This window comes from Bufo gargarizans, chromosome 4 (genome assembly GCF_014858855.1).
Source record: "Bufo gargarizans isolate SCDJY-AF-19 chromosome 4, ASM1485885v1, whole genome shotgun sequence".
Classification (NCBI taxonomy): Eukaryota; Metazoa; Chordata; class Amphibia; order Anura; family Bufonidae; genus Bufo; species Bufo gargarizans.
Genome location: NC_058083.1, coordinates 525,802,188 through 525,873,584, shown reverse-complemented (window position 1 = coordinate 525,873,584; position 71,397 = coordinate 525,802,188). Strand labels below are relative to the sequence as shown.

General features: G+C 46.4%; 4 protein-coding genes across 5 annotated transcripts; 2 read left to right on the top strand and 2 right to left on the bottom strand.

Moving 5' to 3' along the window:
- Window positions 1-25,786: 25,786 nt before the first annotated feature.
- Window positions 25,787-29,980, top strand: LOC122936177 (hemoglobin heart muscle subunit alpha-type-like). Its single transcript, XM_044292253.1, has 3 exons — window positions 25,787-25,881; window positions 27,442-27,634; window positions 29,867-29,980. The coding sequence occupies exons 1-3, from the start codon at window positions 25,787-25,789 to the stop codon at window positions 29,978-29,980; spliced, it is 402 nt and encodes a 133-aa protein (XP_044148188.1).
- Window positions 29,981-33,519: 3,539 nt separating this feature from the next.
- Window positions 33,520-41,199, bottom strand: LOC122933697 (hemoglobin heart muscle subunit alpha-type-like). Of its 2 annotated transcripts, XM_044288660.1 has the most exons (3): window positions 41,084-41,199; window positions 35,733-35,937; window positions 33,520-33,651 (listed from the first exon to the last, which is right to left on the bottom strand). In XM_044288660.1, exons 1-3 carry the CDS (start codon window positions 41,170-41,172, stop codon window positions 33,541-33,543), a joined length of 405 nt encoding a protein of 134 aa, XP_044144595.1. In that variant the 5' UTR covers window positions 41,173-41,199; the 3' UTR covers window positions 33,520-33,540. The 2 variants fall into 2 exon arrangements, with proteins under 2 accessions (XP_044144595.1, XP_044144594.1); XM_044288659.1 differs by lacking the exon at window positions 41,084-41,199 and having other exon boundaries at window positions 35,733-36,047.
- Window positions 41,200-44,874: 3,675 nt separating this feature from the next.
- On the bottom strand, window positions 44,875-46,294 carry LOC122933642 (hemoglobin heart muscle subunit alpha-type-like). The gene is made up of 3 exons (XM_044288544.1): window positions 46,200-46,294; window positions 45,315-45,519; window positions 44,875-45,064 (listed from the first exon to the last, which is right to left on the bottom strand). The coding sequence occupies exons 1-3, from the start codon at window positions 46,292-46,294 to the stop codon at window positions 44,954-44,956; spliced, it is 411 nt and encodes a 136-aa protein (XP_044144479.1). The 3' UTR covers window positions 44,875-44,953.
- Window positions 46,295-67,277: 20,983 nt separating this feature from the next.
- LOC122933643 (hemoglobin heart muscle subunit alpha-type-like) lies at window positions 67,278-68,586 on the top strand. Its single transcript, XM_044288546.1, has 3 exons — window positions 67,278-67,372; window positions 68,005-68,209; window positions 68,476-68,586. Exons 1-3 carry the CDS (start codon window positions 67,278-67,280, stop codon window positions 68,584-68,586), a joined length of 411 nt encoding a protein of 136 aa, XP_044144481.1.
- Window positions 68,587-71,397: the final 2,811 nt, after the last annotated feature.

The window sequence follows — 71,397 nt, the reverse complement described above, 5'->3', positions numbered from 1 at the left end:
ATTATATAGGAGACTCTGCCATATATTATATAGATTTATGATTGCTATTTATACGGTATTATTATTCTTAATGTAGCGCACCACCGGGATGGGGGTTTTTCCTGCTGCTATTTCTTTTTAACATAACGTCTTATATGTGTGTAATCGTGTTATTTAATAAAGCTTATACACTTTTTCGCATTTGTACCTTTGGCTTCGGTTCTTGTAGGTCGTTGTTTTGTTAAGGGAGCTGGTACTTTTTTGTACTCTATAATAGTTGACCCCCTTTATATTGCCACAACATGTGTTGCACATTGTAGTTTTGGCATGGGAATCAACATTGGTCCTATATCGGGATTAATTTATATTTATACATAGTAATTAGATCTCCCCTCAGTCATCTTTTTTCTAAAGAGAATAACCCTAATGTTGATAATCTTTCAGGGTACTGTAGTTGCCCCATTTCAGTTATTACTTTAGTTGCCCTCCTCTGAACCCTCTCCAGCTCTGCTATGTCTGCCTTGTTCACAGGAGCCCAGAACTGTACACAGTCTTCCATGTGTGGTCTGATTTGTAAAGTGGTAGGACTATGTTCTTATTACGGGCATCTATGCCCCTTTTGATACAACCCATTATCTTATTGGCCTTGGCAGCAGCTGCCTGACACTGGATTTTGCAGCTTAGGCTACTTTCACACTAGCGTTCGGGGCTCCGCTTGTGAGTTCCGTTTGAAGGCTTGCACAAGCGGCCCCGAACGGATCCGTCCAGCCCTAATGCATTCTGAGTGGATGCGGATCCGCTCAAAATGCATCAGTCTGGCACCGTCTGTCCTCCGCTCCGCTCAGCAGGCGGACACCCGAACACTGCTTGCAGCGTTCGGGTGTCCGCCTGGCCGTGCGGAGGCAAACGGATCCGTCCAGACTTACAATGGAACTCAACGGGGGCGGATCCGTTTGAATTTGACACAATATGGCTCAATTTTCAAACGGATCCGTTTTCATTATCATGAAGAAAAAAAAACAAAAAAAACATGGTAATGCAAACGGATCCGTTCTGAAGGGATCTAAGCGTTTGCATTATAGGTGCGGATCCGTCTGTGCAGATACCAGACGGATCCGCTCCGAACGCAAGTGTGAAAGTAGCCTTAGGCCTCTTTCACACTTGCGTTGTCCGGATCCGGCGTGTACTCCACTTGCCGGAATTACACGCCGGATCCGGAAAAACACAAGTGTACTGAAAGCATTTGAAGACGGATCCGTCTTCAAAATGCTTTCAGTGTTACTATGGCAGCCAGGACGCTATTAAAGTCCTGGTTGCCATAGTAGTAGTGGGGAGCAGGGGAGCGGTATACTTACAGTCCGCGCGGCTCCCGGGGCGCTCCAGAATGACGTCAGAGCGCCCCATGCGCATGGATGACGTGCCATGCGATCACGTGATCCATGCGCTTGGGGCGCCCTGACGTCACTCTGGAGCGCCCCGGGAGCCGCACGGACGGTAAGTATACTGCTCCCCCGCTCCCCGCTACACTTTACCATGGCTGCCAGGACTTTAGCGTCCCGGCATCCATGGTAACCATTCAGAAAAAGCTAAACGTCGGATCCGGCAATGCGCCGAAATGACGTTTAGCTTAAGGCCGGATCCGGATCAATGCCTTTCAATGGGCATTAATTCCGGATCCGGCCTTGCGGCAAGTCTTCAGGATTTTTGGCCGGAGCAAAAAGTGCAGCATTCTGCGGTATTTTCTCCGGCCAAAAAACGTTCCGGTCCGGAACTGAAGACATCCTGATGCCTCCTGAACGGATTTCTCTCCATTCAGAATGCATTAGGATAATCCTGATCAGGATTCTTCCGGCATAGAGCCCCGACGACGGAACTCAATACCGGAAGACAAGAACGCAGGTGTGAAAGAGCCCTTAGTTTGCTGTTCACTAAAATTCCTAGGTGTTTTACCATTTAGTATGTACGGGTGACTTCCATTATTCCTTCCCATGTGCATAACCTTACATTTGTCAGTGTTAAACCTCATCTGCCACTTCTCTGCCCAAGCCTCCAATCTATCCAGATCCACTTGTAGCAGTATACTGTCCTCTGCAGTGAATATATACAGTATAGCGTCCTCTGCAGTGTATAATACAGTATAGCGTCCTCTGCAGTGTATAATACAGTATAGCGTCCTCTGCAGTTTATAATACAGTATATACCGTCCTCTGTAGTATATACACAGTAAAGCGTCCTCTGTAGTATATATATAGTATACTGTCCTCTGTAGTGTATATATACAGTATACTGTCCTCTGTAGTGTATATACAGTATAGCGTCCGCTGTAGTATATATATACAGTATACTGTCCTCTGTAGTATATACACAGTATAGTGTCCTCTGTAGTATATATACAGTATACCGTCCTCTGTAGTATATATACAGTATACTGTCCTCTGTAGTATACAGTATAGCGTCCTCTGTAGTATATATACAGTATACTGTCCTCTGTAGTATATATACAGTATAGCGTCCTCTGTAGTGTATATATACAGTATAGCGTCCTCTGTAGTGTATATACAGTATACCAGTACTGTCCTCTGTAGTATATATACAGTATACTGTCCTCTGTAGTGTATATACAGTATACCGTCCTCTGTAGTATATATACAGTATAGCGTCCTCTGTAGTGTATATATACAGTATAGCGTCCTCTGTAGTGTATATACAGTATACTGTCCTCTGTAGTATATATACAGTATACTGTCCTCTGTAGTGTATATACAGTATACCGTCCTCTGTAGTGTATATATACAGTATAGCGTCCTCTGTAGTATATATACAGTATACTGTCCTCTGTAGTATATACACAGTATACTGTCCTCTGTAGTATATACACAGTATAGCGTCCTCTGTAGTATATATACAGTATAGCGTTCTCTGTAGTATATATACAGTATACTGTCCTCTGTAGTATATACACAGTATAGCGTCCTCTGTAGTGTATATACAGTATACTGTCCTCTGTAGTATATATACAGTATACTGTCCTCTGTAGTATATATACAGTATACTGCCCTCTGTAGTATATACACAGTATAGCGTCCTCTGTAGTGTATATACAGTATACTGCCCTCTGTAGTATATATACAGTATACTGCCCTCTGTAGTATATATACAGTATAGTGTCCTCTGTAGTATATACACAGTATACTGTCCTCTGTAGTATATTTACAGTATACTGCCCTCTGTAGTATATACACAGTATAGCGTCCTCTGTAGTGTATATACAGTATACTGCCCTCTGTAGTATATATACAGTATACTGCCCTCTGTAGTATATATACAGTATAGTGTCCTCTGTAGTATATATACAGTATACTGTCCTCTGTAGTATATTTACAGTATACTGCCCTCTGTAGTATATACAGTATACTGTCCTCTGTAGTATATATACAGTATACTGCCCTCTGTAGTATATATACAGTATAGTGTCCTCTGTAGTATATATACAGTATACTGTCCTCTGTAGTATATTTACAGTATACTGCCCTCTGTAGTATATACAGTATACTGTCCTCTGTAGTATATATACAGTATAGTGTCCTCTTGCGGGTCCTATATGATCTCTCAGGATAGATTCTGACGGTTTACGCAGAGGAAGAGTCACTGATTTTGTAAAAGGAATTTTCACAAGTCCTACAGTATATCCTCATGCCGACCTATAGGGTCAGCTCACACGTGTATTTTGACGCGCCTGTCTCTCAGCAGCTGCTTCTTTTGCACACGTGTATTATAGAATCAGTGCTGATTTTCCCATTGTAATTAATAGGAAGCAAAAAATACACATAAAAGAATGCGCCTAATTTTGAGACACAAAAATCTGCTTGGATTCAGCGCCGATTTTTTACACGTGTATTTTAGAAATCAGCGGTGTGAACCGACCCTTACAGGACCCTTATGGACAATCAGTGTCGCCCCCTATGGTCAGTACAGAACATTCTTTCCTGTCTCATGACTGTCCCGTACGGAGTTGTTGTGAACTCACTTATTCCTCCAATCACCCTGGTAAGTTTCGTTTTCTGCTCTGGATTTCGGGTTACTGATGGACTTCTGGAAATTTTTTGATTTTCTCAGAAGGTGCGAGACGATATTTTGGGCTCTTGTACGGCGCAGATATTTCCGCAGCCGTCTCACTGAATACCTAACGGGAAAACTTGCAGCGTGTGAACGTCCGAACTTTCTGAAGTCGCCGATATGAAAAATAATAAGTCATTTATTTTCCAGACATGAGCGGGAGAGACTGCGGAGGACGTGCGCCCGATCCTCGCGCCCGGGAAGATTTGTTTTGGAGGAGTTCATCGTGGGCTAAATGGCAGTCATGTGAAGGGCTGCGCGCACTGTCCCTGACTGAATCAAGATTTATTTGCCGATCCCAAGAAGTTTATTTATCAGAACTTTAGCCGCTGACGTATTTCTCACAGACAGACGGTATTTGAAAATCCGCTATTAGCATTTCACTCACAGCCGTCCTATCGTCACGTCGTGTAACAGGCGGAACAATACAGAAGAAGCGTCTTATAAAGGGGGTGGGGGGCAAGATGTGAGAGATAGAAAGATAGATGATAGATAGATATTAGATAAATAGATAGAAGATAGATAGATAGATATTAGATAGATAGATAGGAGATAGATAGATAGATAGATAGATATTAGATAGATAAATGGATAGATAGATGCGACCAGGAGGCCGTGGAGGATGAGGCTCATTTCCTGCTGCGGTGCCCCAAATACTCAGCAGTGAGAGAGACTCACCTCAGGAGACTGTCTGATCTCTGCCCAGACTTCACCTCCATGGAGGAGGAAGAGAGACTCTCCATACTGCTGGGGGAAGAGGAGAACACAACGGCCATAGCAGCACAATATATTACTGCTTGCCATAGACTGAGAGGAGCCTGATATACTATGGACTCCTATACCCCCACCCTGGACCTGTCCCCATCCCCCAACCATACCCAATTATTTACCACTTGCTTTGGCAATGCCAAAATGTATTTAGTCCTGCCAATAAAGCTGATTTGATTTAGATATGAGATAGATAGATAGATAGATAGATAGATAGATAATAGATAGATAGAAGATAGATAGATAGATAGATAGATAGATAGATAGATATGAGGATAGATATGAGGATAGATAGTACAATGCTTGGTGTGTACAGGCTCTCAGAGCGGTGGGGGAGGTCACATCATGAAGACATAAGTAACCCGCTATATAGAGTCACCCAAAGCTGGCGGATCCCATAAGAAGGACGTGCAGCTGATGTGGGTTTGAAACCTTATATTAGACACATGACTAGAGTTGAGCGAACACCTGGATGTTCGGGTTCGAGAAGTTCGGCCGAACTTCCCGGAAATGTTCGGGTTCGGGATCCGAACCCGATCCGAATTTCGTCCCGAACCCCATTGAAGTCAATGGGGACCCGAACTTTTCGGTACTAAAAAGGCTGTAAAACAGCCCAGGAAATGGCTAGAGGGCTGCAAAAGGCAGCAACATGTAGGTAAATCCCCTGCAAACAAATGTGGATAGGGAAATGAATTAAAATTAAAATTAAATAAATAAAAATTAACCAAAATCAATTGGAGAGAGGTCCCATAGCAGAGAATCTGGCTTCACGTCACCCACCACTGGAACAGTCCATTCTCAGATATTTAGGCCCCGGCACCCAGGCAGAGGAGAGAGGTCCCGTAACAGAGAATCTGGCTTCATGTCAGCAGAGAATCAGTCTGCATGTCATAGCAGAGAATGAGGCTTCACGTCAGCCACCACTGCAACAGTCCATTGGCATATATTTAGGCCCAGCACACACACAGGCAGAGGAGGGAGGTCCCGTAACAGACAATCTGGCTTCATGTCAGCAGAGAATCAGTCTGCATGTCATAGCAGAGAATGAGGCTTCACGTCAGCCACCACTGCAACAGTCCATTGTCATAAATTTAGGCCCAGCACCCAGGCAGAGGAGGGAGGTCCCGTAACAGAGGATCTGGCTTCATGTCAGCAGAGAATTAGTCTGCATGTCATAGCAGAGAATGAGGCTTCACGTCAGCCACCACTGCAACAGTCCATTGTCATAAATTTAGGCCCAGCACACAGGCAGAGGAGAGAGGTCCCGTAACAGACAATCTGGCTTCATGTCAGCAGAGAATTAGTCTGCATGTCATAGCAGAGAATGAGGCTTCACGTCACCCAACATTGGAACAGTCCATTGGCATATATTTAGGCCCAGCACACAGGCAGAGGAGAGGTTCATTCAACTTTGGGTAGCCTCGCAATATAATGGTAAAATGAAAATAAAAATAGGATTGAATGAGGAAGTGCCCTGGAGTCCAATAATATATGGTTATGGGGAGGTAGTTAATGTCTAATCTGGACAAGGGACGGACAGGTCCTGTGGGATCCATGCCTGGTTCATTTTTATGAACGTCAGCTTGTCCACATTGGCTGTAGACAGGCGGCTGCGTTTGTCTGTAATGACGCCCCCTGCCGTGCTGAATACACGTTCAGACAAAACGCTGGCTGCCGGGCAGGCCAGCACCTCCAAGGCATAAAAGGCTAGCTCTGGCCACGTGGACAATTTAGAGACCCAGAAGTTGAATGGGGCCGAACCATCAGTCAGTACGTGGAGGGGTGTGCACACGTACTGTTCCACCATGTTAGTGAAATGTTGCCTCCTGCTAACACGTTGCGTATCAGGTGGTGGTGCAGTTAGCTGTGGCGTGTTGACAAAAGTTTTCCACATCTCTGCCATGCTAACCCTGCCCTCAGAGGAGCTGGCCGTGACACAGCTGCCTTGGCGACCTCTTGCTCCTCCTCTGCCTTGGCCTTGGGCTTCCACTTGTTCCCCTGTGACATTTGGGAATGCTCTCAGTAGCGCGTCTACCAACGTGCGCTTGTACTCGCGCATCTTCCTATCACGCTCCAGTGCAGGAAGTAAGGTGGGCACATTGTCTTTGTAGCGTGGATCCAGCAGGGTGGCAACCCAGTAGTCCGCACACGTTAAAATGTGAGCAACTCTGCTGTCGTTGCGCAGGCACTGCAGCATGTAGTCGCTCATGTGTGCCAGGCTGCCCAGGGGTAAGGACAAGCTGTCCTCTGTGGGAGGCGTATCGTCATCGTCCTGCCTTTCCCCCCAGCCACGCACCAGTGATGGGCCCGAGCTGCGTTGGGTGCCACCCCGCTGTGACCATGCTTCATCCTCATCCTCCTCCACCTCCTCCTCATCCTCGTCCTCCTCGTCCTCCAGTAGTGGGCCCTGGCTGGCCACATTTGTACCTGGCCTCTGCTGTTGCCAAAAACCTCCCTCTGAGTCACTTCGAAGAGACTGGCCTGAAAGTGCTAAAAATGACCCCTCTTCCTCCTCCTCCTCCTCCTCCTCCTCCTCCTCCTCCTCCTCCTGGGCCACCTCTTCTTGCATCATCGCCCTAAGTGTTTTCTCAAGGAGACATAGAAGTGGTATTGTAACGCTGATAACGGCGTCATCGCCACTGGCCATGTTGGTGGAGTACTCGAAACAGCGCAACAGGGCACACAGGTCTCGCATGGAGGCCCAGTCATTGGTGGTGAAGTGGTGCTGTTCTGTAGTGCGACTGACCCGTGCGTGCTGCAGCTGAAACACCACTATGGCCTGCTGCTGCTCGCACAGTCTGTCCAGCATGTGCAAGGTGGAGTTCCACCTGGTGGGCACGTCGCATATGAGGCGGTGAGCGGGAAGGCCGAAGTTACGCTGTAGCGCAGACAGGCGAGCTGCGGCAGGATGTGAACACCGGAAGCGCAAACAGACGGCCCGCACTTTATGCAGCAGCTCTGACATGTCGGGGTAGTTGTGAATGAACTTCTGCACCACCAAATTCATTACATGCGCCAGGCAAGGGATGTGCGTCAAACCGGCTAGTCCCAGAGCTGCAACGAGATTTCGCCCATTATCACACACCACCAGGCCGGGCTTGAGGCTCACCGGCAGCAACCACTCGTCGGTCTGTTGTTCTATACCCCGCCACAACTCCTGTGCGGTGTGGGGCCTGTCCCCCAAACATATGAGTTTCAGAATGGCCTGCTGACGTTTACCCCGGGCTGTGCTGAAGTTGGTGGTGAAGGTGTGTGGCTGACTGGATGAGCAGGTGGAAGAAGAGGAGGAGGAAGCCGAGAAGGAGGAGGTGGCAACAGGAGGCAAAGAATGTTGCCCTGCGATCCTTGGCGGCGGAAGGACGTGCGCCAAACAGCTCTCCGCCTGGGGCCCAGCTGCCACTACATTTACCCAGTGTGCAGTTAGGGAGATATAGCGTCCCTGGCCGTGCTTACTGGTCCACGTATCTGTGGTTAGGTGGACCTTGCTACAGATGGCGTTGCGCAGTGCACACTTGATTTTATCGGATACTTGGTTGTGCAGGGAAGGCACGGCTCTCTTGGAGAAGTAGTGCCGGCTGGGAACAACATACTGTGGGACAGCAAGCGACATGAGCTGTTTGAAGCTGTCTGTGTCCACCAGCCTAAATGACAGCATTTCATAGGCCAGTAGTTTAGAAATGCTGGCATTCAGGGCCAGGGATCGAGGGTGGCTAGGTGGGAATTTACGCTTTCTCTCAAATGTTTGTGAGATGGAGAGCTGAACGCTGCCGTGTGACATGGTTGAGACGCTTGGTGACGGAGGTGGTGGTGGTGGTGTTGGTGGTACATCCCCTGTTTGCTGGGCGGCAGGTGCCAACGTTCCTCCAGAGGCGGAGGAAGAGGCCGAGGCGGCAGCAGCAGAAGAGGCCGAGGCGGCAGCAGCAGAAGAGGCCGAGGCGGCGGCAGCAGCAGAAGAGGCCGAGGCGGCAGCAGCAGAAGAGGCCGAGGCGGCAGCAGCAGAAGAGGTAGCAGGGGGAGCCTGAGTGACTTCCTTGTTTTTAAGGTGTTTACTCCACTGCAGTTCATGCTTTGCATGCAGGTGCCTGGTCATGCAGGTTGTGCTCAGGTTCAGAACGTTAATGCCTCGCTTCAGGCTCTGATGGCACAGCGTGCAAACCACTCGGGTCTTGTCGTCAGCACATTGTTTGAAGAAGTGCCATGCCAGGGAACTCCTTGAAGCTGCCTTTGGGGTGCTCGGTCCCAGATGGCGGCGGGCAGTAGCAGGCGGAGTCTCTTGGCGGCGGGTGTTCTGCTTTTGCCCACTGCTCCCTCTTTTGCTACGCTGTTGGCTCGGTCTCACCACTGCCTCTTCCTCCGAACTGTGAAAGTCAGTGGCACGACCTTCATTCCATGTGGGGTCTAGGACCTCATCGTCCCCTGCATCGTCTTCCACCCAGTCTTGATCCCTGACCTCCTGTTCAGTCTGCACACTGCAGAAAGACGCAGCAGTTGGCACATGTGTTTCGTCATCATCAGAGACATGCTGAGGTGGTATTCCCATGTCCTCATCATCAGGAAACATAAGTGGTTGTGCGTCAGTGCATTCTATGTCTTTCACCGCTGGGGAAGGGCTAGGTGGATGCCCTTGGGAAACCCTGCCAGCGGAGTCTTCAAACAGCATAAGAGACTGCTGCATAACTTGAGGCTGAGACAGTTTCCCTGGTATGCATGGGGGTGATGTGACAGACTGATGGGGTTGGTTTTCAGGCGCCATCTGTGCGCTTTCTGCAGAAGACTGGGTGGGAGATAATGTGAACGTGCTGGATCCACTGTCGGCCACCCAATTGACTAATGCCTGTACCTGCTCAGGCCTTACCATCCTTAGAACGGCATTGGGCCCCACCATATATCGCTGTAAATTCTGGCGGCTACTGGGACCTGAGGTAGTTGGTACACTAGGACGTGTGGATGTGGCAGAACGGCCACGTCCTCTCCCAGCACCAGAGGGTCCACTAACACCACCACGACCATGTCCACGTCCGCGTCCCTTACTAGATGTTTTCCTCATTGTTATCGTTCACCACAACAACAAAAATATTATTTGGCCCAATGTATTGAATTCAAATTCAGGCCTTTTTTTACAGACACCTAACACTATCTGGCATCTATTTAAGTACCGTATTACACTAATACAGGCACAGCAGTAACCACAGATTTAGCTGGATATAAATTTGAGGCCTAGTATTTAGGCGCTGGGTGACAGGTATAGGTTTACTGACAGAATTAGACTGGAATATGCACAGTAGCGTGTGTGTGAAGTTATTGAGAATGACCCAATCAGCACCTTGAATCTAATATACCCTTTTAGGGATGTATTTAAAGTAGGCCTGATACAGCAGAAACCGCTAAATTAGGAAATTGCTAAATTGGGAATTGTATTTCAACCCAGAACAAAAACTGTGCTTGGACGGACACTAAATAACTTGCCCAGCCACAGCAATAACCACAGATTTAGCTGGATATAAATTTGAGGCCTAGTATTTAGGCGCTGGGTGACAGGTATAGGTTTACTGACAGAATTAGACTTGGAAATGCACAGTAGCGGGTGTGTGAAGTTATTCTGAATGACCCTATGTGCACCTTGAATATTATATACCCTTTTAGGGATAGATTTCAAATAGCTCTGATATAGCAGAAACCACTAAATTATGAAATTGCTAAATTGGGAATTGTATTTCAACCCAGAACAAAAAATGTGCTTTAACGGACACTAAATAACTTTCCCAGCCACAACAGGACAGCGGTAACGACAGATTTAGCGGGATATAAATTTGAGGCCTAGTATTTAGGCGCTGGGTGACCGGTATGGATTTAGTGACAGAATTAGACTCGGATATGGCCAAAAAATAACCACACTATTGCTGGTTAAATGCACTTGGTGACGGGCGCAGCTTGCCCCTGATGTAGTATATGGCCAAAAAATGAACAGACTATTGCTGGTTAAATGCACTTGGTGTGACAGCTTGACCAACCACACTACTGAGGGTTAAATGCACTTGGTGACGGGCGCAGCTTGCCCCTGATGTAGTATATGGCCAAAAAATGAACAGACTATTGCTGGTTAAATGCACTTGGTGTCACAGCTTGACCAACCACACTACTGAGGGTTAAATGCACTTGGTGACGGGCGCAGCTTGCCCCTGATTTTGTATATGGCCAAAAAATAAACAGACTATTGCTGGTTAAATGCACTTGGTGTGACAGCTTCACCCTGATGTAGGCTTTAGCCAAAAAACAACCACACCATTGAGGGTTAAATGCACTTGGTCGCAGCTTGTGCTGGCACACCACAAGACACAAAATGGCCGCCGATCACCCCAGAAAAATGTGACTGACAAACGGTCTGGGCAGCCTAAAAACAGTGAGCAATTGAGGATCAGCAGCTCAATGATCCACAGCTGCAGATCGATCAGTTAATCAAGTCCTTTGGAGGAGTTAATCTGCCTAATCTCGCCCTACTGTCGCAGCCGCAACCTCTCCCTACGCTAATCAGAGCAGAGTGACGGGCGGCGCTATGTGACTCCAGCTTAAATAGAGGCTGGGTCACATGGTGCTCTGGCCAATCACAGCCATGCCAATAGTAGGCATGGCTGTGATGGCCTCTTGGGGCAAGTAGTATGACGCTTGTTGATTGGCTGCTTTGCAGCCTTTCAAAAAGCGCCAAGAAAGCGACGAACACCGAACCCGGACTTTTACGAAAATGTCCGGGTTCGGGTCCGTGTCACGGACACCCCAAAATTCGGTACGAACCCGAACTATACAGTTCGAGTTCGCTCATCCCTACACATGACCAGTGACTTTTGCGCCCACTACAGCTGTGGGCACCAGTATTAACCCCAACATCACCAGAGTCTCTGACCGAGAGTGGGGTACCAACTCTCAGCCCAACTCCCCAAATATTAGGAAACTCCGGCCTCAAAATTCCACCAAAATAAAGCTGTGACAAAAAAAGGATGGTTCTGTCTGATTTTCTTTTGTTTCGTTTTTAAGGCTGGGTTCACACGGGCGTGACAGATTGGCTCAGGGTGCGTTCAGTGAAACTTGCGCTATTTTGCAAGCAAGTTCAAGCAGTTTTGTCTGCGATTGCGTTTAGTTGTTCAGTTTTTTCCGTGCGGGTGCAATGCGTTTTCATGCGTTCTTCATGCGCGTGATAAAAAACTAAATGTTTACAAACAACATCTCTTAGCAACCATCAGTGAAAAACTCATCGCACCCGCACTTGCTTGCGGATGCAATGCGTTATTCACGCAGCCCCATTCACTTCTATGGGGCCAGGGCTGCGTGAAAAACGATGAATATAGTGCATGCTGTGATTTTCACGTAACGCAGAACTGATGCGTGAAAAACATCACTCCTGTGCACAGACCTATAGAAATGAATGGGTCAGGATTCAGTGCGGGTGGCTATGCGTTCACGTCACGCATTGCACCCGCGTCAAAAACTCGCTTGTGTGAAAGCAGCCTAACACAGTTGCTAAACCGAGCATAGCCAAAAACAGTCAAAGGGGTTTTCCCACAAAAATATTCTACATGTTTTAAACCAGCAGAGCAATGGGGGGAATCTCTGCGGGGTGCAGGGCTGGTTCTTGCTTTGCTGGGAACTCTACGAGGTGCAGGGCTGGTTCTTGCTTTGGTGGGAACTCTACGAGGTGCAGGGCTGGTTCTAGCTTTGGGGGGGATCTCTGCGAGGTGCAGGGCTGGTTCTATCTTTGCGGGGATCTCTGCGAGGTGCAGGGCTGGTTTTAGCTTTGGGGGATCTATGTGAGGTGCAGGGCTGGTTCTTGCTTTGGTGGGAACTCTACGAGGTGCAGGGCTGGTTCTAGCTTTGGGGGGATCTCTGTGAGGTGCAGGGCTGGTTCTTGCTTTGGTGGGAACTCTATGAGGTGCAGGGCTGGTTCTAGCTTTGGGGGGATCTCTGCGAGGTGCAGGGCTGGTTCTAGCTTTGGGGGATCTCTGTGAGGTGCAGGGCTGGTTCTTGCTTTGGTGGGATCTCTACGAGGTGCAGGGCTGGTTCTAGCTTTGGTGGGATCTCTGTGAGGTGCAGGGCTGGTTTAAGCTTTGGGGGAATCTCTGCGAGGTGCAGGGCTGGTTCTAGCTTTGGGGGATCTATGTAAGGTGCAGGGCTGGTTCTTGATTTGGTGGGAACTCTACAAGGTGCAGGGCTGGTTCTAGCTTTGGGGGGATCTCTGCGAGGTGCAGGGCTGGTTTTAGCTTTGGGGGATCTATGTGAGATGCAGGGCTGGTTCTTGCTTTGGTGGGAACTCTACGAGGTGCAGGGCTGGTTCTAGCTTTGGTGGGAACTCTACGAGGTGCAGGGCTGGTTCTAGCTTTGGGGGGATCTCTGCGAGGTGCAGGGCTGGTTCTAGCTTTGGGGGGATCTCTGTGAGGTGCAAGGCTGGTTCTTGCTTTGGTGGGAACTCTACGAGGTGCAGGGCTGGTTCTAGCTTTGGGGGATCTATGTGAGGTGCAGGGCTGGTTCTAGCTTTGGTGGGATCTCTGTGAGGTGCAGGGCTGGTTCTTGCTTTAGTGGGAACTCTACGAGGTGCAGGGCTGGTTCTAGCTTTGGTGGGATCTCTGTGAGGTGCAGGGCTGGTTCTAGCTTTGGGGGAATCTCTGCGAGGTGCAGGGCTGGTTCTAGCTTTGGGGGGATCTTTGTGAGGTATAGGGCTGGTTCTAGCTTTGGTGGGATCTCTACGAGGTGCAGGGCTGGTTCTAGCTTTGGGGGATCTCTACGAGGTGCAGGGCTGGTTCTAGCTTTGGGGGGATCTCTGCGAGGTGCAGGGCTGGTTCTAGCTTTGGGGGGATCTCTGCGAGGTGCAGGGCTGGTTCTAGCTTTGGGGGATCTCTGCGAGGTGCAGGGCTGGTTCTAGCTTTGGGGGAATCTCTGCAAGGTGCAGGGTTGGCTATTGCTTTGGGGGATCTATGTGAGGTGCAGGGCTGGTTCTAGCTTTGGTGGGATCTCTACGAGGTGCAGGGCTTGTTCTAGCTTTGGGGGGGATCTCTGTGAGGTGCAGGGCTGCTTCTAGCTTTGGTGGGAACTCTACGAGGTGCAGGGCTGGTTCTAGCTTTGGTGGGATCTCTACGAGGTGCAGGGCTGGTTCTAGCTTTGGGGGGATCTCTGCGAGGTGCAGGGCTGGTTGTAGCTTTGGTGGGATCTCTACGAGATGCAGGGCTGGTTCTAGCTTTGGGGGATCTCTGCGAGGTGCAGGGCTGGTTCTAGCTTTGGGGTAATCTCTGCAAGGTGCAGGGTTGGCTATTGCTTTGGGGGATCTATGTGAGGTGCAGGGCTGGTTCTAGCTTTGGTGGGATCTCTACGAGGTGCAGGGCTTGTTCTAGCTTTGGGGGGGATCTCTGTGAGGTGCAGGGCTGCTTCTAGCTTTGGTGGGAACTCTACGAGGTGCAGGGCTGGTTCTAGCTTTGGTGGGATCTCTACGAGGTGCAGGGCTGGTTCTAGCTTTGGGGGGATCTCTGCGAGGTACAGGGCTGGTTCTAGCTTTGGGGGGATCTCTGCGAGGTGTCGGGCTGGTTCTAGCTTTGGGGGGGATCTCTGCAAGGTGTTGGGCTGGTTCTAGCTTTGGGGGGGGTTCTCTGCGAGGTGCAGGGCTGGTTGGAGTAGCTTTGGGGGGGAGCAGTTCAGGAACCTGAGAGGAAACGGCTGGGATGTTATTCTTATATACACTCATCTAAAATTCTCTGTGCTTCTGCCTCCTTCTCAACATAAGGGCTTAGGCACACACATTTTTTTTTGGTCCGGATCCGATCCACATTTTTTAGGGGTCGCATGCAAACCCATTCACTTCAATGGAGATGCAAAAGATGCGGACAGCAGACCTGTGCGCTGTCCGCATCCGTACGTATATTCCGCGGCCCCGCAAAAAGCATGTTCTATTCTTGTCTGCATTGTGGATAGGACTGTTCTATTATGGCCCAGACATGATGCGGAAGGCACATGGCCGGTATCCGTGTTTTGCGGATCTGCAATTTGCTGCTGTGGACCTGCTCCTTCGACTATGTAACTCTCACTCTGACCTCCACAGGATTAGCACACTACTCTCCTGAAATACTCTGTGCTGCTGGGGACTCTGCTCCCTCCACTCTGTAACTCTCACTCTGTGACCTCCACAAGATCAGCACACTCCTCTTCTGAAATACTCTGTGCTGCTGGGGACCCTGCTCCTTCCACTATGTAACTATCAGTCTGTGACCTCCCACAGGATTAGCACACTCCTCTTCTGAAATACTCTGTGCTGCTGGGGACCCTGCTCCTTCCACTATGTAACTATCAGTCTGTGACCTCCCAGAAGATCAGCACACTCCTCTCCTGAAATACTCTGTGCTGCTGGGGACGATGCTCCTTCCAATATGTAACTTGCAGTCTGTGTCCTCCACAAGATCAGTACACTCCTTTCCTGAAATACTCTGTGCTGCTAATTCAGATTGGAAGTAACTTCTGCAAGAATCAGCACAGATAAAATGATTGGGAGCAGTGACATACGACTCACTGCTTCTGTGCACCTTGTAGGAGGAATCTGAACAGCTTTCTATGTCATAGGGTTTGACTGCAGCCACCACTAGGGGGAGCTCATTATATACAGATATATACAGCTCCCACTAATTAGCTAAATCCATCTGCAGAGAGCTCCCTCTAGTGGTGGCTGCAGGTGCCAGAATTTTATCAAGTGTGTCATCAACTGTATAATGGGATACAGAAGACTTCCATGTCTGGACATTTCCATTAAATACGTTTTACAGCTAACAGTGTGTATCCACTATTCACAAGATTACAGATAAGTATCTGATCACTGGGGGTCCGACCACTAGCACCCCAACAATCACCAGAACAGAGATCCTGGGGTACCCCATGAGACTGGAGACATGCACCATGCACCCTATGTGTTAGCACTGCTCCATTCATTTCTATGGTAGTTCTACAACCTTCTAATACACTTTGTGTACCAATTTCTCACCATGTTCAAGATCTCTGTTTGCTGTCAGTGAATGAGATTTCCATTCACAGGCAGTAACCTGGTCCATAGCCAGTCCTGCTCTCAGCTAAGAAGTGGATACAATTGTATCCAGTCTAGACAATGTTAAGTGAGATAAACAGCCTGGACTGATACATTGTAGCAAACTAGCAGAGAGAAGTGTGCAGCTGATGTTTGTCTAGATTGGATATAGTTGTAACAATCTCCAAGCTGTGAGCAGGACTAGGTATAGACAGGCTTACTACCTTACTTGTATCCAGGCTAGAGGCCGTATCTCATCCTGTATCCATGCTAGAGGCTGTATCTCATCTTGTATCCAGTCTATAGGCCGTATCTCATCTTGTATCCAGGCTAGAGGCCGTATCTCATCTTGTATCCAGGCTAGAGGCCGTATCTCATCTTGTATCCAGGCTAGAGGCCGTATCTCATCTTGTATCCAGGCTAGAGGCCGTATATCATCCTGTATCCAGGCTAGAGGCCGTATCTCATCCTGTATCCAGGCTAGAGGCCGTATCTCATCCTGTATCCAGGCTAGAGGCCGTATCTCATCTTGTATCCAGGCTAGAGGCCGTATCTCATCCTGTATCCAGGCTAGAGGCCGTATCTCATCCTGTATCCAGGCTAGAGGCCGTATCTCATCCTGTATCCAGGCTAGAGGCCGTATCTCATCCTGTATCCAGGCTAGAGGCCGTATCTCATCGTGTATCCAGGCTATAGGCCGTATCTCATCCTGTATCCAGGCTATAGGCCGTATCTCATCCTGTATCCAGGCTAGAGGCCATATCTCATCCTGTATCCAGCCTAGAGGCCGTATCTCATCATGTATCCAGGCTAGAGGTCGCATCTCATCTTGTATCCAGGCTATAGGCCGTATCTCATCTTGTATCCAGGCTATAGGCCGTATCTCATCCTGTATCCAGGCTAGAGGCCGTATCTCATCTTGTATCCAGGCTAGAGGCCGTATCTCATCTGGCTTAACTGGCTTCTTCAGGCCGTATCTCATCCTGTATCCAGGTTAGAGACTGTATCTCATCTTGTATCCAGGCTATAGGCCGTATCTCATCCTGTATCGAGGCTAGAGGCCGTATCTCATCCTGTATCCAGGCTATAGGCCGTATGATATCCTGTATCCAGGCTATAGGCCGTATCTCATCCTGTATCCAGGCTAGAGGCCATATCTCATCCTGTATCCAGTTTAGAGGCCGTATCTCATCCTGTATCCAGGCTAGAGGCTGTATCTCATCTTGTATCCAGTCTATAGGCCGTATCTCATCCTGTATCCAGTTTAGAGGCCGTATCTCATCCTGTATCCAGGCTAGAGGCTGTATCTCATCCTGTATCCAGGCTAGAGGCTGTATCTCATCCTGTATCCAGGCTATGTGTACAGATGTACTGTACATAGCTTTTATGTGTGCATTATTATATATATATATATAACAGAAAGAGGATTCGGCGGCACCAGTCTGCTGGCTCAGGTGCTATGTCCAAAGGAATAAGCTTCAACCTTCTTATATGTGTAGAAAACGGGACAGCACTCCAAGACTTGAAAAGGATAGAAATCTTTATTCACCCATGTGAAAAATAATTGCAACGTTTCAGCTCACAACTGAGCCTTTCTCAAGCTTGAGAAAGGCTCAGTTGTGAGCTGAAACGTTGCAATTATTTTTCACATGGGTGAATAAAGATTTCTATCCTTTTCAAGTCTTGGAGTGCTGTCCCGTTTTCTATACATATATATATATATTCTTATCTTTCATATATGTAGCGTGTATATACGGTAGTATTTCCTTCCATATCAGCCTCCCCAGGAATATCTGCTCTCGTAGTCTCCCCCAGGTGAGATAAGAGATTGTGATGCGGATGAGGTGGACGTGGGCCTCTACAAGGGCAGAATGTTGTGCAGGTCACACAGCAGCTATATATATATATATACATCACAATGGATCCCTCCTCCGCTCCAGGCTGGCAGCTGTCGCAGTATATTATTAGCCATGCTGTATGCAGGGCTGACCGCAGAACTCCCCAGACAACACTATTTGCTGCCCCCTCTCCTTCTACACATATGGCACATCTGCGGTGGAACAGTCCAGGAGCAAAACAGAAATCAGAAAAAAATATCCTCAAGTCACCTTGGAACTATTGCCTGTGACCTAAAGTTGACATTGAAGTTGCAGCACAAGTTGTGGCAATGCCAGAATGGTACCACACCCCACAGGGGGCAGCATATTCTCATGTCCTAGCCTTACATTACAAAGATACATTCCATTAGTCCTGGTGTCCTGGTGTGGCTTAGAGGTTAATACATATGTATGGCCCGGGTGGTCTGATAAATAATAATATCCATGGTGGCTTCTTTGGTTTGTGGCATAGTGATATTCATGAAGGTTTGATTGGTAGAGGGATTAATGATAATATCCCTGATGGTCTGGAGTGGCTTAGCGGTCAATTACATTATCCCTATAACATTCCTAGTGGTCTAGTGCAGCTTAAGACCATAATAATAATAATGGTTGCCTAGATGATTTATGGGTTAATGATGATATTCCTGGTGGTCTGGTGTGGCCTAGAATTAATAATAATATTCATGGTTGTCTGTTGGCTTAGGGGTAAATGAATATGTCCCTGGTGGTCTGGAGGTTGGTGATAATATTCCTGGTGGTTTAGTGTGAGTTAGGCGTCAATGATAATAGCCCTGGTGGTCTGGTTTAGGGGTAGATTATATTGTTCCTGGTGGCCTGGTGTGGCCTAGGAGTTAATGACAATATTCATGGGTGTCTGTTGACTTAGGGGATAAATTAATATATCCCTGGTGGTCTGGTGTTAGTTAGTGGTTAGTGATAATTATCCTGGTGGTCCGGGGTTAGTTAGTGGTTAGTGATAATTATCCTGGTGGTCCGGGGTTAGATAGAGGTTAGTGATAATAATCCTGGTGGTTTAGTGTGAGTTAGGCGTCAATGATAATAGCCCTGGTGGTCTGGTTTAGGGGTAGATTATATTGTTCCTGGTGGCCTGCTGTGGCCTAGGAGTTAATGACAATATTCATGGGTGTCTGTTGACTTAGGGGATAAATTAATATATCCCTGGTGGTCTGGTGTTAGTTAGTGGTTAGCGATAATAATCCTGGTGGTCCGGGGTTAGATAGAGGTTAGTGATAATAATCCTGGTGGTTTAGTGTGAGTTAGGCGTCAATGATAATAGTCCTGGTGGTCTGGTTTAGGGGTTGATTATATTGTTCCTGGTGGTCTCTGGTTTAGGCGTTGATTGTATTATTCCTGGTGGTCTTGCTCATTTCTGATAGTGTTCCTGGCAGTCTCAGATCAGAGGTTGGTGATGATATCTCTGGTGGTCCTTATTCTCTTACGAAATGGGCACCTACCCTACACGGCAGTGATTTTGGAGGTAGCAGATCCCCTTTAATATATATATTCCTGGTGGTCCAGTGTTGACAAAGCATATCTCTATTCCTCACTATTTTCCATGTATCTCCTTTCTATCACCAGAAGGCAACATTCCTGTTTATATCTAATCATTAGAAGAAGAAAAAAACATAAAAACCTATTACTTTTCACAACTGAGGATTTGTTACAGTTGTGTCCAGTCTAGACGACCCTCTGAGCTAAACAGTCTGCAGACTGAGACATTTCACCTGCACTGATACATTGTAACACAAAAGGTGCTGCTGATGTGTTCAGATTGCCTAGACTGGATGTAAGTGTAACAGACCCTCAGCTGTGAGAAGTATTCCACCTGTACAGGTTTTCAGAGGTTAAATCTTCCAGTTTACAGACAGCAAGCAGAGATCTATAAAATGTAGTTCTGTCAAGTGCCTCAGATATGCGGATTCTATTCATTCAACTCCCCTCGATGCCGGGTGTTGCAGAAGTGGCATCCATGGCTCTGTTCAGCCTGAGGCTCCTGTTTCATGATTACAATGCCATAATGACAGTGAGGTCTGACACTAACTTTAATCAGCTGGGGAAAGTGCAATGAAATACAGGAGCCGCCATTATAGCGTCACTAGGGCACAATATAGGGAAGAAGGGACCCAAGGGGCGCACATCCACATTGTGCCAGTGGTGGCGCTGTACAGCGGGGTATTACAGTCATTCCCCCGCCAGTGACAGTTACACACATGATCAGTGATACATTAGTATGGCAATGTGCCCGCGCTCCCTTAGGTCCTTGACACTATTAGTTCTAGGGGATGGAAGGGGTAACCCTGGGTTCACACCTGAGCGTTCTGAAAGGAGCGCTCTGTATGCGCGATTGTACGGGCGTTTACAATCGCGCATACAGAGACAGGCGTGCACACATTGTCGCGCGTTCCCGAATATCTATGTGCGGGAACGCGCGACAAAACGCCCCAAAAAAGCAAGAACTTGTTTGAGCGTCGGGCGTTTTATAGCGCGATCGTACGCGCTGTGAAACGCCCAGGTGAGAACCATTCCCATAGGGAAGCATTGGTTTCTCCTTGTTGAGCGTTTTACAGCGCGTAGGAACGTGCTGTAAAACGCTCAGGGGTGAGCTTAGGGTTAATGCTTATTAATAGTGATGCATGATGCATGCAGCTCCAGGTGTCTCCCAACGTGTGTGAACTCCGGCCAATCCCTGCCCTACTCAGGAGCCTTAATGCCCTCCACACAGCAAAGATGCCCCCTTAATGCCCTCCACACAGTAAAGATACCCCCTTAGTGCCCTCCACACAGTAAAGATGCCCCCTTAGTGCCCTCCACACAGCAAAGATGCCCCCTTAGTGCCATCCACACAGTAAAGATGCCCTCTTTGAGCCCTCAACACAGTAAAGATGCCCCTTAGTGCCCTTCTTATAATAGAGATGCCCCCTTAGTGCCCTCCACATAGTAAAGATGCCCCCTTAGTGCCCTTAATACAGTAAAGATGCCCCATTAGTGCCCTCCACACAGTAAAGATGCCCCTTCAATGCCCTCCACACAGTAAAGATGCCGCCTTAGTGCCCTCCACACAGTAAAGATGCCCCCTTAGTGCCCTACACACAGTAAAGATGCCCCCTTAGTGCCATACACACAGTAAAGATGCCCCCTTAGTGCCCTACACACAGTAAAGATGCCCCCTTAGTGCCCTACACACAGTAAAGATGCCCACTCAATGCTCTCCACACAGTAAAGATGCCCCCTTAATGCCCTACACACAGTAAAGATGCCCCCTTAATGCCCTACACACAGTAAAGATGCCCCCTTAGTGCCCTACACACAGTAAGTTTGCCCCTTAGTGCCCTACACACAGTAAAGATGCCCACTCAATGCTCTCCACACAGTAAAGATGCCCCCTTAATGCCCTACACACAGTAAAGATTCCCCCTTAATGCCCTACACACAGTAAAGATGCCCCCTTAATGCTCTCCACACAGTAAAGATGCCCCCTTAGTGCCCTCCACACAGTAAAGATGCCCCCTTAGTGCCCAACACACAGTAAAGATGCCCCCTTAGAGCCCTCCACACAGTAAAGCTGCCCCCTTAGAGCCCTCCACAAAGTAAAGCTGCCCCCTTAATGCTCTCCACACAGTAAAGATGCCCCATTAGTGCCCTACACACAGTAAAGATGCCCCCTTAGTGCCCTCCACACAGTAAAGATGCCCCCTTAGTGCCCTCCACACAGTAAAGATGCCCCCTTAGTGCCCTCCACACAGTAAAGATGCCCCCTTAGTGCCCTACACACAGTAAAGATGCCCCCTTAGTGCCCTACACACAGTAAAGATGCCCCCTTAATGCTCTCCACACAGTAAAGATGCCCCCTAAGTGCCCTCCACACAGTAAAGATGCCCCCTTAGTGCCCTACACACAGTAAAGATGCCCCCTTAGTGTCCTCCACACAATAAAGATGTCCCCTTAGTGCCCTCCACACAGTAAAGATGCCCCCTTAGTGCCCTCCACACAGTAAAGATGCCCCCTTAGTGCCCTACACACAGTAAAGATGCCCCCTTAGTGCCCTCCACACAGTAAAGATGCCACCTTAGTGCCCTCCACACAGTAAAGATGCCCCCTTAGTGTCCTCCACACAATAAAGATGCCCCCTTAGTGCCCTCCACACAGTAAAGATGCCCCCTTAGTGCCCTACACACAGTAAAGATGCCCCCTTAGTGCCCTACACACAGTAAAGATGCCCCCTTAGAGCCCTACACACAGTAAAGATGCCCCCTTAGTGCCCTACACATAGTAAAGATGCCCCCTTAGTGCCCTACACACAGTAAAGATGCCCCCTTAATGCTCTCCACACAGTAAAGATGCCCCCTTAGTGCCCTCCACACAGTTAAGATGCCCCCTTAGTGCCCTCCACACAGTAAAGATGCCCCCTTAGTGTCCTCCACACAATAAAGATGCCCCCTTAGTGCCCTCCACACAGTAAAGATGCCCCCTTAGTGCCCTCCACACAGTAAAGATGCCCCCTTAGTGCCCTCCACATAGTAAAGATGCCCCCTTAGTGTCCTCCACACAATAAAGATGCCCCCTTAGTGCCCTCCACACAGTAAAGATGCCCGCCAAAGTGTCCTTCAGACAGAGAAACGGTGCCCTAGAATTGATATCCTCTGTTGTTCAGAGCAGGTTCCCACCTTTTTCCTCCCCACAATATGTTAACCCCTAAGTGCCCCCCTAGAATATGCTAACCTGTAAGTGCCCTGACACAGTATGATGCCCCCTTAGTCCTCCCAGCTTGAATACTCCCCTAGCCTCCCCTGGTGAACAGAGCAGATCTCTCAGCCTCCAGTCTGTGCTGTTTGCTGCTTGGCACAGTTGGCGTGATGACATCACCGCTCCGCACCTACCTGAGCCAAACCAAGAACAGGGGCTACAGGAGGATGGTGGAGCATGAGAATTTCCAGGAACTGAGCTTAGAAATCCGGCAGAGCCAGCAGCTTTGGGTAATCCCTACTTAGTGTAAAGCAGCGCACATTCACCACTGCTACTTCTGAGCATACAGATAACGAGTCGGCCTCCATATGTGACTGCCCCCCCATCTCAACCTAGTCACCAGTAAATTGTGTAGATCCAGCACCTTTGTCGTTCATATTTGTTGTCAATATAGTATTTCACTTATTTTTCAGTAAATAAGTGGTAAAAAAAAATCTGCCTGGAGACCATCAGCGAGCAGGCGCAGTTCTTCTGATCACAGATCGTATGGGTTTTTGTTTTTATTGGTACCTTGTGAGGCTCGTGACCGACGAAGTACCATTCGTTCTTCCTTTATTTCAAATGGCTAAAAAAAAATACATAAAAACCTAAAACTTCTCCCTTCTTGAGGGTTTGTTACAGTTGTATCCAGTCGAGACAATCCTCTGAACTAAGCAGTCTAGTCCGCAGGCTGATACATTTTACCTCCACTGACAACCTGTAACAGAACAGACCCCAAGTTGTGAAAAGTGTTCGGCTCCTACAGATTTCCAGTTTATGGACAGCAAGCAGAGATCTATAAAATGGAGATGAATTGAAACACAAGGGACTGTGGAAAGTTCTAAAGTTTAGTTAGTATTTCTTAGTTTATTTATAGCTTGGGAGTCTCAGATGTGACGTCATCGTATATCGGTCACATGGCCTAGTGGGAGCTCAGCCCCATTGAAGTGAATGAGGCTGAGCCGCAATACCAGGCACAGCCACTATGGAATGTGTGGCGCTATGGCTGCTCTCACCAGATCTTCTGTGGACGCAGCGGCTCCGTGAAACAGCTGATCGGCAGGATGGCGGGACCTGGGCCCTCTGATGTGATCATGATGACCTATACTGAGGATAGATCATCATTATCAGTTTCTGGATAATCCGTTTTTTTTTGTTTTACTTTTTAATACTTTTTTCAAGCACTTCTTACCTTTCGTGTCACCCCTATCTCCTCATACCTGTAGATTGTAAGCTCTTGTGAGCAGGGCCCTCTTTTGTCTGTGATTTTGTTTGTATAAGAACCCTTTGATTGTAAAGCGCTGTGGAATATGTTGGTGCTACAGAAATAAAGATTTTTTATTTTTTTAAAACACCCTACCTAGAGAGTGCTACGTTTTGACAAAAGCGTAAAAAAATGTGGAGCAAAAACCGGTGGTGTGCAAAAAAATGCCCCGTCTGTCTATTGATTTCATAATTGACTATCGATTTAAATGACAATTAGAGATGAGCGAATCTATTTGCAGATTCGGAGATTCGTTCCGAATCTTAGATTTTTTTAGGCACCAAATCGAACCCGAATCTTTTCTGGTTTCGATTCGGATGAATCTTGTAAAAACACGGAGCCCAGCGAACAGGCAACCAATAGCGTTCTGTCACCAGCAGGCAGGAGGTAATTGCAGTCAGTTGCGGCCAAGCAATAACCGTGGGAAAAAAAAAAATCCATAAAAAATTTTTACAAAACGAGATTGGAGCTTTTCATTAAAAGTTCTGTGTTTTGGAGGACTAGAGGGGGTTAGGCTAGGTCTGCGCGACACATAGGGCACAACTACACTGCAACATGTGGCGCGCGACATTTTGTCGCACGACAATTTTTATAATGATAGTCTATGGTGTCGCACTGCAACATGCGACTGCGACGCCACAGTCGTAGAAAAATCCATCTTGGATGGATTTTTTGCTACTGTCGTGTCGCAGTATGTCGCAGTGCGACACCATAGACTATCATTATAAAAATTGTCGCGCAACATTAGTGCGACAAAATGTCACGCGACCCATGCCGTCGTGTAGCCCTAGCCTTATATACCAATTTCCAGGGCAATTGGAGAAACTTTTGGTTCGGAACGAATAGATTCGGACCCGACCAAAACTTTTTGAAAAATTTGGCGAATCTGAAACAAATCAAACCTTGGAAGATTCCCTCCTCTCCAATGAGAATATGGCCTCATGCACGCGAACGTATTTTGTTTCTGTGTCCGTTCCGTTTTTTTTTTTGCGGATAGGATGCGGACCCATCAGTATGTCCGTTCCGTTGCCCCGCAAAAAAAAATAGTGCATGTCCTATGTTTTTCTAGTTCGCAAACAAGGATAGGCATTATTACAATGGATCCTCAAAAAAAACGGATCCGCAAAAAAAAAAACGGATGCCATACGGAACGTCATCTGTTTTTTTGGCGGATCCGCAATTTGCGGACTGCAAAGCACATACGGTCGTGTGCATGTAGCCTATATCTGAAAAATATTTGGAAAAAAGATGCAAAAAAACACACAAAAATCCTTATATAACGGGTTTAATCCCCCATCATTTTCGCAATTTTCCTGGAAAAATGATTTGCAACGAGACCATCGAATGTGAATACACCCTGATTAATCATATCATAGATTGTAAGCTCTTGCGAGCAGGGCCCTCATTCCTCTTGTTGTAATTATTGACTTGATTGTTTGAGTGTAAAGCGCTGTGGAATATGTTATATAAATATTATTATTACTATTATTATTATTAATGCTACAGTAATGGAATAAAATACATTGTAGCTGATGAGTGGAGGAGAACATATGGCCGGCTGTATGGCTGTCTCCCCTTGATGTGCCCCCTGTGCCCTCCATGAGGGGCAGCCAGTGTGTACGTGGTGCGAGGACCGTCCTCGGAGGGCGATAAGGCTGATTAGCAGTCATTTGTGATACAAGCAACAATGGCCGTAAAGACGCTTTACATACTTTACATTCCAAGTCAGCTGACGGCCTCAGGTTTCAGCTACTTACAACTTGTGACTAATTAAACATCATGGCTAAATGTAACTCAGTGCATGGACCTCCTCTACACCCCCCACCATAGTGTCAATGGCTCCAGCTCCAGTCCATACCAGATTATAAGGATTTCAATGAACCTCCAGAGCATGTGACCCTCATTATGCATGCCATACATTTGCTCACTCCAGCTATATAAGGACCCTCCTACCTGACAGCCCACAGAAGAAACCTACTGCCAAACCACACCATGGGACTTTCAGACAGCGAGAAGGCCGCCATCACTTCCCTATGGGAGAAGATCGCACCCGAGGCCAATAAACTGGGGGCCGAGTCATTGAGCAGGTAACTACCTGGAAATTCAAAGGGCCACCAGTAGACCACCCCTTACCGGTCTACATGACTGCATCAATGTCTAAAGGTGGATTTGAGCGGCCAATTGTGAGTTTTCCACTTGCTCATTGGGCGATCGGTGGCACATTTAGATGGCCAGATTATTGGGAACGACCGTTTGCAGGAACGGTCATTCCTGATAATCTGGACGATTATTGGGGCATCTAAATGCACCTTGAGGCAGTACCTAGACAATAGATTGCCCAGGGGGGTCTTCTTACTTCTTGAGGGGTCTTTGAGGGAGGAGGTGGACAACCTGGAGAAAGGATAGGTTGGTGTCCACTAGGATGGGTTGCATTGTTGCAGGACTTTAGATGGAGACGCAGATTTTTTTTATAAGATATGTTCTGATATAATATAGCAGAGTACCTCTGAGCTAAAAAGGTAGAGTCTGATATTATATAGCAGACTAGCTCTGAGGTAATAAGGTAAGGTCTCGTAATACTACTGGCTAGCTCTGAGGTAACATAGAAGGTCTGATAAAATACACTAGATCGACACTCAGGTAATAAGGTAGGGTCTGATATAATACACCAGGCTAGCTCTGAGGTAAGAAGGAAAGGTGTGATATTATATACTAGGTTGACTCCGAGGTAATAAGTAGTGTTGATCACGAATATTCAAATTTCAAATTTTGATCGCGAAAATTTGCGAATATTTCGAATATAGTGATATATATTCGTAATTTTGAATATTAATTTTTTTTTTTTAAATCAGTACACATGATCCCTCCCTGCTTCTAGCTTGTGGGCCAGTGAGAAGGCTGCAGTGTATTTGACTTTAGGAGTAGTGGTGTTTGCAAATTTTCGTAATACGAATTTTGTATTGCGAATTTTTCAACTTACAACTATTAGACAAAGAAGATTATAGCACTATATTAGCTAAATTGCTGTATATTCTTTTTTTTTTATCGAATATTCGCTATATTGCTATAACTTTGTTTTTTCGAATATTCGTAATATTCTAAAACAAGAATATATAGCAATATAGCGAATATTCGAAAAAAAAACTAATATAGAGCAATTTAGCTAATATAGTGCTATAATCTTCTTTGTCTAATAGTTGTAAGTTGATAAAATCGTATTACGAAAATTCGCATATTACACAATCATTACCTTGCCAATTTTTCGAGCAAAAAAATATCGTAGAATATAACGAATATTCGAATTTGTGAATATTCGCCGAATATTCTACAAATTATTCGCGAATTTGAATATGACCCCTGCCGCTCATCACTAGTAATAAGGTAGGGTCTGATATAATACACTAGATAGACTCTGAGGTAATAAGGTAGGGTCTGGTATAATACACCAGGCTAGCTCTGAGGTAAGAAGGAAAGGTGTGATATTATATACTAGGTTGACTCTGAGGTAATAAGGTATAGTCTGATATAATACAACAGGCGGCGATAATAAAGCAATGTTCATTTCATTTTTACCTTTCTATGTATTTGTTGGTCACCTGCACAACCAATTCAGTTCTTAACATGTCCACCCCATGGGTCATTTCTAGGCTTTTCCAGAACCACCCTGAGACAAAGTCGTTCTTCAGCCACCTTGACCTGACTCCTGGTTCTCAAGACCTCTTGACCCACGGTGGAAAAATTTTCAATGCTATCGGAGAAGCCTCTAAAAATCTAGACAGCCTATCCAAGTACCAGGACCTCCACACCAACAAGCTCAAGGTCAACATGGATCACATGAAGGTGAGGAATGTCATTTCTAACATAAGTGAGAGTATGTATGTACTAATCAAATGTAGACAGCACAGTAGTAAATGACTTAAAGTAACACCCAAAATACATAATGTCCATGTTGGTTAATATGCTCACAATCTCCAGTGAGGGGCTGGAGGAATCAGCTTGGTAAATAATCCTTATTAAAAAGATACAATTTTGTTTATATAGTTCTTATTCAGATCTAAGTGTCTCCATGGTGACAGACTACAAATAAACCCTGTGTAGTCTGAAGAGTTTCTCTCTTTCATTTCCCTCCTTCTCCAATGTCTGAGCTAGGAAGAAGATGAGGCTGAGAGTGGAATAACATGAATGCCATAGAAATTGTTGAATATGCTCCCAAAATGTGGCAAAATATAATCTTGACCATGAGGTCGCTATATACATTTGAATGAGCTCAGTGTTTTAAAGTGGACAATCGGTGGGTGACTGTGATCTCAGACCACCACTGACCTCCAAGATGACTTCTTCAACAGAACAGGGGGGTTGTCTCATTTTGGAAATTGGTGACCTATTGCTAAGATAGGTGTAGGTCCCAGAGTTGGCCTATCTCCAGAACAGTACCACCAGTGAGCGGAGAGCAGCGGCACATGCACAGCCACCCTCCATTCATTTCTATGGTACTTTTGAGAACAGTACTGGCTGGGCTATTTCCATCAGTCCCTTAGAAATAAATGGCGCTTGCGCTGTGAACTCAATTAATTTATAAAAAAGCTGAGAACAGTCGTTTGGCTTTTTTCAAAACTTCCATAGAAATGAATGGAGAGTATACTGCATGTGCGCTCTCCGCTCACACTCGGGGGGCCTCCTTGTAGTCTGAGATTTCACAGCTGCAATGCTATTCCTGCTCCCTACCTCTGGGGTACAGCTACCCCATCTATATGCAGCATGTCGCAGTGCGACACCATAGACTACCATTTTAAAATATGTTGCGCGACAGGTTGCAGTGTAGTTGTCCCCTATGTTGCGCGACACAGTGTAGCTATAACGCCCATTATGTTATGCATTTCCATATTCTCCGCCCACTAGAATGAAAAAAAAAATAAATCCCTTGAAAAACCGAACCTAATTTTATCATATATAATAAAGGTTTTGTCCAGGGCTAGAAAAAGATGGACGTTTTCTTCCAAAAACAGCGCCACCCCTGTCCACAGGGGGAGTGTGGTATTACAACTCAGCCACATTCACTGCAGTGGAGCTGAGCTGCAATACCAGACACAACCCACTGAGGGGTAGGGTGGAATAAAGCAGCCATTTTTATAATCTTGGACAACCCCTTTAAAGGGATTCTGTCACCTCCCCTAAGGCAAAAAACGATTTAAAACCAGCCATGCAGCACAGCTTACCTGGATTAGGCTGTGCTGTTCAATCTTGAAATCCGTCCAGCAGTTAGTTCAAAAAACGAGTTTGATCAATGAGGAAATGCGTCCTGAAGGTGCCCAGAGGGGCGTTTTTTTCTTCTGAGAGAGCCCAGTCCCGCCCCTTTTTCAGTGCCCAGCCCGCCTTCCTTTTACTTCCTAACCGCCGCCCCCAGCCTGCCACAGCCTCTCCTGCCTCTCCTCCCCCTCCCTCTTGCCGAACGAAGTCTCGCACAGGCGCAGTACCCACTGAGGGCTGCGCCTGTGCGATCATCAGGAGACTGAGGGCGGCAGCTTCATCTTCGTCACTGGGCATGCGCCGAGCCCAGTGACGTCCGATGCTCGCTCTTCCCTCAGTCAGCAGGGAAGAGCGAGCATCGGACGTCACTGGGCTCGGCGCATGCCCAGTGACGAAGATGAAGCTGCCGCCCTCAGTCTCCTGATGATCGCACAGGCGCAGCCCTCAGTGGGTACTGCGCCTGTGCGAGACTTCGTTCGGCAAGAGGGAGGGGGAGGAGAGGCAGGAGAGGCTGTGGCAGGCTGGGGGCGGCGGTTAGGAAGTAAAAGGAAGGCGGGCTGGGCACTGAAAAAGGGGCGGGACTGGGCTCTCTCAGAAGAAAAAAACGCCCCTCTGGGCACCTTCAGGACGCATTTCCTCATTGATCAAACTCGTTTTTTGAACTAACTGCTGGACGGATTTCAAGATTGAACAGCACAGCCTAATCCAGGTAAGCTGTGCTGCATGGCTGGTTTTAAATCGTTTTTTGCCTTAGGGGAGGTGACAGAATCCCTTTAATAACCTTCCCCTATGCCATCAGTAACCCTCTCGTCTGCTTCCTTCCAGCTTGTCAATGTTTGCATCCAGGATGTGCTGTCTGCTCACTTCTCCGGAGATTTTGTCCAAGCCGCCTGGGAAAAATTTCTTAAAGAGGTTTCTGGCATCCTGACTTCTAGCTAATCCCTGAAGACTAAGTCAAGATACTGATCCGAGCCATTGCATATCCTGTACAAGCTTTAGCATCACCAACCTGACCCCCATCCGCCTAGCAGACTGCCATGAACTTACCAGACTCCTCCCTATTAGAGACTCCTGGAATTAGTAATTATGTAACAATTTTGTTTGAAAATAAAAAGTTGCAAATTCCAAAGGCTTCTTTTCAGGACGGTGGTAGATCCCAGTATGTCCTGGACCTTTCCATCCTCTGGAGGCCTGCACTGGTGTGTTGTGTCCTAATGTGAAGGCTATGGAGCCTCCTTGTCCAGGCTGGTGGGGGGTCTTTAACTCTTTAAGCCCTGGGAGTTTTTTTTATTTTTATTTTTCAATCCCTGCATTTCCAAGACCATAACTTTATTTTTTTTCCTTCAATTTATACAGCTGTATGAGGACTTGCTTTTTGCACTTCCTAATTCCACACAGATGTAGTGGGGATTGGAACTTAAACAAAATTCCTTTTAAAACTTTTTTTGTGGGAAGTGACTGACTAAAAAAACATTGAAACAGGCATTTTTTTTCCCATTTTGTCACATGGGATAAGTATTTTTGTATTTTATTGGTACAGGTGTTTCCGCATGGGGAAATGCCACTGTGTAATTTTATTTATTGTTTACATCTTTTGTATTTACATTTTGGGGAAAGGGGAGGAGCAATTAGAATCTTTATATTTAAATTGCTTTTCATACATTGGAGTGTATGAGAAATACACTATGGGGGGAGGGGGTATTTACAATTAGATATACACCAAAAAGTGCTGCAAATCTGTGACTTCTCCCAGCTCACGCCAGGCCTAAAGAAAGGAGGTAGTGGTGTCTACGCCCGTTTTACGCTCCCTTGCTGGCACAGATTTAGACAGGTGATTGATACACCGAATTTATCTAGAGGCCAGCACCTCCACATAAATTTGGTGCATCCACCGCCAGCTAAAGGGGGTGTTAAGACTGGCATCTAATACTCTGGTCTTAATAAGTGACACCCCCCCCTCCCCTCCCCATGTTCCTATGGAGCCCTGCCACAGACCGGACCTCCATAGGATCTAATGTGCAGCTCTTCCACGTTTTTGCTGGTCTGGATGTCGTGGTAATGTTTGACCACGGAATCTCTGCGATAGGCACTATTGCCAGTCACAGACAGTCCCAGGTGCCTGCTCAGTCTGCACCATCTTTAAAGTCCCAGCCAACGGTGCACCACCAATGAGGCAAGGTGAGGCGATCGCCTCAGGCAGCACTAGGAAGGGGCAAGAGAGGGGGGGGGGGCAGCCAAATGTCCATGCGCTGAAGGGAAGGGGTTAGGTTAAGAAATTGGCATTGGGGAGGGGTGCCGATTCAGTTTTTGCCTCAGGCAGCAGAAAGGCTAGCTGCACCCCTGGTCCCAGCCAACACCATACATGTATTGCTCTGGTTGGGATGGAGTTAAGGGAACCTGTCACGCTGAACATTGAATTTGAGCTGCAGGTTATAGACCAGGAGGAGCTGAGCAGCTTGATCGGAAAAGATTCTTTACAAATTTTCTCTCATTCATTTATATTCCTGCTCATTCTGGCCTCTGAGGTCCAGGAGGCGGTCCTATCAGTGATTGACAGCCTGCCCTCTATGTATACAGAGACAGCTGTCAGTCACTGTTGGCTCCGCCTCCTGGACCTCAGAGCCCAGAATGAGCAGGAATATAAATGAATAAGATACAAGTTGTAAGGAATATTTTCCCATAAAGCTATACATCAAACTACTCAGCTCCTCCTGCTCTATAACATGCTGCCTGCAGCTCAGAGACCATGTTCAGCCTGACAGGTTCCCTTTAAGACAAACACCAAGTCTATGGGGCCATGTGGTACTTCCTGCATCACACAGACCGAGCATGCCCCATCAGATAATGTATTTGTGGAGCTGCAACCTCAATGTGTAAAGCGCCTACAGCTCCCTAGTATTTCACGCACCAACGTAGCACTGAAAGATTCTGCAGATACTGGTTCCAATGGGGCTCACACTACAAGTTCAAGTTCCCCATCAGTATGTCCGGAGTGTGGGAGGAAACCCATGCAAACACGGGGAGAGCATACAAACTCCATGCAGATGTTATCCTTGGTCAGATTTGACCCCAGGACCCCTGCACGATGTCCATGCTAACCACGGAGCTGCCCCCAGCACAGAATTAGAGGGGGCTCCACACACATAGGCCTGATGCATGGTATTAAAGCCCAACAAGTCAGGAGACTCTTTCCAAATTCTCTCTGCTTCGGCCGATATATAAGGGGCAGTCACATTTCTTCATCAAGCCATATAACAAGACCTATTGTCCCCAAATAATGTCCATAGATCGTGGTCCATGCGCACAGGCTTCATTTCTGTTTGCTGCCACTAGGGGGAGCTCAGGAGCTACTGCAATCCGATGCATTATGGAGTCCAGTATACAAGGTTATGCAGCTGGTTCCCTTTAGGTGCATACTACACCATAGATTTTCTGCTGTGGAATTGAGGGTAGAAAATCCAAATTCTACAGTAAGATAAAGGAGATCATTAAAACTCTGCAGGAAAAAAAAATTACTGAGAAACTTAGAGATGCAGATTTTAACCAATGACAAGCCATAGGGTGAAGGTTACATGTAAACTATGCTGGATGTGAGGTATATACCCAGCCTATAACTATTGGAAGGCTGAAAAGGGAAGACCCACAACATCACATAATCCGCGTGTAATGGCACAAGCATTCCAGTACACTCAGTTGTATTAGTGCGCTTAATATTTAGGCATTGAATTTTCATCAAAATTCCAACACATTTCCTATGCAGATATTGATGTGGCTTTTACACCCTACATGGGATTTTCCAGACGCGATCTGGACCAAGAATAAACACATTGCCCTGTATGAGCCAAGTCATACTTCCCATTGAAAGCAGTGGACTGAGTGAAGGCAGAGATCTGGACAGAAAATCCCCTGATCATTGCTGAACACGCACTATTGGGTCAAGCCTCAATTTATGCTGCTGGTGCCAAACGCTCCAGGTTTTGCTGTAATCGCATCTCTGGGTCCACCCTTAAAGGGGTTGTTGAAAAATGTTACCCTTACACCGACTGCCCAGTTCTACCCATTGTGCGGTGGACGGAGCCAAGTACTGCAGCGCTGCTCCTACTGAAGTGAATGGTAACCAGCTCCAGACAGTGCACAAGCGGTGATGTGTGGTTCCAGTGCCACAATAAAAGATAGGAGGTCAGACTCCCAATCTGATAATGCCACCTAAAATCCTAGGAAACCCCTTTAAATTAAGCCTGGAACTAGCTTCCCACCTTCAAACTCTAGAACCCATTTACACAAAGTACTACAACATCCATGGGTTACATTGCCAGGTCTCACACTTCTAAGGGACAGCGTATAAACCAGTGTGCATAGTGCCGCCCAGGCATGGTACCCAGCTTCTAACATCCTTTGAGCCCACATGAGAGAAGCCAGGATTATGAATGTATAGTAAAGATTTATTAGTCATTTCAAGATATTATACAGATATACAGGCTGGACTTTGTCTTCCCCGGTCAGCTGGAGATCAGGCCAACGGCAACCTCATTGAGGAACTTGTCACAGGCCGACTTGTCCACATCTGGGAAATGCTTGACGAGGACCTCCAAGAGACAACCACACAGCAGCTGGGGAGAGTTCAGACAGTTAGTGAGCAGTTAAAGGGCATCTGTCAGCAGTTTTGTACCTATGACAATGGCTGACCTGTTACATGTGCACTTGGCAGCTGAAGGCATCTGTGTTGGTCCCATGTTCATATGTGCCCGCATTGCTGAGAAAAACGATGTTTTTATATATGCAAATGAGCCTCTAGGAGCAACGGGGGCGTTACCATAACACCTAGAGGCTCTGCTCTCTCTGCAACTACCACTCCCTTTGTACTGTCACAGGGCCAGGTGTGATATTTTCAGAGACCGGAGTCTAGGTGTAATGGCAACGTCCCCGTTGATTCTAGAGCAGGCATCAGCAACCATCGGCACTACAGTTGCTGTGAAACTACACCTCCCAGCATGCACACTTAGGTTGCCGATTCCTGTCCTAGATGTTTGTATATAAAAATATTCTCAGCAGCGCAGGAAGATCTGAACATGAGACCAACACAGATGCCTTCAGCTGCCAAGTGCACATGTAACTGGTCAGCCGGACCGGTGTCAAAGGGCATCTGTCAGCAACTCTAAGTAAAATGCATGCTGCAGGTACAGCCCAGCAAGCCCAACATCAGACACCTAGTTCTAGATGTCCTCTTCCAGGCTTCCACTGGACCACACCGATCTAAGCCTGTAGAGACATCTAGAACTCTTAGCCTGTTCACTTCATTTGTGTTGCAATACTAGACAGTCTATGGATGAGTTTTATGAGTCTATGTTTGCCTAAGATGAGAAACACTAAGGCTGGTTTTTACACAGGCGTTGCGGGAACATGCGCGATTTTTTCGCGCAAGTGCAAAACATTGTAATGCACTTTGCACTCGCGTGAGAAAAATCGGCATGTTTGGTACCCAAACCCGAACTTCTTCACAGAAGTTCGGGTTAGGTGTTCTGTAGATTGTATTATTTTCCCTTATAACATGGTAAGGCTACTTTCACACTAGCGTTCGTCGGTCCGCTCGTGAGCTCCGTTTGAAGGAGCTCACGAGCGGACCCGAACGCCTCCGTCCAGCCCTGATGCAGTCTGAATGGATGCGGATCCGCTCAGACTGCATCAGTCTGGCGGCGTTCAGCCTCCGCTCCGCTCGGACAGGCGGACAGCTGAACGCTGCTTGCAGCGTCCGGGTGTCCGCCTGGCCGTGCGGAGGCGTGCGGATCCGTTCAGACTTACAATGTAAGTCAATGGGAACGGATCCGCTTGAAGATGTCACCATATGCTCAATCTTCAAGCGGATCCGTCCCCCATTGACTTTACATTGAAAGTCTGAACGGATCCGCGCAGGCTACTTGCGCACTTTTTTTTAAAGTTATTAATGCAGACGGAGCCTCCGTCTGCATTAATGTGATCGGATCCGTTCAGAACGGATCCGATCAAGCGCAAGTGTGAAAGTAGCCTTATAAGGGAAAATAATAGCATTCTGAATACAGAATGCATAGTAAAATGGGGCTGGAGGGGTTAAAAAAATAAATAATTTAACTCACCTTAATCCACTTGATCGCGCAGTCGGCATCTCTGTCTTTGCTGTGCACAGGAATAGGACCTTTGATGACCTCACTGTGCTCATCACATGGTTCATCACCATGGTGAGGGACCATGTGACGTAACCACATGTCCTTAGCCGGCAGCTCAACATTACAGAAGACAGATCCGCAACTACACGATCAAGTGGACCATGTTATAAGGGAAAATACAGATTGGGTCCCCAGCCTGATCGTCACCTAGCAGCCATGCGTGAAAAATCACACCGCATCCGCCCTTGCGTGCGATTTTCACGCGGCCCCATTCACCTATATGGGGCCTGCGTTGTGAAAAACGCACAATATAGAGCATGCTGCGATTTTCACGCAATGCACAAGTGATGCGTGAAATCACAGCTCATGTGCACAGCCCCATAGAAATGAATGGGTCAGGATTCAGTGCGGGTGCAATGCGTTCAACTCACGCAATGCACCCGCGCGGAAAACTCGCCCGTGTGAAAGGGGCCTAACACTTCCTACCAGGTCAAGATAAAGTAAGTGCAATTGTGGAAGCACCAAGGTTTCCTTCCATTGTAGATCCTCACCTTGATGGTGTCCACACTGAGCTTCAGCTTGTTGGTGTGCATCTCCCGCAGTGTGGCCAAGTTCTCCTGCAGATTTCCATAGTGGTTGAGGGCATCATTAATGGCGTGGATGATCTTCCCTCCATGTGTCTTCAGATCCTGACTGCCGGGGGTCACGTCCATGTGAGTGAAGTGGGACTTGGTGTCTGGATGGTGCTGGAAGAGACTGAGGAAAGAAGAACATCCAGTGTTATAGGAGAACAGCGTCCTTACACCATGTACCAAGGAAATACAAGATGGCCAGACTGAAGGGCCACATTTAGGCTCCATTCAGTCATCTGCACTTTGGGTCCGGATCAATTCCACAATTATGCGGACCCATTCATTTCCAACTGGGATGGAAAAGATGCCGATAGCACAGTGTGCTTTCCGCATCCACATTTCTGGCCCACGGCCCAGCAAAAAAAAAAAAATTAATTGAACATGTCCTATTCTCGTCCACAGCTGCAGACAATAGGCATTTCTATTGGGGTGACGGCCTGGTGTTTTGCAGATTCACAAAACACTGAGAACATGTGAATGGAGCCTTAGGCCTCTTTCACACGGGCGTTGCGGGAAAATGTGCGGGTGCGTTGCAGGAACATGCACATTTTTTCCATGCGAGTGCAAAACATTGTAATGCGTTTTGCACTCGCATAAGAAAAAAAACGAGCATGTTTGGTACCCAAACCCGAACTTCACAGAAGTTCGGGTCTGGGATCAGTGTTTTGTAGATTGTATTATTTTCCCTTATAACATGGTTATAAGGGAAAATAATAGCATTCAGAATGCATAGTAAAATAGCGCTGGAGGGGTTAAAAAAAATAATTTAACTCACCTTAATCCACTTGATCGCGAAGCCAGCATCTCCTTCTGTCTTGATCTTAGCTGTGTGCAGCAACAGGACCTGTGGTGACGTCACTCCGGTCATCACATGATCTTTTACCATGGTGATGGATCATGTGATGACAGAGTGACGTCACCACAGGTCCTGTTGCTGCACAGAGCCAAGATAAGACAGAAGGAGATGCCGGCTGCGCGATCAAGTGGACTAAGGCGAGTTAAATTATTTTTTATTTATTTTTTAACCCCTCCAGCGCTATTTTACTATGCATTCTGTATTCAGAATGCTATTATTTTCCCTTATAACCATGTTCTAAGGGAAAATAATAATGATCGGGTCTCCATCCCGATTGTCTCCTAGCAACCGTGCGTGAAAAAAAAATATATTTTATATATATTTCTATGGGTCCTGCGTTACGTGAAAAATGCAGAATATAGAGCATGCTGCGATTTTCACGCAACGCACAAGTGATGCGTGAAAATCACCGCTCATGTAAACAGCCCCATAGAAATGAATGGGTCCGGATTCAGTGCGGGTGCAATACGTTCACCTCACGCATCGCATCCGCGCGGAATACTCGCCCGTGTGAAAGAGGCCTAAGAGTGGCTCAGCATTAGTAATACATGGCTACCTCTTATGGACCAGGCCCATTTTAATTTTTCCTCCCCACATATCAAGAGCCATAACCCTTTAATATTCCATTCACAGCCATAAGGGGCTTAGTTTTGGGGGATAATTAGTATTTATGGCGCTATTTAACTTAATATATTGGAAAGTGATAAAATTTGTGGTGAAATTGATGGAAAAATATTAAACATCTCCACCAAGGTTTTGTTACAATGGTGTTCACTAAAAAATGTGACTTTGCTGCAGGACAACTCAATTACAGCAACAACAAGTTTGTGCCGTTAATTATTAAGGTTAATTATTTTTAAACCTAGTAAAACAAAGTTTTCTTTGCATAACCATTATGGATTTCTGTCTGCAGAGCTGATAGCATGTTTTTGCAGGGTGAACTTAGTTTTTATTTATGCAATTTTTGGGGAGTTATTCTTTATTTTGATTATGGCGCTCACCACACAGGAAATATTTATATATATTTTGCCAACTTGGGCATTCTGGGACACAGTAATAACTTTTTACAGTATATATTTTTATACTTAAAGGGGTTGTCCCATGGAAAATATTCTACAGTTTTCAAACCAGCACTTGTATCTGAACACTTTTGTAACTGCATGTAATTAAAAATATAGCATAGCCAATGAGTTCATCAATTAAATCTATCGGTATAGCGCCTCCTGCTGGTCGTTTCTCATTTCTTTGTCCTGCTCACTGAGAAGGTCGCACATGCTCAGTATTATTCTTCAACTGCCTCCAGAGCTGTGATAGGTGGAGCATGGACACGCCCCCTGAGCTGCAGCAGTAAGACACTCCCCTTGAAAACTAGCAGAGTAACGACCAGGGGGATCTCTGGACCCACGTGAGGTACAGGGCTGGTCCTGGGTCTGGAGAAAGATTGTCATGTACTATATGAGGTCTGTTTTTTTTTTTACATTAGTCATGGGATAACCCCTTTAGGAGTTGGGAAGGAGTGACAATCTGGATGTAAGATATGTTCTTATTTATTAACTCTTACTTCACAGTAACCTTGTTCTCTTAGGAGGACTGAAACATGCGATCCTATCAGGATTGAGAGACTTCTTACCGAGCTGTGCCTCGTGTACAGCTTTAGGCCTCATGCACACAACCTTTTTTTTTTGCGGTCCGCAAAAACAGGTCCCGTAGTTCCGTGATCCGTGTCCGTTTTTTCTTCCGTGGGTCTTCCTTGATTTTTGGAGGATCCACAGACATGAAGGAAAGTAAAAAAAAAAAAAAAAGCCTTTTGGTGTCCGCCTGGCTGTGCGGACCCAAACTGATCCGTCCTGACTTCCAATGCAAGTCAATGGGGACGGATCCGTTTGACGTTGACACAATATGGTGCAATTGCAAACGGATCCGTCCCCCAGTTTTCTCCAATCCGATTGTATATTTTAACTTGAAGCGTCCCCATCACCATGGGAACGCCTATGTTAGAATATACCATCGGATTTGAGTTAGATCGTGAAAACTCATATCCGACAGTATATTCTAACAGAGGCGTTCCCATAGTGATGGGGACGCTTCAAGTTAGAATATCCTACGAACTGTGTACAAGTTTGCCCCCTGCTGCAGGGGAGGGAGGAGGGTCTGCCCTCTCCTGCCTGGCAGCACCCGATCTCTTACAGGGGGCTGTGATCCGCACAATTAACCCCTCAGGTGCCCCCCCCCCCCCCATCATTGGTGGCAACGGAGAGTTCCGATCGGAGTCCCAGTTTAATTGCTGGGGCTCCGATCGGTAACCATGGCAACCAGGACGCTACTGCAGTCCTGGTTACTTAGCAATTTTTAGAAGCATTATACTCACCTTCGATGTCTATGACCGGCCGGGCGCTCCTTCCACTGGTAAGTGAAAGGTCTGTGCGGCGCATTGCTTAGACTCAGAGCACAGATCTGTCACTTACCAGTAGGAGGAGCGCCCGGCCGGTCATAGACATCGAAGGTAAGTATAATGCTTCTAAAAATTGCTAAGTAACCATGGCAACCAGGACTGCAGTAGCGTCCTGGTTGCCATGGTTACCAATCGGAGCCCCAGGGGGGGGGGGAGAGAGGGGGCACACTAGCCAAAGTAAGGGGGGGGGGAAGAAGAGGTGAGGCTGCACTGGCCACCAATGAATATAATATTGGCGAGGGAGGGGGCCGCATTGGCCACCAATGAATGTAATACAGGGGAGGGAGGGGGGTCTGCCCCCTCCTCCCTGGCAGCACCCGATCTCTTACAGGGGGCTATGATACGCACAATTAACCCCTCAGGTGCGGCACCTGAGGGGTTAATTGTGCGGATCACAGCCCCCTGTAAGAGATCGGGTGCTGCCAGTCAGCAGGGGGCAGACATGTACACAGTTCGTAGGATATTCTAACTTAGTGTCCCCATCACCATGGGAACGCCTGTGTTAGAATATACTGTCAGATCTGAGTTTCACGATCTAACTCAAATCCGATGGTATATTCTTACATAGAGGCGTTCCCATGGTGATGGGGATGCTTCAAGTTAAAATATACCCTGACTTTACATTGAAAGTCAATGGGGGACGGATCAGTTTGCAATTGCACCATATTGTGTCAACGTCAAACGGATCCGTCCCCATTGACTTGCATTGTAATTCAGGACAGATCCGTTTGGCTCCGCACGGCCAGGCGGACACCAAAATGACTTTTTTTTTTACTTTCCTTCATGTCTGGATCCTCCAAAAAAAAAAAAAAATCAAGGAAGAAAAAACGGACACGGATCACGGAACTACGGGACCCTTTTTTGCGGACTGCAAAAAAAACAAAAAAAACATGAGGCCTTACAGGCAGATAACCGACAGGCCTGGAAACCTTCAGAAGCCCCCAGGCTTTCAAGGCAACCAGATGGGCCCTGCGATTTTGCTGCAGGGACTCCAATCAGAAGACAGAGCGAGCCCCTCCCCTCCCAGCTTCAGATGCCACAGTCACTATTGACAATGGTATCTAAGGGGGTTAAGTCACTAGGTTCAGAGACATGGCAGATCCTGACTGTATTACGCAGATGGCACCTTCCAGGTATGATGTGAACTCATCGCAGCAGTCTGCGTCATACAACCCCTCCATGCCAATGGTTAGTGCAGAAGCAGCACCGCACCGCTGTACGGTTTGTAGTTAAGTTTCATTTAAGTGTAAGAGGATGAACTGCAACATCACACAGCCTGTAAACGGGTGTGGCACTGTTTCTTTAAGGCCTCATACACACAACCATTGCGTGTTTTGTGGTCCACAAAACACAGATGGCATCCGTGTGTTCCGCCATTTGCGTTACGGCACGGACAGCCATTGATATAACTGCCTATTCTTGTCCGCAAAACCGACAAAAATAGGACAGGTTATATTTTATATTTTTTGCAGACCACAGAACGGAGCAACGGATGCGGAGAGCACACAGAGTGCTGTCCGCATCTTTTGCGGCCCCATTGAAGTGAATGGGTCCGCATCCAAACCACAAAAACTGCGGCTCGGATGCGGATCAGAACAATGGTCGTGTGCATGAGGCCTCACAGAAAGAAGCCATGTTTCACTAATCCTGTACAACACCTGCCATTTTTTTTTCCTGGCTAAAAACATTAACAAAGTTTTACAGAATTAGCAGAAACAGCACCACTTTCACCCACAGGACGTGTCTGGTATTGCAGCACAGCCCCAGTCACTTAAATGAAAATGCAATACAGGATACAAGTTATAGAATTCCTAGATTAGTTTTTTTATTTTCAAGGAACATCTTAAACAAACCTGATACATTGTTGCATGTAGTGCAGGGGGCGGAGCTCCAGGTGTAACAATGTATCAGCTCCTCCTTCCCAGCCCCTTGTAGCAGTGACTATCTGGCTCTGCCGCTCACCTCTCCATGGCTTCACCTCCAATCTTCTCAGCGTTAATCTTCACAAACAAGGGCTCCAAAGCCGCCTTCTCAGCATCTGATAGCGCCATCCTGGGATGTGACGCTCCAGCACAAGGGCCAATCTGCACTGAGGGCCCCAGACTCCATCATCACCTTTATATAGGGAGGAATGGCTGCTGATCCAGCACACCTGGGGCCTACAGGAGAGCCTGACAACCTGGCCTGGCTGACAACTCCTGGACTGGAGTGCAGACAGAATCAGCTGGCGGCTCCTGTAGACTCCTATCACCTGAGAAGACGCTCATGTGTATTAGCTCCGGGCTCAGTGCTGATCAAATATGAGCAATGATTACACGAGTCCGGAAAACGCACTGCGATGTTACCTGTACAGTATTTGTATCGCCCTCTGAGACCGCGGCGGGATATTTCGCATTATGGCCGCTCATGTTATTAACCTATTCATTATATGACATCACTACTGTCGTCTAGGAGGTGTCAGGTCACATACATGGTTGTCAGCTCGGCTGACAGGTATCTAGGGTTTGGCAGTATTCACACAATGTGGTCAGATCGCAGTTTATTGCCCCATTTTGCAGAATGTTGCGGTAATAAACGTGTCGTGTTAATGGACCCTTCTTGTCTGATAGGCGGTATAAGATGGAAGGATGGAAAGGTCCGGTCATGACGGGATTTTCTTATGGATCTGAAAGCCGACAGCAGGAAGTGAGACATTCCGGAAATATTCCCGGCGTTCACGACCGTAAATGTTTTGCGGTCCCGCAATAAAAAAACGGATGACATCCGTATGCCATCCGTTTATTTTTTTCGGATACATTGTAACGATGCCTAAAACGGATAAGAATAGGACATGTTCTATTTTTTTTTGAGGGGCTACGGAACGGACATACTGATGCGGACAGCACATATTTTGCGGACTTATTGAAATGAATGGGTCCGCATCCTATCCGCGCAAAAAACTAAACGGACACGGAAACTAACAACGTTGGTGTGCATGTAGCAGGTCAGAGATCCTGGAAATATAGAGGAGATGTCGGTGATGGCCGCCTTAGAACCTGTTCACACTGTCCAATTCCACCGCGTATACCGTGGCAGAAACGGCCGCAGTTGTTGACTTTCAGTGCTGCAGACCTGCTCGCTGCTAACCGGTATTGAACGGAGCTAAAATGTGAGTGGACTGCCTTCTTGGCGCAGTCGTGACCTGCAAACTGTAGCACCGCCCATTGAAAACAATGGAAGGCTGATAATAACCATTTCCTATCTACGCATGTCAAATCCTGCAAAGTCCTTTTGTGCCCCCCACACAGTAGTCATACAGTACCCTTTACTACCCCCACACAGTAAGGCTACCCCTTACAATAGTGCTGCCCCCTTCGTGCCCAGCCTACAACCGATGCTGGAGCCGTTTTTTAATGGGAGGACATGTATTTACTTCACCGGAAAAATATGGGTATAAAAATCTCCTGAATTGATCCCAGTGATCAGTGAGGGGCCCTGAGAGTAACCCTGGGTTCACACCTGAGTGTTCTGAAAGGAGCGCTCTGTATGCGCGATTGTACCGGCGTTTACAATCGCGCATACAGAGACAAGCGAACGCCCATTGTCGCGCGTTCCCGAAAGTCTATGTACGGGAACGCGCGACAAAACGCCCCAAAGAAGCTCAAGAACTTTTTTGAGCGTAGGGCGTTTTTCAGCGCGTTCAAACGCGCTGTAAAATGCTCAAGTGTGAACCAGGGCCATAGGGAAGCATTGGTTTTCATGTGTTGAGCGTTTTACAGCGCGTTTGAACGCGCTGTAAAACGCTCAGGTGTGAACCCAGCATAAGGCCTCATGCACACGGCCGTTGTGTTTTGCGGTCCGTGTGCATTCCTCAATTTGCGGAACGGCACGGACAGCCATTGATATAACTGCCTATTCTTGTCCGCAAAACGGACAAGAATAGGACAGGTTATATATATATATATATTTTTATTTTTTTTACGGAGCAACGGATGCGGACAGCACACGGAGTGCTGTCCACATCTTTTGCTGCCCCATTGAAGCGAATGGGTCCGCACCTGAGCCGCAAAAACTGCGGACCAAGACAACGGTCGTGTGCATGAGGCCTAGGGCTACATGCACACGAACGTTGTTTATTTCCGTTCCGTTTTTCTTTTTGTGGACCCATTCATTTCAATGTGTGCTGTCCGCATCAGTATGTCCATTCAGTAGCCCCGCAAAAAAAAAAAAAAAAAGTCATATTCTTGTCCGTTTTAGGCATTGTTACAATGTATCTGGAAAAAAATAAGGGATGCCATCCATTATATTTTTTTTTGCAGATCCGCAATGTCATGCAACAATTTTTATAATGATAAGTAATATAGTAACTGGAGGGCACTCAATTATCAGAGAACATCAGGGCAGGATGTCAGTAATCCCAATTTATTACCTAAAATAATGTCTAAAATGGTGACAGAGCTAAAACCGTACTCACATATATCCGAAAACATGCAATTAAAAACATACACATAAAGCAAAATTGACCGCACAGTAAAATGTCCACACAATCCGTGTAGGGCTGCAATGTCCGTATGCAACTCAGGTCAGGTGTATGACCGCATGTATGCCGATTCAATTAGTGTGCAAACTCAGCAGGCAGTATAGGTCAAATGTTCAACCAATATAGTCTTGTCCAAAACTTCATACAAGCCCCATAGGGCAAAGTACATTACCCCTCCTGCGTCCCCTTGATCTTGCTCCAGCCACTTGGACTCAGGTCTATAACGCGGCGTCCCACGTGATGCACGTAGCTGTTGTAAGGCTGGTCAGTGCGCTGGGTCCTAAGATCCGGACCGTATGGTTGTATCCGCACTGGAGATCACTCTTTTTTTTTAATGATAGCCTATGGTGTCGCAATGCGACTGCGATGCTCACAGAAAAGTCCATTTTGACTGTCGCGTCGCAGTGGGACACCATAGACCAGGGATGGGCATACTGCGGCACTCCAGATGTTGTAAAACTACAAATCCCATCATGCCCTGCTGTAGGTTGATAGCTGTAAGCAGACTGGGAGTTGTAGTTTTACAACAGCTGGAGAGCCGCAGTTTGCCCATCCCTGCCATAAACTATCATTATAAAAAAATAGTAGTGTACACCTAGCCCAAGTGTTTTTTTTATTTCCCTACAGCACCACTACTGGAGACATGAAGTATTACACCACCTCACTAATAAAACTGAATATAAGGCCTCATGCACACAATCGTAGTTGTGGTCCGCATCCGAGCCGCAGTTTTTGCGGCTCGGGTGCGGACTCATTCACTTCAATGGGGCCGCAAAAGATGCGGACAGCACTCCGTGTGCTGTCCGCATCCGTTGCCCCACAAATAAAAAAAATATATAGCATGTCCTATTCTTGTTTTGCGGACAAGAATAGTCATTTCTACAATGGGCCGCCCGTTCCGCAAATTGCGGAAGGCACACGGGCAGCTTCAGTTTTTTGCAGACCGCAAAAAACTGAACGGTCGTGTACATGAGGCCAAACAAAGATGTGCCAAGTCCTCCAATGTAAGGTGCTCCTTGTAGACTCTCTGATAAATGAATGTTAAAAGGGGTGGTCCACTTTTTTTTATATTAAGTTGTGACATCATTCCTTCCTCCCCGGCTCTGTAGTCTACTGGATTCCTTGATGTAGACGCCATTATTGGCCAAATTCACAATCACAGAAGATCAGACTAAAAATACCAGGAGACGTGATGTACAAATATAATATTTATTAGCCATCAGGAGAATGGAGATCCCAGGTCATGGAGACATCAGTATCATGGAGGACAGACGCTTGTTACTGGAGACAGATCTGAGGAAGAATCCTCCCAGTCAGCTGGAGATCAGGGCAACTGCAACCTCATTGAGGAACTTGTCACAGGCCGACTTGTCCACATCCGGGAAATGCTTGACGATGACCTCCAGAAGACAACCACACAGCAGCTGGGGATGGATGATTGAGTCAGTGCATGCTCAACACGACAACATTTCCTATAAGTTTTGATAGTTCTAAAGGGGAGGTGGATTTAGAACAACTAGAAAATGGCTCCAGTCTTGTCCATGTGTAGTGTCTGGTTTTGGAGCTCCGCACCATTGACGGTCAACGAGGAAAAACCAGATACAGCCATAGACAAGAGAGTGGTGCCATTTATATCAGACTTTCTGATCCCCACTGGACAGATCTGCTCCTCACCTTGATGGTGTCCACACTGAGCTTCAGCTTGTTGGTGTGCATCTCCCGCAGTGTGGCCAAGTTCTCCTGCAGATTTCCATAGTGGTTGAGGGCATCATTAATGGCGTGGATAATCTTCCCTCCATGTGTCTTCAGATCCTGACTGCCGAGGGTCACGTCCATGTGAGTGAAGTGGGACTTGGTGTCTGGATGGTGCTGGAAGAGACTGAGGAAAGAAGAACATCCAGTGTTATAGGAGAACAGTGTCCTTACACTATGTACCAGGGTAATCTGATGTCAGGACAGTAGATGGGGCTAAAGACAAAACCGTTCTGAGGAGCAACTTTAAGGATGGCTGAGTATTAGGTAAAGATGGCTACCTCCATTCAGAAGCAGCACCACACCTGTCTGTAATTATAGTTCAGATCCATTGAAGTTAATAGAACTTAACTGCAGTATCACACACGGCCTGTAGACAGGGGTGGCGCTGCTTAACAAAAAGCAGCCATGTTTTACTAATCCTGTGCAACTCTCTCTCATGGAGGTTTCTTGGTTCTATTCCCCTGGTATAACACTAAAGGGGATTAGCAGTGACAGCACCACTCTCACCCACAGGATGCGTCTGGTACTGCAGCTCAGCCCCAATAACTTGAGTGAAAACAATGCAATAAGAGAGACCTTATGGACAAACTGCTCTGCCCAAAAAATAAAATAAATCACATGATTCACCTCACCCAAATCCTGAGGTCTGTTTTTACATTACAGTTTTTCATGTTTAAGGAAGATTCCAAACAAATCTGATACATTGTTGCATGTAGTGCAGGGGGCGGAGCTCCAGGTGTAACAATGTATCAGCTCCTCCTTCCCAGCCCCTTGTAGCAGTGACTATCTGGCTCTGCCGCTCACCTCTCCATGGCTTCACATCCAATCTTCTCAGCGTCAGCGTCAATCTTCACAAACAAGGGCTCCAAAGCCGCCTTCTCAGCATCTGATAGCGCCATCCTGGGATGTGAAGCTCCAGCACAAGGACCAATCTGCACTGAGGGGCCCCAGACTCCATCATTACCTTTATATAGGGAGGAATGGCTGCTGATCCAGCACACCTGGGGCCCTACAGGAGAGCCCGACAACCTGGCCTGGCTGACAACTCCTGGACTGGAGTGCAGACACAATCAGCTGGTGGCTCTTGTAGACTCCTATCACCTGAGAAGATGCTCATGTGTATTAGCTCAGGTCTCCATGCTGATCAAATGTGCGCAATGATTACACGTGACCGAAAAACACACTGCGATGCCACGTGTAAAGTTTTCGTATGTGATCACATGACGCTGTGCGCACACGTGTGATGTAACATGTCTCTGATATCCGGTGCAGTTGGTAATTTCTGTATTATATGACATGTGATGTACGTCTATGGGACACATCTCATTACACGTGTACAGTACATGTGGTATCATACATGTGATCGCAGTGCATGCATCGCATTAAGTCCCCCTTCACAGATGACCAGTACGAGCCCCTCAGTCCGCGCAGTGCTCCTTAGAGTCTGTTCCTCTAATTGTTCCCGCGCTTGCGCAAACCAGAATTGACTGACGCGATGCAAGCAGTGCTGGACGTGTGTCGTCAGTGCGCTGTGTGAGGGTGTGATGTGACAGGCCTGCCAATTGGTTGGGGATACTTAAAGGGCCGTACCCGCCGATAACCACTAAAAAGGAGGACTTCTGGCCGTCCGTCCTGGCCTTGTGCCGGACGGACGGCCATTATTGCCCGCAAAATCGTCCTATTATTGCCCGCAAATCACGTTCCGTGGCTCCATTCAAGTCAATGGGTCCACCATAAAAACGAAACACATAAGGAAATGCATCCGTATCCGTTCCGTTTTTTCTGAACCATCTATTGAAAATGTTATGCCCAGCCCAATTTTTTCTATGTAATTACTGTATATGCCATACGGAAAAACGGAACGGAACAACGGAACGGAAACAAAAAAAACGGAACAACGGATACGTGAAAAACGGACCGCAAAACACTGAAATAGCCATACGGTAGTGTGAAAGAGGCCTTATGTGATTGTGAGGTCAGAGGTCCTGGTAATATAGATGGAAATATCTGTGATGACCGCCTTTGGGCAAGTTCACACAGATGATATGCTAAATAGAGATGAGCGGCAGGTGTCATATTCTAATTCACGATATTTCACAAATATTTCGTAGAATATTTGTAGAATATTCGCGAATTCGAATATTCGTTATATTCTACTTTTTTTTTACTCGAAAAATCGGCATGGTAATAATCACGTAATATGCGAATATTACGCGATCAATACAGGCGTGGGTCAAAAACGAATATATAGCACTATAGAATTTAGTGCTATATATTCGGTTTTTAGAATATTTGTCATTTTTTTCCATCTGAAGTCATGATTCCTCCCTGCTTACGTAACTTAAGCAGGGAGGAATCATGACTTCAGATGGAAAAAAAATAACGAATACATTTATTGCCGATAAAAATTAGCATTACGAAAATTCGCAATTAACACTACGCCTAAAGTCAAAGATATTGCAGCCTTCTCATTGGCCCACAAGCTAGAAGCAGGGAGAGATCATGTGTACTGATTAAAAAAAAAATCTAGAATATTCAAAATTGCGAATATATATCACTATATTCTAAATATTTGCGAATTCTCGAAGTGACGATATTCGCGGTAAAAATTCGCAATTCGAATATTCGTGAACAACACTAATGCTGAAGACCTGCTCCAGGCTTAGCTCTATTGAAGGAGTGAAACCGCGAGCGATCTCCCTTCCTGGTGAAGTTGTGGCTTTAAACCTCCGATCTGCAGCACTGCCCATTGAAAACAGTGTAAAGCAAACACCATGCGCCAGCATCCACTCCAAAATTCTGATGAAAAATTCAGCTGTGTGAATGAGCCCTTAGACTGGATTCACATATAGGCCCTATAAAAACACTTTCAAACAGTAAACTTCTTAGTTACTCATAGCAACCAATCAGAGTTCAGCTTTCAGTGGGAAACTAAGACCATGCAGTACCCCAGACATGTGGGCATCTGCATTGGACAGAGTTTTAAATGTAATATATTGTGTTTTTACAGAGTTTATTAGTAATGTATTGTATTTTCATGTTTATACCATTTATTCTAGCAGGGAAGGTAATAGTTGGCAGGAATATGGCTTACCCAACCTGTTCCTCCCCTATTGGTCAGAGTGTGCTGGTCCTACATCCTGCCAGCAGGGGGATTTCCAGTCTAGAGACAGAGAGTGATGGAGAGAGTGTTCCTGTTCTGATAGTGGGGGAGTGAGAAAGTGCATGTCAGAGCTCCTGCTCCCAGGTACCATATCACAGGAACTGGTAGCCAATGTTTCTAGCTTGTATATTGTCTTGTATATTATGGACTTATGCCCTTAACCTGGTCTCTCCACAGCAATGGGAGGGAGAGGGCCAGCGTGATCTGCGTCTTTGGGCACCTGTTGCTGGACTACCAGGAGGAACCACCAGCACAGCCTGAGCATGTCCTGACTTTCATCAAGGGGGTGTGCAGTACCCCAGGCCTGGGGATATCTGCAATTGCTATGTTAAATATGTAATGTATAGTATTTTCGTGTTTATAAAATGTATTCCAGCAGGTGATTTAATGGTTAGTAGGAACAGGGCTACCTACCCTCTTGGTAGGAGATAGCTGGTCCTGTTTCCTGCAAGGAGGGGGAGTTCCTAACTAGAGAGAAAGAGTGTCCTGTTCAGATAGTGGGGAGTGAGGAAGCACACGTCAGAGCTCATACTCCCAGAAACCATATCTTATTCCCCTGTGAGGAAAACTCAGGGACCAGAAATTCTTCTCCTGTGAGAACAACTTAATCCTGTCTTAAGAAAACGCTTGAGAGACAAGACAGCAGAGTGATCAGCGAAATACAGCTTTACAGACACTGCTGAAAGGTGAACGAAAACAGCTCAGACACCACCACCTACCTAAACCACTGCTAGGCCTGCACTTGAGTGGACACCTAAATCCACAAATGCTTGGTAGTGCCAACCTATTGCCATCCAACCAGCAGCCATACCTCCTTAACTGGTGCCAGAAACTGCACTTTGTAATTATTGCTGCTAATTATGTCGGCCACAAGTTATATTTTAGGTATAGAAAGTCAGAAATGCAGCGCTGACCTGCGTATCATATCAGAGGCACGGATGTGACTAGGACAAGACCGACATAAGCTGTGCAAAAAGTAAGAGGATCCAGCTTCTGGTAAAACAATGTCCTTTATTTGATGCGGTAAAATCCATACAGTGCAAGTGTAAGGTATGTCAAAATCAGGTACCCCATAAAAAATAAACTAATACATATTACATTCCCAGCTTCAGCAATCCAGGAGTATAGCTGTGGTAATAGAAAAGTCAAACTCATGGCATTTCTCTTAAATGACCAGTAGATGGCAGCAGAGTGATTAAAGCCTGAATGACGAGCACAGTTTCATATAACACTGCTAAATGCAGGTGGAACTAAAAGACAGACCTTTTGTTCCTGGGGGACAGAATACGCAGTTGCTCTTCTGCCTACCTGACTGAAGGTCATGCTTGTCATCGCAGGTAAGAGAACACATATTTAGTTCAATAAAAAGTGATTTAATCCACATCCCTGTAATCAGCAAAGGCTGCTGGTGATTCTGTGTGAGTAAATAACACACTGCACAAATGTTAGTGGAGTACACTGACGTGTCACATGGCGCCAGTGTATGGGAATGTGATTGTTATAGGATCTTATGTTAATATATATTATACTGCACTTGTATTACACAGGTGAAGAAAGGATTATTATAATTGACATTTCACAGTTCCACTATCCACTTTATGATTACACAGTTACCTATCTGTGTCTTTTTTTATGTTTTTATCTCATTTTTATGTTTTATCTGAATATATTCTTACAATCCATATGGATCTATTTGAACTTGACCTAATTAGGTACTCACCTAATATTGGTACCATTCACTAACCTCAACCTTTATCCTATCCGGTACACACACGTAGTGTCCGGAAGTTTCACCACCACTACCCTTCTTTCACCCCACGTCATCCCCTTCGAAGAGACACTCCATCCTATACCAGATTTTAACTAATTTTAGCTATTTAAAATAAAACCATACCATTTTAAATAAAACCATAATTTTATACCAAATACGAGTGTGCCTGCTACCTTTTATATAATTTCCATACTGCACTATTTGCCTACTGTAATGCAGATTGAGTAATAATAGATCTGGACATGGTTAATCATTTATTATTTTATAAAAGAACGTTATACCTGTATATGAGAATGCTATTATTAAATAGATAGTTGTGTATTAATCTCTATGGACAGAATAAGGCAGTTGCTCTTCTGCCTACCTGACTGAAGGTCATGCTTGTCATTGCAGAAAATGTTTCAGTAAAAGCACCTCTGGTTTCACCCAGCCCACTCCCTTCGCACATTGGAATTATTGACCATACTTTCAGCATATGTGCAACAAAATTGGTGGTCCGTACAGGGAACTAGGTGAAGAAGATGCAAAGTGATGAAGAAGTGAAAAAGAGCGGTTACGCGAAGTTGAGAGGAGATTGGGATATTAACCCTTGCAGCATGGCAAGCAAACACAGATGGATCTAGAGAGGCTGCAGGATGAAATCAGTGGACACCTGATCCACTTGTCAGTGGGTGATCTCATCAAGGTTTGCCAGTTCATCAAAGCCTCCGAAGCCAGCATAGCGAAGGGATAAACCCCGACGCCATTATATGCAGATATTTTATATATTTTTTTGAATTATATTTATTTATCATTTTCTTCTTCTCATTAAAACATGACATAATTAGCCATTACACAGATACATATATATACCGTCATAAATTACAAACGGGTATCTTAGCAGTACAGTTATACACCATTATAAACTACAAAGACATGCCCCAATAATTTGTCCCCTTCATCTTAACTTTTAGAAAACCTCATATAGCTTTTCCCCCCCCCCCTCCCATCCCCAAACCCCCCCCCCCCTCACCTCCTCCCTCCCCTCCACCCCTTTTTGGTTGTCTTGGGAGTATCCAAAAGGCCTTTCCTTTCAGTAAACCTCTCTTCAGAAACCTTGTAGTTCCCCCCCTTGTAGTTTTCCTTATTTGTTCATTGGCTTCATCTGCCTGGCTTTCTCGTAACTTGTCACCCGTTCACATAAATTTTTCCAGTCCGCCACGTTTGGCGGGCTGTCCGCTCCCCATCCTCTGGCCAAGACAACGCGTGCCGACATCAGACCTTTTTCCCATTTTCTTTCACTTTCTCTGTCCCCCCCAATTCTTCTAGTGTCTCCCAGAACTGCTATACTAATCTCAAAAGGAGCCGATTTCCTTGTCTCTCTCTCGAGGTGCTGGAAAACTTGAGACCAGTACCCCTGGACAGTCGGGCAGAACCAGATCAAATGAACAAAATCGGCCCTCTCCTCTCCACACTTCCAACATTTTGCATCTCCAGTTTTATACATCTTACTCATAACCCTTGGGGTGACATAGGTCCGGTGAAGAATAAAGAACTGCGTCAATCGAAAACCGCTGGATATTGTACTCCTTTTAACATTTTTATATATATTTCTCCAGTCCAAGATTAAGGGTGCCACCTCTTGTGCCCATTTCTTTTCACTGTTGAATCTAATCACCCCTCCCAAACCCTTCTTTATCCTTTTATAAATCTGTGAGATTGAGACTTTACTCCCTATTCCCTGATAGCAAAAATCAACAAAATCTGAGTGCTTTATAATAAAGTATTCTTTATTCTTCGTTTTATCAAAAGCGTGTTTCAGTCTACTATATCTAAACCATGTGAGATAATCTTTATCTATACTTAAACCCATTTCCTCTGGTGTCTTCAACTTTCCTTCCACTACTATTTGAGACACAAATCTAATACCCTTTTTTTCCCAAAACAAATAATCCTCAAAGTTCAAAAATTCTTTTAAGTTAATATTTCCCCAGATGGGTGAAACCTTTAATGTGTGCTTTATTCCTAATAATTTTTTTATATTAACCCAAACTAAGTGTACCATCTTACTAATTGGGCATTGCCTCCCCTTAATTTTTATAATTCCTGCTTCCAATGTACCAATGATGTTGTATCGGAGCGCTCCCAACTCCCCTTCCAGGAAGCGACGCAGTCTATCGTCTTCCATCATTAACCACTGGAGCTGAGATGCAAAGTAATAGCCCCTAAAACATGGGATGGACAGACCTCCGTCTTCCTCACCCAACCATAGGTATTTTTGTTTCAGCCTAACCCTTTTTCTTCCCCAGATAAGATCGTTCATCGCGCCTTCTAATGCATTAAAAAAGTGGTCGCCTATCCAAATTGGGCACAAAATCTGTGGCAATAGAACCATCTTTATTATTGCTATTCGGTCCGCTTGTCGGATCAGCAGCTTTTGCCAGACACTTGTTTTTTCCCTAACCCTTTTTAATAGAGGTTCAATATTGAGTTCTAAATACTCCTGTATCCTTGAGCTAACTTTTATTCCCAGGTATTCAAACGATTCCGTAGGTTTCAAGACTTTAATGTTAATTTCCTCCGGCCCAATTTCCTGACCAATTGGAAGCAGCACCGACTTCGTCCAGTTCACCTTAAAGCCGGAGACATGGCCAAACTGGTTAACTACCTCCATCAGATGCTGTACCATTGGTATTCCTCCATCCACAAAAAACAGAATATCGTCAGCGTATAGGCATATCTTATCCAGTGCACCGTCTCCCCCAAATCCCCTTATTTTTCCATCTGCTCGGATCTTACAAGCTAATGGCTCAACAAATATAGCGAACAATAGTGGGGAGAGTGGGCACCCCTGACGGGGTATTGCCTCTGATATTACTCCATTAATCCTAACCCTAACTTTCGAGTTGTTATATAAAAGCTGTACCCATTTAATAAATTTCTCCCCCAAATTAAACTAATGCATAGTCCTCCAGAGGTATGCCCACTCCACCCTGTCAAACGCTTTTTCAGCGTCCAGAGACAGGATGGAGTGGGCACCCTCCCCAGCCATCTGCATATTCAACAATGTCCGTCTAATATTCGTCCTCGCCTGACGCTTGGGTACAAAACCGGTCTGATCTGGGTGTATTAATTATTATTATTATTATTTATTATTTAAGCGCCATTCATTCCATAGCGCTGTACATATGATAAGCGGTGCACATACATAACAGACAATTGTACTAATCATAAACAAGATGAGTTACAAACTGGTACAGAAGGAGAGAGGGCCCTGCCCGTGAGGGCTTACAATCTACATGGTATGGGAGAAGGACACAGTAGGTGCGGGTTGGGTTGGTCATGGCGGTATAGAGGCAGCAGGGTCATTGGTTGTAGGCTTGTCTGAAGAGGTGGGTTTTCAGGTTTCTTTTGTAGGATTCCACTGTAGGTGAGAGTCTGACATGTTGGGGCAGCGAGTTCCAGAGTATGGGGGATGCACGGGAGAAATCTTGGAGTCGATTGTGGGAAGAGGCGATAAGAGGAGAGGAGAGAAGGAGGTCTTGTGAGGATCGGAGAGTGCATGTGGGGATGTATCGGGAAAGTAGCTCAGAGATGTAGGGAGGGGACAGGTTGTGGACGGCCTTGTATGTGTTTGTCAGTACTTTGAAGTGGATTCGTTGGGCAATGGGGAGCCAGTGAAGGGATTGGCAGAGGGGAGAGGCAGAGGAGTAATAAGGTGAGAGGTGGATTAGTCGGGCAGCGGAGTTGAGGATAGATTGGAGGGGTGCGAGGGTGCTAGATGGAAGGCCACAGAGGAGAATGTTGCAGTAGTCTAGGCGGGAGATAATGAGGGCATGTACGAGCATTTTCGCAGATTCAAAGTTAAGGAAAGCACGGATGCGGGAGATGTTTTTGAGTTGGAGACGGCAGGTGGTGGAAAGGGCTTGGATGTGCGGTCGGAAGGAAAGGGCAGAATCTAAGGTCACTCCAAGGCAGCGGGCTTTTTTGACTGGGGATAATGTGCAGCCATTGATCGTGATAGATAGGTCTGTTGGGGGGGTTGAACAAGATGGGGGAAAGATTATGAATTCTGTCTTATCCATGTTAAGTTTAAGAAAGCGAGAGGCGAAGAAGGATGATATAGAAGATAGACATTGTGGGATTCTTGATAGTAAGGTGGTGATGTCTGGACCAGAAAGGTAGATTTGTGTGTCATCAGCATAGGAGTGATACTGAAAGCCATGGGACTCTATGAGCTGTCCCAGGCCAAAAGTGTAGATTGAGAAGAGCAGGGGTCCTAGGACAGAGCCTTGCGGGACACCAACAGAGAGGGCATGAGACGAGGAGGTGGTGCGGGAGTGGGAGACGCTAAACGTCCGGTCTGTGAGGTATGATGTGATCCAGGAGAGGGCCAGGTCAGTGATGCCAAGAGATGAGAGAGTTTGCAACAGAAGGGTGTGGTCAACAGTGTCGAAGGCAGAGGACAGGTCAAGGAGAAGGAGGACAGAGTATTGTTTCTTGGTTTTGGCTGTCAGTAGGTCATTGGTGACTTTGGTAAGGGCAGTCTCGGTCGAGTGGTGGGTTCGGAAGCCGGATTGTAGGCGGTCAAAGAGAGAGCAAGAGGAGAGGTGGGAGGACAGTTCAGAATGGACATGTTGTTCAAGTAGCTTTGAGGCATATGGAAGAAGTGATATGGGGCGATAACTGGACAAGGAAGATGGGTCAAGTGAAGGCTTTTTGAGGATGGGTGTAATGGTAGCATGTTTAAAAGCAGAGGGGAAGACACCAGAGTTTAGTGATAGATTGAAGAGATGAGTTAGGGCTGGGATAAACACTGGGGTGAGGTTAGGGATGAGGTGGGATGGGATCAGGTCAAGTGCACAGGTGGTGAGATGTGATCTGGAGAGTAGAGTGGAGAGTTTTTCTTCTGTAATGGTGGAGAAGCGGGTTTTAGGGGGAGAGGACCGAGCAGATGTGTAGAGGGTCTGTGGGGACTGTGTAGTAAAGCTTTCTCTGATGTGGACTATCTTGTGTTTGAAATATTTGGCAAAGTCCTCAGCTGAGAAGAGAGGAGAGGGTGGGGGCGCTGGGGGGCGGAGAAGGGAGTTAAAAGTGCTAAAAAGTTGTTTAGGGCTGTGTGACAGGGAAGATATGAGAGATGAGAAGTAGGCCTGTTTTGCATCAGCGAGTGAGGATTTGAATATGAGAAGGGATTGCTTGTATGCAGTGAGAAGATCTATAGAAGGGGATTTTTTCCATCGTCGCTCAGCAGCCCTGGAAGCTTGTCTGAGTTTCTTGGTCGGGTTGGTGTGCCAGTATTAATGTCTCAATAACTTTTTTTAAGCGGTTTGCCAGCAACTTAGCACATATCTTAAAGTCGGTGTTGAGGAGAGAGATGGGGCGATACGACTCCACCTTTTTCTCGTCCTTCCCCTTTTTAACTATCAAACTTATTACAGCCTCGGAGAGAGAGGGCGGGAGCTCGCCACTATCCATTGATTCATTTAAGACCTGTACTAACACTGGGAGAATGACCTGTCCATACCTTCTATATATCTCAAAGGGTAGGCCATCCAACCCAGGACTGGTATTCCCCTGAATAGTTTTCAATGTGTCCCGTAGTTCCTCAACTTCAATAGGGCCGTTCAGCCAGTCCCTCTCCTCGTCCGAGAGTCTGGGAATCGGAACTCCCTCCATGAAGATTCTAATTTCTTCAGGCCCCCCCCCCCCCCTCCGAGGAGTAGAGGCCCGCGTAGTATTCCACAAATTCTCGCTCCATCTCTCCCTGGCTGGATACCATCCCCCCAGCTCTCCCCTCAACACCGTGAATCCTATTACCCCCCCTTTGATTCCGTATAAGTGCGGACAACAGTTTTCCCGACTTCCCGGATTCTCTAAAGTATCGTTCCCCCTCAAAAAAAACTTTTTGTTGTGCCTTATCGCTCAGATAATTCCTCAATGTACTTTTGGCCTGATCCAGCTGGCTTGTCAATTCAGGGGTTTTCTTAGTCATAAATTCTACTTCTATTTCTTTTATCCTATCTGTCAGATTTCTCTCCTGTTCTGCAAATCCCCTTTTCAGACCCTTAATTTTACTTATCAAGATACCACGTAGAAATGCCTTAAAGGCATCCCAAACGTGCCCTGAGCCTGCTGAACCTATATTATATTTCCAGAATTCCTCTATATTCCCTCTAATGTCATCTTCCTCCTTGATTAAATTCAGCCAGTGAGGGTTCAGACGAAACTCACGAGTTGTCCGTCTTAGATTTGTTTTAAACCGCAGACACACAGGGGAGTGATCCGAGATACTATTCACTTCATACTTCATACTGGAAATTTTATGTACCAATTCTGAGCTTACCAATGCCAAATCTATCCTGGACATTATTTTATTTCCCCGACTAAAACAGGAGAACCCTGGCTTGTCATCATAAAGATGTCTCCACACGTCTATTAAGGATAGTTCCTGCGATATTTTCCACAGCGCTGATTGTCGCCCTGTCATCTGTTTAACCTTTGGGATCACAGAGTATCTGTCTAACTCATCATTCATAACGTTATTTAAGTCTCCCATAATTACTATGGGGCATTTACCTCTTGAATCTGCATACTCCACTAATCTATGGATGACCGTTAGAGAAAATGGGGGAGGTATATACACAAAAGCCAGAATACATACAATACCATTCCATTGACAATGAAGAAATACGTATCTACCCCTATCATCTATTTTCTCGTCAATCGGACGGAAATCTACTTTATGGTGAACATATACACTAACTCCAGATGAGTATGTAGATACGGTATTGATTGGTATGGTATTGATACCGGGCCCATTTCTTCTTTAACAGACTTGTTTTATCCTTTATACTATGTGTCTCCATTAATCCTACAATCGCCGGGAGATGTTTAGAGACAGTATCAAAAACCATTACCCTTTTGACCTTATCTCCTAGGCCCCTTACATTCCATGTCATAATACAACTCGTACTACTCATTTAGATTAGTCACTAACTTTTTCTTCACCTTAGATCCTATTAGATCTCCCAAGACAACCATTCCCACCCTACTCCCTCTCCCCCCCTTATCCCTCCCTCTCCCCCCCCCCCCCCCACTATCTGGTCGGCAGAAATCGAGAATTTCCCCCACCTCTTACACACGACCCCTTCCCACCCCCTACCCCCCGCCCCATGAGTCAGTCTGGCGCCCTTCATGTTCCTATTCCTTTAGTGTCCAGCCACTCCACCACCTCCTCCGGAGAACCAAAAAACCTAACCTGTTCACGATATATTATGCGTAGCTTAGTGGGATACAGCAGGGAATATTGTATCTGGGCGTCAGCTAGTCTCTTCTTCACTTCTTTAAACTCACGCCTCTTAATCTGGGTGGCTCTTGAGTAATCAGGGTAAATCGCTATATTATTTCCATTAAACTCTAATATCTGCAACATTCTTTTCGTTCTCATTATTATATCCCTGTCTTTATCATTTTGTATTTTTGCTAGGATTGCCCTCGGGGGGGCCCCTTTTATAGGGGTTCTCCCAGGTATTCTATGGGCTCTTTCCACTGAGAACAGATTAGTTAGACCCTTATCTTTAAAGCTGTCCTGCAGCCACTGTTGTATAAACCCTGCTGTATCCTCACCTTCCGTTCCCTCAGGGAATCCGATTATTCTAATATTTGATCTCCTGGACATATCTTCCATTATTGTAACTCTCTCTAAAAGAGTTTTCTTTTCCTCTTCCATTCCTTCCACTCTTTTCTTTAAACCCTCTATATCAGTTTTCATACTTCCAGATGTTATCTGTAACTCCTTCACCTTCTCCCTGACTTTATTCATATCCTCCTTTATGAAGGAAAGATCAACCTGTACCGATGCAATTTTAGTTGTCAAATCCTCCAGGCTATGGTTAGTTTTTTGCACTGCGCCCAGGATTTCCAGCAACTTACTGTCTACCAGGTTGATTCTTTCCTCCATCCCTTCTCCGTGACCCATCCCCACCCTCCCGTGTTCCTCCAGGGCAGCCGCTTCACTACTATCCTTTTGTATTTCCTTATTCCCACGCAGAGAGCTCTTAATTTTGGGGGGGGATCTAAGATATTTCTCCAGGCTAGTTGTGGCGGTGCTGCCCCTCCCACCCCCTGGCGAGGAGGAGCCAGCCGTGCCAGCGGATCGTCGGTTTACACCCTTTGGAGGCATGAGTATAGGCCCCACCACCACAACCACCAAAGACCACAAAGTAGATAGGCAATTACAGGGGGGAGAGTCAGACAAGAATCAGACAAGTGAAGAAAAAAAAAAAAAAAAAGGGGTGAGGATATATCAATACACAACAATTGGCTAGCAATTAGATATCCATTACTAAAGGAGGGAGCCGTTACTTGATCTCTCCCAGGTATAATCTGCCAATATATATACCAAGTCCAGGATTCATCCACAAAGGGAGATAAATAACTTATGTCCAGCAAAACCGACCCCTCATTCCTTCCTTCATCCGGTTACATGTGTATCTCTAACACGTACAAGAGCGTATGTTCAGCAGTTCATCCAACCAGACAACACCGGGGAGAGCGATTTGGGGGCAGAAACAACTCCTCTGGTTACGAACATATATGTCCAGTGAAAAAAAATAGGAAAGGAGAAAAAAGGGAATATTTGTTGTAGTTCAGCTAATAGGCTGTACCAAAGGAGTAATGCATTCATCCACAGAAAAATATCAGCCAATTTTTTTTTTTTCCCCTCTCTCCTTCTCCTTCTCCCCTTCCTTTCTTTTTTCACCCCTTCACTCTTTCCCCTTGGCATTCAGCTCCCGGATCTTACAGGTGGGATCCCACGGTTGCCAGGTCTCAGACATCCTTACCCTTAAAGTAGCGGTGCGTCCCCCAAAAAACCACTTTTCCTCCCTCTGACCGGTTTGACCAGATTTACAAGTAATCAGCGCATCAGTGCACCGGCTCACACAGAGAAAGGAGAAAAGAAGCCCGGTACCTTCTTTCTTTCTGTCACCAGGAAATTCGGATCTGGGGTAGAGAGGACCACACCATGCTACCCCTAAGTAAGGTAAAGGGGGCTTGCCTTCTTGCGTCCGACTCCGTTTTCTTCTTCTGTGATAGTCCACTGCTATACCCGGGGACCCCTGCTGAAACGGTGCCTAGGCACCCGATCAATCTCACAAGAGCCGTGGAGAAGGAGACGGTCTCGTTTCCCTGCTGCATCGGCCACTCCGAAGCGCTCGGCCGACTCACCACAGGTCATCCGGTAGCAGGCAGCGGGTGTTCAGGCACTCAGCGTTCGCACATGCATTCGGACGCCGCCGCGACCCATGAGACGGGGGGAGGGAGCAGGAGCACGGCACGTCCTACGTCATGCCGTTACGTCTGTTATATGCGGATAGTTAATGGGGTAATGGATTAACTGGTCGAAGTTGAAAGTGAGGAGACGGTGACACAATTTCTGCAAGCAACAAAAAGCTTTATTAGCGAGCTGGAGAAGAAGAGGGACAATGCGGAAGTCCCCAGCTTCAGTGAGAAAGACTCCCAACCAGAATCGCAATTAGCCGACTTGAAAGAACAGTATCACACTATGCAGGAGAAGTTCCGGGAAACGTCCAGAATAATTGAGGAACAGATTAAAGAGTTGAGTACTAAAAGTAAAGACTCGAGTGACAGTCAGCCAAAACCAGAGCCAGTTCCCCTCCTCAGAGACTACAATATGGTAGCTTGCCAGAGGTAACAATCAGAAAAGACTTCAAGATCACAGGCCAGATTGAAGAAAAAGAGCAGAAGGATAAGCTGTCCTACACCAATCTGATGCACCAAATCAACCTGGGACTACAGAAAGGGTATCCTGAGACTGAGATCGTCGAAGCTGTGTGTGACGGTAACGTACACTACACACAGGGGGAGGATAGTGACCACTGCGCTCCACCCTCACCCCTGGCCCTGCCTACTTGCCTCGCAAGTCCTAATGACAACTAGACGCAGTCCCTAACTTAGGATACGTGCTGGGAAGACAGACAAGACAAATAACGTAACGTGAACAGACCGGGTCAATACCTAGAGAGCTGCGCCGTACTAAGGAATGAGCAGAGAATAGTCAGGAAAAGCCGAGGTCAAATACCAGAAGAGAAAAGAAGTACAACAGGAGTCCGCAAAGAATCGTCAGGTGAAAGCCGGAGTCAGGATACCAGGAGAGACGCGCAGCACAGGAGGAGCAGGCAGAGAATCGTCAGGGAACACAGGATCAGGTAAGTATGCAGGAACAAAACAATCACCAGATACCTAAAATTAACAGGCAACCTGTGGCCAGCAGGCTGCCTGTATTTATAGTGGGGAGTGAGGGTCATGTGACGTGGCCAGCGTCACATGACCGACAGACAGACAAATCGAGCACCGAGTGATCAGCTCGGTGCTCAAGGCGGACCTAGGAGCAGGACTGCACGCATATTTGTGTAAACGGCTAGCTTGTGGCTTCTGGCAGTCATGCAATTTTTTTTTCTGGCTCTTTGTGTCTGTAAGGTTGGCCACCCCTGGGCTAATACATTTTTTGGGACTATCTTAGGAACGGTACATGCTAGAGAGCTGAGACCCGGTCTAAAACCTTCCCGGACACCTGATGTACCTGTCTGCCAAATTCAGTGATTGCAAATGCGACGGTGCGGATTCCTTTAGTAGACATACACTCAGCTTTATATATCAGATACTGTCCTCTGTAGTATATATACACAGTATACTGTCCTCTGTAGTATATATACACAGTATACTGTCCTCTGTAGTATATATACAATATACTGAGAAGAAAAAAAGAGAAGAAAAAAAAGAGAAGAAAAAGATACAGCGGCTCACCCCCACTCCGTATGGAAAAGGTGCTCACCCTCCGGTCCTACCCTCAGGACCTAGATTGGAATGAAAATGCAAGTAGAGAATGAAGGGGCACACTCAGACGGGAAACACTTAATGGATGATACAAATTGTATTTTTAATACTTTAAAAGCACTCCCTTAAAATGAATATAAAACGTACATAAAAGCGCACATCAATGGTAAATGTGGTATGCAACAATCCTGCACAATATCCTCTACGTAACAGCAGCAATGTCCCAATTCACTGTGCGTATAGTGATAGTGCCGACAATGTCCCAATCCTGTAGCCACTGAGGAAGGGGCGTAAGACCCTGAAACGCGTCTGGTACTGCAGAGTGAGCGTGGATTCACAAAGAGAACAAGGAAGCCCGATATCAAAGGACAAAGGTGTATAAGAATCATCTTCGATACAGAATCGGAGTGTGAGTCGCACAACAGTGACGTCAACTCAGCGTCCATCCGGTACCCTAGACAACCTGGTCACGTGGGACGCCACGCACGGCCGAGTACACCACGTGGGGCGCTGCGAGTGTACGGCCGCCGGGGAAGCCAGCGCTGCAGATAGGCAGCGAAGAAGGGTAAGACCGGGTTTAGTCCGGGTGCGCACTGAAGTAGTACAAGTTGCAAGAGACTGTAAGTAAACTGGACTGTCCGTCCAACAACTGCTACATACCTTTGAACGCTCATATCACCGGACCTCGGTACTGGGTGACATTATCACCATTACTGCTCTATCAGGATTGGCCATAGTGCCATTACCATAATACTGTTCCATCAGTTTGGCTATAAGGCTACATTAATAGCACTATATAACATTAGGACTCTGATTGGGACATTGTCGGCACTATCACTATACGCACAGTGGATTGGGACATTGCTGCTGTTACGGAGAGGATATTGTGCAGGATTGTTGCATACCACATTTACCATTGATGTGCGCTTTTATGTACGTTTTATATTCATTTTAAGGGAGTGCTTTTAAAGTATTAAAAATACAATTTGTATCATCCATTAAGTGTTTCCCGTCTGAGTGTGCCCCTTCATTCTCTACTTGCATATACAATATACTGTCCTCTGTAGTATATATACACAGTATACTGTCCTCTGTAATGTACATACACAGTATACTGTCCTCTGTAGTATATATACACAGTATACTGTCCTCTGTAGTATATATACACAGTATACTGTCCTCTGTAATGTACATACACAGTATACTGTCCTCTGTAGTATATATACACAGTATACTGTCCTCTGTAATGTACATATACAATATACTGTCCTCTGTAGTATATATACACAGTATACTGTCCTCTGTAATGTACATACACAGTATACTGTCCTCTGTAGTATATATACACAGTATACTGTCCTCTGTAGTATATATACACAGTATACTGTCCTCTGTAATGTACATACACAGTATACTGTCCTCTGTAGTATATATACACAGTATACTGTCCTCTGTAATGTACATATACAATATACTGTCCTCTGTAGTATATATACACAGTATACTGTCCTCTGTAATGTACATACACAGTATACTGTCCTCTGTAGTATATATACACAGTATACTGTCCTCTGTAATGTACATACACAGTATACTGTCCTCTGTAGTATATATACACAGTATACTGTCCTCGGTAGTATATATACACAGTATACTGTCCTCTGTAGTGTATATATACAGTATACTTTCCTTTGTAGTGTGTGTATATATACAGTATACTGTCCTCTGTTGTCTATATATACTACTCACAAAAAGTTTGGGATATTTGGCTTGTGGATGAAATTTCAGGATCAATGTAAAATGCCCTTTGGTGGTGGTGGTGTTACAGTGCGGGCAGGTGGGTCTAGTCAATACAGAACTGCTCTACACTCTGTGAATGGTCCAGTGACAAGCCCATACTACTTGAAGAACATCATTAAGGAGAGTTTCACACGAGCGCCAAGGAACTCCGTCGTAGTTTTATTCCGGCCGCCTCTCGGTATGTTTGCAGTGCTGCCGCCGGTACTCCTGCCCGCCCCCATTATAGTCAATGGGGCCGGAGGGGTAGTTCGGGGGCACGCATGCACTAGCGACAGCACGGATCCAACAGGCTGTTCACCCGCCGGAGTGCCTTGCCGCTAGTGTGAAAGTACCCTAATCCAGTCATTGGGCCTCTGCATGAACAACACAGGCCTAATTTCATCTTCATGGAGGACAATGCGCCAGTTCATTGAGGTTACATCATTGGGGAATGGCTGCTGGAGACTCGGGGACCACAAATGGAGTGACCTGTACTTTCTCCAGACCTGAATCCCATTGAAAACCTATGGGATCAGCTGAGTCGTCCTGTAGAGGCTCGTAACTCTGTACCCCAGAACGTCAATGACCCGAGGGCCGCCCTTCAAGAAGAGTAGGACGCCATGCCTCAGCAGACAAGAAGTCGACTTGTAAACAGCAGGAGACGTCGTTGTCAAGCTGTAATTGATGCTCAAGGCCACATGACAGGTTACTGAGACACTGACGTTTTGTGGCGGTATACCCAGCACTGGTGTCGGCTTGTGTGTCAATAAATTGTTTGAGATGAGGAATACACTATTGCTGCTGGAGCAGAACTTTTTACGTTTTCCATAAATTTCACCCGAAAGCCAAATATCCCTAACTTTTTGTGAGTTATATACAGTATTCTGTAGTATATACAGTATATATAGTATACTGCCCTCTGTAGTATATGTATACTGTACTCTGTAGTATATATATACAGAATACTGCCCTCTGGAGTATGTGTATATACAGTATACCGTCCTCTTCAGTGTTAATTACTTCACACAGTTTTGTGTCATCTGCAAAAATTTATTTTTTACTGTGCAGGCCTTCTACAAGATCAATAATAAATATATTAAGGAGGATAGGGCCCAGTACTGACCCCTGAGGTACCCCACTAGTGACTGTGATCCCTCCAATACTGAACCCTGTGATACCCCACTAGTGACGGCGACCCCCCTCCAATAGTGACCACTGTGGTACCCCACTAGTGATATTGACCTCTTCAATACTGACCCCTGTGGTACTCCACTAGTGACAATGACCACTCCAATACCGACCCCTGAGGTACCCCACTAGTGACAGTGACCCAATCAGAGTGTGTGCCATTAATAACCACCCTCTGTTTTCTATCACTCATCCAGTTACTTCCCACCATACAGACATTTTCCCCCAGTCCAAGCATTAAAAGGTCAGAACTGGTGTGTGAGGGCACAAAAAGGACTGGGCAGGATTTGGCGAGTATAGATAGGCAGTGGGCGCAGTTAGAGGTGCGGCTTAGTGTAAAGATAGATCTTGTCCCTCCTTCAGCTGTTCAACAGTTGGAAGGAATAATTGCAGTGAGCCCCTGAGGAGCTGGTGCAGAGGATGGGAGTGGTAGTGGCCCTGATAAGGTGCTGTGTCACAATACTCTCATTTGGGCTGTCATTCCCTGAGGTTTGGTGCAGTGAAAGTGTAGATTGAAGACTCAGGCCAAAAGTGAACGCATAACAGTTTTTTTTGTACTGCAAAATATATCTTGTGGCACATCCAGCAGCAATAATTACAAAGGGCAGTTTCTGGCACCAGTTAAGGAGGTATGGCTGATGGTTGGATGGCAATAGGTTGGCACTACCAAGCATTTGTGGATTTAGGTGTCCACTCTAGTGCAGGCCTAGCAGTGGTTTAGGTAGGTGGTGGTGTCTGAGCTGTTGTCCTTCACCTTTCAGCAGTGTCTGTAAAGCTGTATTTCGCTGATCACTCTGCTGTCTTGTCTCTCAAGCATTTTCTTAAGACAGGATTAAGGTGTTCTCACAGGAGAAGAATATATGGTCCCTGAGTTTCCCTCACAGGGGAATAAGATATGGTTTCTGGGAGTATGAGCTCTGACGTGTGCTTCCTCACTCCCCACTATTCGAACAGGACACTCTTCTTCTCTAGTTAGGACTACTCCCCCTCCTGGCAGGAAACAGGACCAGCCCACTCCTACCAAGAGGGGAGGAACAGGGTAGTTAGCCCTGTTCCTACTAACCATTAAATCATCTGCAGGAATAAATAGTATAAACATTAAAATACTGTATATAAAACACAGCAATTGCAGATATCCCCAGGCCTGGGGTACTGCACGCCCCCTTGATGAAAGTCAGGCCATTCTCAGGCTGTGCTGGTGGTTCCTTCTGGTAGTCCAGCAACAGATGCCCAAAGACACAACTCATGCTGACTCCCTTTCTCCCATCGCTACGGAGAGACCAGGTTACGAGCATAAGTGCATAACATACATGACAATACCTAAGCTAGAAACACTGCCTACCAGTTCCTGGGATGCGGTTCCTGGGAGTAGGAGCTCTGACATGTACTTCCTCACTCCCCAACTATCAGAACAGGAAAACCCATTCCATCACTCTCTTTCTTCCTGCCAGGAGGGGGAGTTGGACCAGCCCACTCCTACCAAGAGGGGAGGAACAGGTTGGGTAAGCCCTGTTCCTGCTAACCATTACCTCGCCTGATGGAATAAATGGTATAAACATGTACATTCAATACATTACATATAAAACACAGCAATTGCAGATCCCCCCAGGTCTGGGGTATTGCATGGTCTTGGATTCCCACTTTAAGAAATGAAAGCTGAGCTCTGATTGGTTGAATTGAGAGAGTTTTACTGGTAGACAGTGTTTTTAAAGGCCCTGTGTAAATCCACCCTATGGGCCCGTTCACACAGCAGAATTTTGGAAGTGGATGCTGGCGCATGGTGTTTGCCTTACGCTGTTTTCAATGGGCAGTGCTGCAGTTCGCAGGCGAGAGGTTTAAAGCCGCGACTGCACCAGGAAGGGAGATCGCTCGCGGTTTCACTCCTTCAATAGAGCTGAGCCTGGAGCAGGTCTGCAGCATATCATCTGTGTGAACTTGCCCAAAGGCGGCCATCACAGATATCTCCCTCTATATTACCGGGCGCTCTGACCTCACAATCACATTAATGCAGGGAAAGGCTTCCGAAATTTCTCACTTCCTGCTGTCGGCTTCCAGGTCCATCAGAACATTTCCTCATCACAATTCGTTTGTTGGTTAAATGTGAATTGCGATATGGAATCCGTTATCACGGACCATAACGCAATCCTATGACGGACTCCACTGCATAACGGAAACGGGACGGATCCGTTTTGCAGCCCATACACTTCCAATATGACGGCATGAATAGCGGAATGACTCTAAAGGCATTCCGTTATAGAATTGCATTATGGTCAGCGGTAACGGAATCCATAACGCAATTCACCTTTAACCAACAAACGAAGTGAACTAAAATATGAAATTCGCTCATCTCTAACCAGCAGTATCCATCCCATGCGGACATTACCCTATAACACATGGCTGGCAAGAAGGGTCAGTTCACACGACGCATTTATTGCTTCAACATTTCTGCAAAATAACACTTTTTATTTAAAAAACGTGGTGAGAATCTCAATAAACTGCGATCTGACCACATTGTGTGAATAGCACCAAATACTAGATACCTGTCAGCCGAGCCGACAACCATGTATGTGTTCTGACACCTCCTATAAGACAGTAGTGATGTCATATCATGAAAGGGTTAATAACTAGAGTGGCACGATTGGCTGGGGATCCATGTCAATGCGATGCATGCACTGCGATCACATGTATGATACCACATGTACTGTACACGTGTAATGAGATGTTTCCCATAGACGTACATCACATGTCATATAATACAGAAATTACCAACTGCACCGGATATCAGAGACATGTCACATCACACGTGTGCGCACAGCGTCATGTGATCACAAACGAAAACTTTACAGGTGACATCATTGTGCGTTTTTCGGTCACGTGTAATCATTGCGCACATTTGATCAGCACTGAGCCCGGAGCTAATACACATGAGCGTCTTCTCAGGTGATAGGAGTCTACAGGAGCCACCAGCTGATTGTGTCTGCACTCCAGTCCAGGAGTTGTCAGCCAGGCCAGGTTGTCGGGCTCTCCTGTAGGGCCCCAGGTGTGCTGGATCAGCAGCCATTCCTCCCTATATAAAGGTGATGATGGAGTCTGGGGCCCCTCAGTGCAGATTGGCCCTAGTGCTGGAGCTTCACATCCCAGGATGGTGCTATCAGATGCTGAGAAGGCGGCTTTGGAGCCCTTGTTTGTGAAGATTAACGCTGACGCTGAGAAGATTGGAGGTGAAGCCATGGAGAGGTGAGCGGCAGAGCCAGATAGTCACTGCTACAAGGGGCTGGGAAGGAGGAGCTGATACATTGTTACACCTGGAGCTCCGCCCCCTGGACTACATGCAACAATGTATCAGATTAGCTTGGAATCTTCCTTTGACCTGAGAAACTGTAATCTAGTAACACTGAGTGTCCAGAGAGCAGTTTGTCCATAAGTTCTCTTATTGCATTGTTTTCATTCAAGTTATTGGGGCTGAGCTGCAGTACCAGACGCATCCTGTGGGTGAGAGTGGTGCTGTCACTGCTAATCCTGCAAAACACTCTTTTAGTGTTTATATTAGGTGAATAGAACCAATGAGAGAAAAAGGGTTGCACAGGATTAGTAAAACATGGCTTTCTGTTAAACGGCGCCACCCCTGTCTACAGGCCGTGTGTGATACTGCAGTTCAGTCCTGTTCACTTCAATGGATCTGAACTATAATTACAGACAGGTGTGGTGCTGCTTCTGAATGAAGGTAGCCATCTTTACCTAATACTAAGCGATCCCTAAAGTTGCTCCTGCTTTGTTTGTAGCCCCCTCTACTGTCCTGACATCAGATTACCTTGGTACATGGGGTAAGGACGCTGTTCTCCTATAACACTGGATCTTCATTTCCTCAGTCTCTTCCAGCACCATCCAGACACCAAGTCCCACTTCACTCACATGGACGTGACCCCCGGCAGTCAGGATCTGAAGACACATGGAGGGAAGATCATCCATGCCATTAATGATGCCCTCAACCACTATGGAAAACTGCAGGAGAACTTGGCCACACTGCGGGAGATGCACACCAACAAGCTGAAGCTCAGTGTGGACACCATCAAGGTGAGGAGCAGATCTGTCCAGTGGGGATCAGAAAGTCTGCTAAAAATGGCGCCACTCTCTTGTCCATAGCTGTATCTGGTATTGCAGTTCCTTCTTGATTACTGTCAATGGTGCTGAACTGCAGAACCCATGGACAAGAGTGGAGCCATTTCTCGGGGGGGGGGGGGGGGGACAGCTAGAATTATCAAAACCTACCCCCCCCCCTTCCTCCTTATAAGAATTGTTGTAGTGTTGAGCATGCACTGACTCCCATCATCCATCCCCAGCTGCTGTGTGGTTGTCTCCTGGAGGTCATCGTCAAACATTTCCCAGATGTGGACAAGTCGGCCTGTGACAAGTTCCTCAATGAGGTTGCCGTTGGCCTGATCGCCAGCTGACCGGGAGGATTATTCCTCAGATCTATGTCCATGTGTCTCCAGTAACCAGCGTCTGTCCTCCATGATACTGATGACTGCTCCATGACCCGGGATCTCTTCTCCTGATCTGTAATAAATTATATTCTTGTACATCCCGTCTCCTGGTATTCTTAGTCTGGCCTTCTGTAAAGGGAAACTTGGTTAATAATGGCGTCTACCTCAGTCCAGTAGACTATGGAGGAAGGAGTGATGTCACAGGGTGTAAGGCATGGAAAACATAAATGGGGTTGTCTAGTCTCATTTTCTACTATAGGGAATTCCTTAGTAATCACCTTAATTTACCAGTCTTGCACTGGAGGACCTGGCGCCTGTTGCATGTACAGCCTATTGATTTTGCTCACATGGTGCAATACTTCACTTCTCCAGTGGTGGTGCTGTAGGGAAATGTGTACTGTCAGGTTCCATCACTGATTGCAGCTGATCAATTAATTTTCATGACTTTTTTTAGCAGTCTCCTGTATCTGATGTAAATACATGTCCTCCCATGAAGTAACAGGACTGGAGCATCTTTTTCTGCAAGTCTTGTGTTTTTTTTTGTTTGTTTCTAGGGAAGAGTACAAAAAAAATAGATAAATTTAGAACTGTCTGTTACAGCGTCTTTGTGTGGCCGTTCCTAGTCTAATATCCTCCGATCATAGTGTCAAGGGGTGAGGAAATGCATAAGTATAAATTTCTTCATTTATAGGCTATAGAACTACAGAGGAATGAGAACAGCTCTTAGAGAAGATGCTCCGGACTTGCTACAATGTCTGGTCAATGACGGTTCTGTCGTGTGCTTGGTGTATCCTGGGTTTGGTTGGAGTCTGATGTGATGGTGCTGACCCCCAGAGCGGACGGACGTTGCTTTTACTCTATTTTTATTTATTTTTTTGCCAGCATTTGCAGAAAAATAGCAGGTCGAGATGGGGAATTATGAAATGTATTTCCTTTCTAGCACAGCACGCTGAAGCTCTGGTGTCGGTTTTCCTTGGGCGCTCTTCTATCCTCTTCTCTATGGGGCAAAAATGTAATTCAAAATGTCTGAAGAGAAAAAGGCACAAAAATATGCGACAAAACTGTGGGGGAAAAAAGGCAATAGTTTGACAGCAAACAAAGTTGAATGGGCCTAAGGATCGATCCGCACATGTGTAATTAGACGGCAGAGACGTACTGTATGCAGTTGAATACGATGGTGAAGGCGGGAGCTGTCAGCAGCTTTCTTGATGGCCTGTGCGCTCCTGGCAGCAGGAGGGATGCAGCGGGGTCCTCATGACTGCTGCAGTAGAAGAGCATGAGCCGGAGGGGAAGGGTGTGAGCAGTTCATTGGGGAGTGGGGCTTTTTTTTTTTTTTTTTTTAATTTAAGCTACAGGGGTAGCACAGCTGTGTGGGGGCAGTAACATAGTTTGCAGAGTTGAAAAGAAGCCCTCCGTCCATCCAGTTCGGCCTGTTATCCTGCAAGTTGATCCAGAGGAAGGCCAAAAACCCCAGTGAGATAAAAGCCTATTTTCCTCATTTTAGGGGGAAAAAAAGTCCTTCCCGACTCCAATCAGGCATCAGAATAACTCCCTGGATCACCGACCCCTCTCTAGTAGCTATAGCCTGTAATATTATTACACTCCAGAAATACATCCAGGCCCCTCTTGAATTAATTTATTGTACTCACCATCACCACCTCCTCAGGCAGAGAGCTCCATAGTCTCACTGCTCTTACCGTAAAGAATCCTCTTCTATGTTTGTGTACAAACCTTCTTTCCTCCAGACGCAGAGGATGTCCCCTCGTCACAGTCACCGTCCTGGGGATAAATAGATGATGGGAGTGATCTCTGTACTGACCCCTGATATATTTATACATAGTAATTAGATCTCCCCTCAGTCGTCTTTTTTCTAAAGTGAATAACCCTGAGTTTGATAATCTTTCAGGCAGAGCCGGTTCTAGGTGAAATGGGGCCCTGGGGCGGAAAACAATAAGGCCCCCCCCACCTGACACTAACGTCATGCAAGTGGCAAAGCAACATGTACAAGTAAAAATCCCACCAAATGCACATTTCTTCAATCCAAACAGAACCAGGGCGGGCTAGTACACTGGCACGGGTGAGATGGTGCCTGGGATGGATCCGACCCAGTTTAATCAACTAACCTACTAGTTACTGGTAGGTTGGTTGATTTAAACTGGGTCGGATCCATCCCAGGCACCATCTCGCCCATCCCAGTGCCAGTATACTAGCCCGCCCTGGTTCTGTTAGGACAGTTGGACTGGAGAAATGTGCATTTGGGGGGGGGGGGGCCAGTTACTGGTAGGTTGGTTGATTAAACTGGGTCGGATCCATCCCAGGCACCATCTCGCCCATCCCAGTGCCAGTATACTAGGCCCGCCCGCCCTGGTTCCCGGCGGTGTTCAGCATATATTGACAAGAATCTGGGGCATTATATGATGTAATACCACCCAACTTTCCTGCTGTCCAGCATTGCACATGCGCAGAGACATGAGAAAAGTTTGAGGAAGTGAGTGCCCCCCATCCCCCGTGTCATACAGGACAGCTGGGAGACACTGACATTACTCGCTATCCTGCATGGCACATGTGGAGAGACATGAGAGTAGTCTGAGAAAGCTGAGTAACACAACTCCCACCTACCCTCATATCTTCTCCTGCCTCTGCACTTGTGCCATGCAGGACATCAGGAAAGCTGAGTCACATTACATAATAGCACCCAGCTTTCCTCCTGTTCTGAATGGCATATGTGCAGAGGAATAGCCTGGGAAAGCTGAGTGACCCCCCCCCCCCTTCCACACA

Excerpts from the sequence above, each read along its gene's own strand:
- LOC122933643 (XM_044288546.1), top strand. The coding sequence starts at position 67,278 with ATGGTGCTATCAGATGCTGAGAAGGCGGCTTTGGAGCCCTTGTTTGTG. Across the intron at positions 67,373-68,004 it reads GGAGGTGAAGCCATGGAGAG|TCTCTTCCAGCACCATCCAG; the intron begins GTGAGCGGCAGA and ends TCATTTCCTCAG. Across the intron at positions 68,210-68,475 it reads TCAGTGTGGACACCATCAAG|CTGCTGTGTGGTTGTCTCCT; the intron begins GTGAGGAGCAGA and ends ATCCATCCCCAG.
- LOC122933642 (XM_044288544.1), bottom strand. The coding sequence starts at position 46,294 with ATGGCGCTATCAGATGCTGAGAAGGCGGCTTTGGAGCCCTTGTTTGTG. Across the intron at positions 45,520-46,199 it reads GGATGTGAAGCCATGGAGAG|TCTCTTCCAGCACCATCCAG; the intron begins GTGAGCGGCAGA and ends TTCTTTCCTCAG. Across the intron at positions 45,065-45,314 it reads TCAGTGTGGACACCATCAAG|CTGCTGTGTGGTTGTCTTCT; the intron begins GTGAGGAGCAGA and ends ATCCATCCCCAG.
- LOC122933697 (XM_044288659.1), bottom strand. The coding sequence starts at position 36,041 with ATGGAGCCTAAATGTGGCCCTTCAGTCTGGCCATCTTGTATTTCCTTG. Across the intron at positions 33,652-35,732 it reads TCAGTGTGGACACCATCAAG|CTGCTGTGTGGTTGTCTCTT; the intron begins GTGAGGATCTAC and ends AACTCTCCCCAG.
- LOC122936177 (XM_044292253.1), top strand. The coding sequence starts at position 25,787 with ATGGGACTTTCAGACAGCGAGAAGGCCGCCATCACTTCCCTATGGGAG. Across the intron at positions 25,882-27,441 it reads GGGGCCGAGTCATTGAGCAG|GCTTTTCCAGAACCACCCTG; the intron begins GTAACTACCTGG and ends GGTCATTTCTAG. Across the intron at positions 27,635-29,866 it reads TCAACATGGATCACATGAAG|CTTGTCAATGTTTGCATCCA; the intron begins GTGAGGAATGTC and ends GCTTCCTTCCAG.